The sequence below is a fragment of the Pinus tabuliformis genome, chromosome Q (genome assembly GCF_031772625.1).
Source record: "Pinus tabuliformis cultivar Carrire ecotype Pingquan chromosome Q, CPIR1, whole genome shotgun sequence".
NCBI classification, from domain to species: Eukaryota; Viridiplantae; Streptophyta; class Pinopsida; order Pinales; family Pinaceae; genus Pinus; species Pinus tabuliformis.
This window is the reverse complement of record NC_142296.1, coordinates 3,334,922-3,407,010: the sequence shown is the minus strand read 5'-3', so window position 1 is coordinate 3,407,010 and position 72,089 is coordinate 3,334,922. Positions and strand designations below refer to the sequence as shown.

The following is a 72,089-nucleotide window of genomic DNA, read 5'->3' as shown; positions in this document are numbered from 1 at the left end:
TAGTCCCCATATTGTTATTATTGTGCCCCATAGAAGCCCACTATTGTTCTTATTGTGCCCTTACATTATTATTGTTATGCCAGCTCTGATTATATTATGGCCCCTTAGACTCCTATATATAGAAAGGATGTATTGTCATTTGTATCATCCAAGAATTTTTCATTTGTGTAATGTAAAGGAGGTTGCCCCCTCGAAGAGGCTGAATACTAAGGCATTTATCTCTCTTTTCTATCTTTTTGTTAGTTGGTTTCATAACATTTGGTATTAGAGCTTCGGATTCTAGGGTTTCGTTGCTCCAAATAGGTCATTGTGGAATTTTCGCTATAACCTTTTTTTTGTGAAGTTTTAGAAGCTAAACCAAGAACCCATTTTAGAAGAAAGCGGTTTGAACCTCGGGTCCGATTTTCCAATCTTGTCTCACTATATTTTCGGATATATGATCTGAGGAAGTTAGGGATTTTGCAGACTCCCGAATTACATCTTAAACATGTGACCTTGGGAAAATTGTCATAACTTTCTCTCTGAGCATCAGATTGAAATTTCGTAAGAATTTACAAAAGGACGATGGACTGTAGTCTTCTATGTATATTTTTCAAATCTGAAGGTCGAAATAGTGACACGTGGCACTTCATACAAGTTTGCTCTTCTGAAAAGGTATATAATCCAGTCATCTTGGGAGATTGTGCATAACTCTTTCTTGGAGAATCCAATTTCGATTAGACTGGTGGCATTGGAAAGAGGACACAAAGAGATACTGTAACTCGTGATTTATGAATTAGAAGATCCAAAATTATAGAGTTACAGTCGTTTCAAGATCCAACTCCTAAAATCAAGAAAATGCAATATGAGGAAGTTTGATGGCAAGGATCCTGTTAATTGGATACTATAGATGGAGCAATATTTTGATCTACACAAGGTTCAACTTTTACAAAAGGTAGATATTGCATCTTTATATTTAGAACCAAATCAATTTTTATGGTATAAAGGTCTTTGTCCTCATAAATCACTTGTTACTTGGTCAATTTTCATGGAAGAAGTGATAGCAAATTATGAGGATACAAAGAGTAACACCTTCTTTAGCCAATTGATAAATCTCGAAAAAAAGGGTTCAATGGAAGAGCACATTGAGGACTTTCAAACATTGAATATAAGGGTAAATGATATTCCAGAGAAGCAAAGGATTGATGTCTTCATAGGGACTTTAAAGGATAACATTGAACATGAGGTTCGTCTTTGGGAAGTTGATTCATTGGGGAAGCCATTCAGGTTGGCAAGAAAAATTGAAAGCGAAATTATGGAAACAAGGAATCCCACCACTCACAACTATAATTATGAAAGTTTTTTTCTCCTAGCCTTCCACAACCTACAAGGTTTACATGACAACAATTGGAAGAAAAAAAGAGAAAAAGGACTTTGTTACAATTGTGATAACAAATACATTAAAGGTCATAAGTGTGCTGAGAAGAAATTATTTTACATTGATTATGAAGAGGAGTAAGAAAAGGATCAAGAAACATCAAAAGAAGAGGATATACACCAAGAACCAACTCCAGAGAAAGAAGAAATGAATCTGACCATATCTTGTAAAGCGTTGGCAAGAATTACCACTCCTCAAACTCTCAAGATAGAAGGACATATCAAGAAGAAAAAGGTTCAAGAAGTGAAAGATCACATCGAGAAAGAAGAAAGGAATCCGACCATATCTTGTAATGCATTGGCCGGAATTACCACTCCTCAAACTATCAAGATAGAAGGACATATCAAGAAGAAAAATGTTCAAGAAGTGAAATATCGCATCGAGCATCAAGAAATGAATCCAACCATATCTTGTAATGCATTGGAAGAAATTACCACTCCTCAAACTCTCAATGTAGAAGGACATATCAAGAAGAAAAAGATTCAAGTAGTGAAAGATCACATCGAGCATCGACAACAAGGTCTCCAACTTTTAAAGGATAATGCCGCTTTGGTGCAGAATCAAATGAGACAACAGGTAGATCAACATCGCAGTGAAAGAAGTTTTGATGTAAGCGATTGGGTATTTTTATGGCTACATCTCAAGCAAGCTGTTCATGAGAATGAAATGTTGGAAATACTACAAGCAGTTAAGAAATGGTGACCTTACATAATGGGAAGACACTTCAAGGTAAAAATGAATCATGATAGCGTTAAATACTTTTTAGAACAAAGATTATTTTTAGAAGAACATAAAAAGTGGGTCACAAATATGTTGGGTTATGACTTTGAAATCATCTACAAAATAGGGAAGAAAAATTTTGTTGCAGATGCACTCTCAAAAAGGATGAGGATGTGGAAGCATTTTTTTGTGCTATTTCTATTATCCAACCAGATTGGATAAATGAAGCAAGCGATGAATGGAAGAAGGACAAAGAAGTGTGGCCACTCATTCAAAAGTTGCAGAAGATCCCAGTTCAAACAATATTGCTAGAACTTGACGAGGAAGGAAAATTCATATTGGAACCTGGAGCAGTCACAGAAACAAGAACCCGATAGCTATGAAATCGATCAATTTCAGAGTATCTCATCAAGTGGAAGAACTTAACCGCTGAGGATTCAAGATGGGAGGACAAGAATTTTTTACAGAAGCATCAAGAACTACTCAAGCGTTGACGACAACACCTTTTGAAGGAGAGGGGCATGTTAGGTCCATATACTACTAGTGTAACCCCTTATTGTTATTAGTACAAACCCCTTATTATATTGTTGTGCCCATGTAGTCCCCATATTGTTATTATTGTGCCCCATAGAAGCCCACTATTGTTATTATTGTGCCCTTACATTATTATTGTTATGTCGACTCTGATTATATTATGACCTCTTAGACTCCTATGTATAGAAAGGATGTCTTGTCATTTGTATCATCTAAGAATTCTTCATTTCTGTAATGTAAAGGAGGTTGCCCCCTCGAAGAGGTTGAATTCTAAGGTGTTTATCTCTCTTTTCTATCTTTTTGTAAGCTGGTTTCATAACATGGCGAACTCTCTTCTTCGTACCTGTAGCCAACTGTACCAACCAAGATTCTTCATGCACTTCTTTTCTCAAACCACACTTATCCACCAGGTTAGGATTAATATAACTATAGTTAGATCCAGGATAAATAAAAATAGAAACAATTTTATCACAAATACTATCGTCCATCTCAATGATCGATTCCTGATGATTCGCCTACTTGTTATCCACAACTGCATACATCCGAGGAATGCTATGACCAACATCACCAATTATATGTGCCTCCTGAACATTGTAGATCTAGGGTCTACCACTATGATACTACGGAAAATCCCTCTTATGATGATCCTTACCACATATCCAACACTGTAATGGTTCCCTACCACTGCCTCTAGCTTGCTGCTCTTCACGTCCACTCTCAGCTGTATTGAATCTCTTGTAAGGAACTGCATTTTGTTTCTCACTTGCATATAGAGGCCTTCCTCTCTTTGGTGGTCATTTTCCTTTAGCTTTCTAATTTCTTTTCAAGTCATGCTTAGGCTCAACTTTGCGCTTCAACTACTCATAACAATGTTTAAACCTTTGGATGGCCTCCTCCAATGATCTAGGCTCATTGAACTCAATCTGGTCTCTATATGCAATTGGAAATCCACTGATGAATCTCTGAACCTTGGCCTTCTCCTTGAGGTAAGGAACATATCTCAACAACTCCAAAAATCTACCAGTATACTCCTCATCTATCATAGAAACCATCCACAAATCATAAAACTCCTTAGCCCTGTCATCATAGTACCTCTCTGAAAAGTACTTCTCCTTGAAGGGACTTTAAATTGCATGCCAAGTCAAATCCTCCTCATGTGTACCTTTGACATTCTTCACATCTTCCCACCAAATATCTGCTTTACCCTTAAGACTAAAAGTGGCTATCTTTGCTTTCATGTTTTCTGAATAATCATGCAATCGAAAGAATTTCTTCATACCAAGAAACCATGCCTCTGCATCCTACGATTTCTTCATCTCTCCATCAAAGGTAGGTGGATTTTCCTTCTTAAACTCATCTAAAAAATATCTCCTATCACTCCTCCTATAAGGATGATAACGATGATGATCATGATGCCTATCATAGCCAAAAATAGAATAGTACCTGTGTCGATCACCTCTCCTATCCAGAGTGTCCAACAGTCTGCCATTTCTGATTGTGTCAGATATATCCAACCTGTGTCTACTAGGAGACCTACTGCCATATGCCCCATTAGTTCTATCCTCATGTCCATGGCTGATCCAAAGTGGTCCCTGTCGCTACAAATCTAATAAACTCTGAAGTAGTATCACATTCACCCTTGCTTGTTTCTCTTGTGCCTACATGATTTTTTCATTGTTTCTTTGCAACTCCTTATTTCTTCCTTCAGGATTCTTAATGTGCCTACCAAGTTAGAAGAGTTCCCCACACCACGCTTCCCATCTGATGCATAGGGAGATTCTATGTAGTCTACCACCTTGCTAGCCATTTGATATGTTTCCTGCAAGGCATACTATGTTAGCTAAACCAAATCACAATAAACCAACATTTATTAGCATAATTCAGGGAGGATACCTTGTCTGCAAGATCATCAAATCATCGTGATACATGTATAACATAATCATAACAACATATAGACATATAACAAATAAATGCATCAACGCATAAACATCATTCTAGTTGGGGTGCAGTCATCAATGCAAGGCCATATCAACAATGAATGTTATGACCTCATGTATGACAACAACCATCACTCCATTGCAAACATTGCCACATGAAACTATCAACATGAATATGAAATGCCTAATCAACTACACATATGTATGAACGCATGTAGTCGAGAATAAGCAATCAATTCTTGTAACCAACCTACAATATTGATACATGTAATCAAAAAATTTAAGAATGCACCTGATATACAAAGATGTAGTCAAATTACATATAATCAACATGTAAGTGACATATAACCATATGAAACCAGTCATATACTTCTGACCATGCATCCCGAAAAATCACATCAAGTTCCTCATGACAACCTTAATACAATCATGATCAACATGATGCAATGCAACAAGCACATGGAATGCAAGTGTAAGAGACACACATGCAACTGACATGCATCCATGACTAACACTTTCACCCAAGGAGAGAAAAACTACACTCTGATACCAATCTGTAGTATCAGATATGACCCAAAGAGAGTGCAACCCACTCTGCTACCAATCTATAACACCCCTTCCTCCCAGGTCCACCAGAGAAACTGACTAGCTGGGGTAAACATGTGATGAGAGAGATCACTACAAAGGATTCAAATTCCTTGGTGACCTTAAGAAAATGGAACTGATGTAACATATCAAACAAACCCATCCACATCAGCAACAACACCCTTAGGAAACATGTCAACCACTCAGACATCCTGTCCATGAGCCCCACTAATGTTTTCAACCTTTTAACCCCTGGTCACTCTCATGCTATAGGAAATACCGACCATAATCCAAATTCGCTCTCACAAGCCTATGTGCCATCATCCCTGGACTCTTTTCAACAGACCTATGCCAGCGTCCACGGTATTTGACCCACTTTTCTAGCTCAGAATCTAGGCCTCTGCTCGTAACTTGTTATAGCATTTAGAATCCATCAAAGACATGATGACAATATAAAAAAATTAAAAATAAACCTTAGGACTAGGCATAAGCATCCCCAACTGTGACGGACATTTTATCAGACACTTGGCATCAATGAAATCTATAGATCTAGGATACAAGACAAAGTATAAATGATTGAAAAAACTTATGAAACATAACCAAAAGGATCACCACCTTCTCCATTGCATTATTATATCATCATTTAGGTCTTGCATCCATCCATTTAACAATTACAAGTAAATACATGAAATAACCATGACATGAACCAGTTAGATAACGATGCTTATAACCAGCATACAACCATATAAATATCAGATATATGACAACCAATAAATCCACATATAAACTAGTGCAAAAGTAAGAGAAATTAGATTTTATTAATCATAGGAAAATCTGACTAGGTTCGGGACTTCCACATACCACCTGACCATAGACATGGCTGAACCAAATCTTTCTTTCAGCCAGTCACCCCAGTGCCATATTCCAAGCATGAATGTAGGATTTCATAGAACAACCAATCCATGAACAACCAAGGGAATGTAGAGGTTAAAATACCTCCACCCTCATCAAACCGTGATCACACCAAAACTGGTGCTCTGATCACAACCAACTTGAAATTGGAATGCCATCCGGAATCCATCACTATCCTTGAGGAATTTTTGGTCTCCTTGTCTCTCAGGATTTACCGCAATCTAATCCTCGATCACTAGGACCTAAATTGAGGCCAGTCTCTCAGGCTTTACCACAATCCAAACTTGGATCACTAGGACCTAAAAAGAGACTCCTACCACAGGATTTACTGTGTATCCTGCCAAAACTGGTCAAGGGATTCCTAGGTCTTTGGGAATGAAACTTGAGACTACATCTGCCCCAGATTTCAAAATCCATCCAGCAAACCAAAGCTCAAAAACTGAAATAAACATCCCAATGCCATGGAATCCAGAAAAATGAAATTCTAGGTTGAAAATCACAGTCATAACCTAGAAAAACCATTCCACCAACAACAAGAGAACCATAAACCAACATGAAAATCCATGCATGTCCAAACCAGCTAGGAAATCACACATGCAAAAGGTTACCAGCAAGTATTCTTGCTGAAGCTGCTTGATCTTGGTTTACTTTCCCTGATCCTTGCTTTCCTTGCTTTCCCTTGCTTGATCCAAAGCTATAGTGCTCCAAGAAAACTCTAAGTGACCAAGGGGGAGAGAGAGAGAGAATAATGAGAGAGATCCAAACTTGAACTGAAAAATGTTTTGTGTGGAGCCTGATTATCTTCTTTATTCAGAGGTATCACCACATTGCACCCCAGCTTGTAATGTGGCGGCAATGCCTCCCGTAATATTTGCATTGCAAGGGGGGTCCGGGGGGGCATCAATGATCTTTAGGAGACCCCCCCAGCGGGGAATCAGGGGCAGCACCCCCAAAGCTAAAAATAGATGTAAAATTGCCTTGTAAGATGTTGTAATTTTGTAGTCAATATGGGTCATTCATTAGGCGAAGATATGACGATAGAAGTTATGTTTAATTTAGAGTTTTTTGCCCTAGAAGGCAACCCCTCGCTATATATGAGGGGATTTTATTGCGTCTATGTAGATCTGTATTCTGAGTGAGAAAGAGAGAGGAGATTGTGTGTGAGATAAGAGGGAATTACAACGGATCTGCTATAGGTTGTATCTATTCAGTTCGCTAGATAATATAAAATGAAGGACTGGCTGTTTCTCCATGGACGTAGCCCAAATTGGGTGAACCACGTATATCTGTGTCTCTCTTGTTTTATGTGTTTTCTGTGTTTATATTTCTGCAATATATTTTATGTGTTCCATTGCTCCGTAATATATACTTTTCTAACAAAAAAAGGTTTCCAACTAATCCTCAGAAGCCTTTTTATTAACGAGGCCTCTAATTTCTTCATTTTCCATTTTTTTCCTTCAATTTCTTCCTCACACCTTACTCTTCTCCTAATTTCTTTTATTTTCATAAATAAATGTGCCAAAATGCCTTTTTCCTTTTTATTCCTTTGCCTTAGCCTTTGCTAATTTTCCTTAGCCAAAGCACACATCCAGTGATGCCCACTAGGATATCTTTTCCCAACATTCAGCTTGGAATGGGTGTCAGTTAACCATGGTCTTATTTTTCCTTTATTATCTTTTATTACATGAAAATTTTCACCAGGGCTGCTACAAAAATTAAAGCCCTCAAGCTAAAAATCAAAATCTGGAATCGAGAGGAATTTGGGGATATCCCCTTTGAAAAACATAAGCTAGAGGAAGAATTGGAGACACTCCAAATGAGGATAGTCTGTGAAGGCTGCATTAAGGAGCTGAAAACTAAAGAAGGACATATGTTGCCTCAGCTGGAAGAACATAGGTTTCAAGAGGAAGCACTATGGAGGCAAAAATAGTGAATCGAATGGCTTCTAGAGGAGGAACGAAATTCAAAATTCTTGCATAGATCTATGACCAATCACTGACAACACAATCACATTACGTCGCTCACTTCAGATGAAGGGGTCCTCTTGGAAAATCATCAAGACATGGAAAGAGTGTTGGTATCATTTTACTCCACTCTATTGACCAAAGAAGGCATAGATAGATCAACATACATTGAGTGAATCAAATGACATATCCATACACTCATGACGATAGAGAAAAATGAGGCACTACTACGACCAATCTCATACGAAGAGGTGGAATCAGAGGTTAAAGATATGCCTTCACACAAGGCGTCAGGGCCACACAACTACACCTCTGATTTTTTCAAGGCTTGCTAGTTGTTTTTGGGCCCATAAACTATTGAACTAGTGGAGGAGTTCCATCGGCACAAGTAGATATGATCAGGTTTAAATGCAACCTTCTTCACCCTTATTCTAAAATATAAGGAGGCCAACACTCCCTATGGATTCAAGCCCATTTCCTTATGCAATGTGATATACAAGATCCTTTCCTCTATTCTTGTTCGATGGTTGAAACCAATCCTCCATCACATAATTAGTCTGGAGCAGAAGGGGTTCATAGAAGGGTGGAAAATACTAGACGAAATATTTTTTGCCCAATAAATTATTCACTCGCTCAAGAGTCACAAGAAGTAGGGGATGCTGCTAAAATTGGACTTATCAGAAGCATATGACCGACTCAGTTGGTCATATCTCCTTTCAGTCATGAGAGAATTTTGTTTTGCTCAAGATTGGTTTGTTGGATTAAGTCAATGGTCTCCACTCCTTTATTCTCAATTTTGGTAAATGGTGCTCCCTCCGCCACCTTCATATATTCTAGAGGCCTTGGGCAAGGGGATCTAATCTCGTCTTTCCTCTTCATCGTAGTTGCTGATGGATTACGTCGATTGATCAAGGCAATGAATCTCAACAGTGACCTAAAATGCCTCCACCTCCAAAGAACTGATATCATTATGGCTCATAAACAATTTGTTGATGATAATTTGATATATGGTGAAGACACTGTCGTGTAAACTCTACAGATTGATGGAATCCTTGTGGAATTTCGAGCCACCTCAGGTGCTCCTTAACAAGGAAAAATCTAATATTTATTTTTTTATACTTCGCTTCCCATCCAAAAATTTCTAGCTCATGTCCTAGGCTTCTCCATTGGATCTCTACCGTAGAAGTATCTGAGGATTCCTCTTCTCACACATCCCCTCCAGATAGCTCATTGGAAGGAGTTATTCTCTAAAGATAAAAATATTGCTGAATTATACCTTTTGTGTCCTTAACTTGGCTAGATGTGACACTCTCCTAAAATCCACCTTGCAGGCCATCCCACTTTATCAAATTTCAGTCCTCCTTGCCCCAAAAAGCATATACAGAGAGTTGGCAACCATCTTTAGGAATTTTTATGCCACATAGCTACCCTTGAGAAGAAATTGCCCCTAGTAGCCTGGAAAAAAAACTGTTTACCCGAAACCTAGGGGGGCTTGGGTTTGTAAGATCCTGAGGAGGTGAATGTGGCATTAGGTGAAAAGCTATGGTAGGGTTGGATCCAAGGTGGTACTGAGCAATGGAAATAAATATGGACACAGAAACATGGTCAAGGCAAACCTCAAGGTACGCTCTTGCGGGACCATTCTTTCCCTTTAGGATCAACGATATAGAATTTGGTCCATCAGAATAACAACCTCATTCGGGAGCACTTCTTCTAGGAAATTAAGGATGGTCAATCTACCTTATTTTGGCAAGATTCATGGCAACATCTTCCTCTACTTGACTGAGCCTCGTCACTCCAGGAAATTAATATCCTTCTTCAGGACCAAAGTGAAGGGTGAGTAGCAGACTATTGGATTGAGCATCCAACTCACCAAGGCTGGAGATACTGGAAGAACGCTAGAGACTGGAAACTGGAGGCCCCTCTGGAAGCATGGCATAATCTCAAACAAAAACTACACTAGTGGCACGTACCTCACTCTTTGGAGAAAGATAATATAAGGTGGGGGAATTCAACATTAGGGACCTTCTCTCTTAAAGAAGCTTACCTTATTAAGGTTGATTCTCACAACAAGCCAAGAAGCAAAATTTGAAGCAAAATTTAGGGGGGAGTCTGGCCAAAAGTTGCACATTTTCTATGGCTAATCGGGCACAAGAGGATCCTCACTTGGGTGGTTCCCTTATGTTCCTAATCTCTTCAATCAATATTTCTAATTGATATAATCTTTTGTAATTTGTGTCTATGGGTTGGTATTTTCCTTGAGGTTAATGTTTTCTTATGGCTCTTGTGGCGGTTCCTTTATGTTTCTAAGCTCTTCAATCAATATTTTAAATTGATATAAATCTTTTGTAATTTGTGTTTGTGGGTTGGTATATGCCTTCAAGTTGATTTTTTCTTGTAGTTCTGTTATGGGATTGGTTTCGTTATTTGAGTCTAGTTTTTAGCCATCATAATGTTATAGAATCAATTTACAATTAATTCTTTTTTTTAAATTTTTTATTTTTTTATTTCGTACATAAAAAAAGAAGAAAGGAAATATGAATTATCTTTGCATCAAAATGACTAGGGAACCTCCAAAGCATTTCAAGTTGGGAACCCTAAGTAGGGGTGTTTTCATGTTCTAATTGTGTTGGAAAATGGTTAACAAATGGGAAACCATGTCGGTTAGGGAAATAATGAAACCATGCAACCTTTCTTAATACACAGAGGAATGGCATAAATTAATTTAAAAAAAATATGTGCACTTTATTTTTTAAATAATGTGTGCATGTTCATATGCCATGTTAGAAACCCAACGCGAAGGTTTGGCAAAGGCCGAAGCTAAAAAAGAGGAACACTCTCATGTTTATGAGAATGCATGCATGTTCATAAAAATTCTATGCTCACGCACTCCCATTTCACCAAAACTTGGTAACATCCCATGTGAGCACCCTTAATTTCTATGAAAAATTCCTCAAACCACCACATGAGACCATGAATGGTTCATAGGCCCACGTTGGAAGGACGGAGCTCTGCAGCTAGGGTTCTGACCATACTCTGAGACGGCGTAGACTGCTCAGCCGAAGCAACCATCAAGGGCCTGACCTCCAGTTTGTTTTCGATAGAGCAGTACGAGGTATAACTGCAGGGCACATGGACTCCCCCCAGGGGGGGGGCACCACCGCCCTCCCCTAAAGTAAATACTATGCCGCCAGGGCTTGAGGGGTCTATCATTTTTGGATCTTTTGATGAGGAGGCGATCAACAAGGAGATCCCGTAGCACAGCAAGCATAACGCGACAAATAATCAGGCAGACAAGAGAGGCGATACTCCAGGAAGAAAGGACAAGCCAAAAGAAGGGCCTAAGATCACTTCGAAAACCTGCAAACCAATAGCAGCCAAACGGCCCAGAATAGAGCTGCCCGGCCAGAAGATCGACGAACGAATCCAATACATGAGGGATCATGCCCTCATTGGGAAATTTATAGGGTTCTGGCTGACAGAAAAAGCCCTATATGGATGGATTGTAGCTAAATGGAAACCCAAAGGCCACTTCACACTGCAACTAGGACCGAAAGGGTTCTTTACGGCGATTTTCTTTTGCTTAGAAGATAAGTACAGAATCATGGACGAAGGGCCATATTTTTTCAACTCAGCTGGACTGTATCTAAGGGATTGGGTAGCAAGATTCAACTTGGACAAGGAAGACCTCACCTCGGCTCCAGTATGGATCAGAATGTATTCACTTCCAGATGAATATTGGGATGAAGGCATACTCAAAGACATAGGCAATGGACTAGGGGAATACATAAAAGCAGCAGAAGAAACAAAGCTGCGCAAATACACATCCTATGCCCGCATATGCGTCTTCATGCGCCTGGACAAAGCCCTGCCGGACTCGGTAAGTCTTTCTCATCATGACAATGAATGGATTCAACCCTTGGATTACAAACATGTACCTTTTCACTGCCGAAAATGTCATGCTCACGGGAATTTATTCATGGATTGTCCGCTAAATGCCAAGGCTAATGCTCCTGACCCCTCCGACACTCTAAACCATGATGGCTTTGCCAAAGCACCCAGCTGCAAACGAGCACACAAAAAGCCCTCGACCGGGAAAAAGCCCCAGTAAGATTCCGCCTCTATCCTGCTACAATTAATAGCTTTGAAATACTAGCTCAAGCCTCCGATGAGCAAATCTTGATCTCCAAGCCCAGCTCAACGCCCATCGCCTCCTCATCCTAGCCTCCTCCTTCGGGCTCTCCACCTGAGTCACAAACCTCCAAGGGTGTTAAGGCCACCCCCAAGGATAACCAAAAGGAGCCTATTGAGAAAGCTAATGATATGGAAGTTGATGGAACTCCAGATCAACCCTAAAGCTTAGATATGTCCACAGTAGGAAATAGTTAGGTGCAACAGATGGATGAAGAACCAGAAAGTATAGATCTGGAAGGACTAGACATTTTAGAGCTAGAACTAGCATGCAAAAAGAAGGATTACGATAATATCCCAGAGCTTCAACTCAACAAACTGGAAGTGGTCATCTCAAGGGCTTATCAGCAGAAACAGCTAGGCATCCAGCCAGGAAGCCATTGGGATGGCGGCCTCCCCCCAAAAGACTCCAAAAAGAGGGGAAGAAGAACGGATCTCCAGCGAACAATAGCAGTAGGGAAAATCCTGGTGGACTCAGGCAGGTATGCAAAATTGACAAAGTACTACAAACCCTCTATCAATAGTGAATCATGAAGCTCATTTCATGGAACTTAAGGGGGCTCAATAGCCCAGGGAAACTAAGAATATTAAAAAATATGATAAAGATGGAAAAGCCACAACTATGCTTTCTTCAAGAAACCAAGTGTAACAACACTACACTAGGAAGCATCCTTTCTAAAGCATGGCCAGGTTGTCAATCGGTGGCAGTGGATGCCTTAGGAGCATCAGGAGGGCTTGCCATTGCATGGGACATGCAAGCGCTAACCCTCTTCGACTTCCATGTTTTGTACCACTTTATTTAGGCCACCTTCCACATATTAGGCACCAATATACATGGAAACCTCTACAATGTTTATTTCCTGCAGGAAGCAGGACACAAAACAGCTCTTCTCAATACAATAGAAGCTCTAAATAACAACAGAATGCATCCTCTCTGGATCATTGGAGGGGATTTTGATATGATCACCAAGCTGGAGGAAAAGCTTGGGGGAAGAAGCAGGTTGGAATAGGAAAATACCCACTTTAAAGACTTCATCCAAAACACTTCTCTAATCGACCTACAATTTTGTAATGGTATGTAAACATGGAGTAATCGAAGAGCAGGGAAGCACCAAATCGCTTCTAAACTTGACAGATTTCTCATATTAGATAACTCAGTTCACTTATGAGGAGACATTGCTGCAGCAATTCTCCCCCATTTAGGCTCAGATCATTGGCCAATCTCCCTCAAGTGGCAAAGACCCAACAACACCACTAGGAGGCCCTTCCGCTTTGAAGAGTTCTGGCTCACCCACCCTGCATTCAAAGACTTCATCAAAACCACTTGGAAAACCTACATTCCACTAGAAGGCTCCAAAATGTTCCAGTTCCAACAGAAACTCAAATATCGAAAATCCCATCTAAAGCGCTGGAACTATGAGACCTTTGGAAACATTTTTAAGGCGCAACAAGACTTAAATAAGGAAATGGCAGAACTCCAACAACAAGTAATCATAGGGGGTCACACGGAGGGGACCTTGGAGTAGGAGCAGCGTATCCACAATCAGATGGAGGAGAGGAGAAAGCAGGAGGAGATTTTATGGAAGCAGAAGTCCAGGATCAGATGGCTGAAATAGGGCAAATGGAACACTAAATTCTTTCACCGAACCAATGTTCAACGAAGAATGCACAACAATATCCCCTTCTTTCAGAAGCAAGGTGGGGCAAGGGTAGAACAGCATGAAGAAATCGAGGAGGAACTCCTCAATCACTTCAAGCAAGTTCATCAAGAGCCCAATGCAGATAGGCGACCTGCAATAGAAAGAATTACAAAAAATGTGCCAAAATTGATCACTGAGGAACACAACGAGCTTCTTCTTCATCTTTTCCTGACTCAGGAGGTGGATACAGCCATGTCCCAACTCAAGGAGGGCAAAGCCCCTGGCCCGGATGGCTTCACTACAACTTTCTTTCACACCTTCTGGGAGCTGATAAAAATTGAGGTCTGGCAAGTGGTGGAGGAATCGAGAGCTCTTCATTGGCTGATACCTTCTCTCAACTCAACTTACATTGCACTTATTCCAAAAGAGGAGGAATCCAACACCCCAGACAAATTTCGACCGATTGCTCTCTGCAACGTCATATACAAAGTGATCTCTAAAGTTATCGCCAACAGGTTAAAGCCCCTCTTGCCCTTGCTCATCTCACCTGAACAATCTGGTTATGTGGAAGGGAGACAGATCCTGGATGGCATCATCCTCTCGCATGAGATTATACACTCCCTCAAGCATTCCAATCAGGCAGGTATGATTCTAAAGCTTGATCTTTCTAAGGCCTTTGATAAGCTCAGTTGGACTTACATTCAGAAAATGTTAATTGCCTTTGGATTCTCTCCTATGTGGATACGTTGGATTATGAGTCTTATCTCCTCATCCTTCTTTTCCATTCTTGTGAACGGTATCCCATCTCGACCCTTCAGTCCCTCTCGAGGAATCAGGCAGGGCGATCCTCTTTCCCCCTTCCTCTTTGTATTAATGGCTGAAGGCCTGGGACGTCACATCAAACATGCCCTCCTCTCCCAATAGCTAAAAGGTCTCTCCATTCACCACTCCCCTACAATAACTCATCAGCAGTTTGTTGATGACAACATGCTCTTTGGCTACCCATCAGTCCAGGAAGCCTCCTGCTTCAAATCCCTGCTCAATGACTTCTCTGAGGCCTCAGGAACCAGCATCAATAATACCAAGTCGCAAATATTTTTCTTTCACACCCCGCCTGTTGTTAAGAATGCTGTAGCCCGGATATTGGGGTTCCCCATTGCCACTCTCCCATCCAAGTACCTTGGAGCCCCCCTTATTGCTTCAGCCATCAAGCACTCCTCCTGGCGCATTCTCATCGAGAAGCTTGAATCTTGCCTCAACCTTTGGACGCACAGAACACTGAACATTGCCAGTCGTGTAGTGCTCATTAAAGCAGTACTACAGGCAATGCTGCTTTACTTATTCTCAATCCTAGCGGCGCCTAAATGGGTTTTAAAAAGAATTCGGGATCTACAGCGTGGCTTCCTCTGGGGAAATTCAGCTACAAACCACAAATGGGCTCTTGTAAAATGGACCACTGTTTGCACGCCCAAGGAAAAAGGGGGCATTGGCCTGAGGGATCCCAATCACAACAATGCTATCATGAGTGCCAAAATTTGGTGGCAATGGCTCTCTACCCCAGAAAAACCTTGGGCTGCCATTTGGACTGCCAAATACGCCAATCACAAACCTTAGGAGGAGCTCATCAGATTTACTCCCAATGTCAAAGGCTCACTAATATGGAATGCGGCCAAACAACACTTCCAGTTGATTCAGCAGCACAGTTTTTGGGAAGTAAGAAATGGAAGAACAACACAATTCTAGACGGATGCCTGGAACCAAATGCCACAACTTAGCCGCATTCTACATCTGCTTCCAAACTACATCGGAGAGGAACAACAACAGGAAAAGATTTGGCAGTATTGGTCTCAGGAGACAGAGCAAGGCTTCAGGAAATGGAAACAAGGTGACCAGCTCATCAGAAATGAGGAACACCTATTTATTGAGGATTTGGAAAGGGAGCTTTGCAAAAGGAGCATTAGATACTCTGAAGGTAGGGACATTCTACGATGGGGTTACAAGCCTAAAGGAGCATTTACCACTTCCGAGGCCTACAAAATTATGTGCACAGACTCTACGCCCCCTGACCCAATTTGGAGCAAAATCTCGGGGTTAGGCTCTTGGCCAAAAGTCTCCTTCTTCCTTTGGCTAGTCGGACATCAGAGAATCCTCACCTAGGATAAACTTAGACGAAGAAACTATCATGGCCCCTCTATCTGAGTTAATTGTAAATCCCAGGAGGAAACACTCCAACACCTCTTGGACCCTTGCCCCTTAGCCAATCAGTTGTGGGAGAAGGCAAGCTTCAAATGTCAAAGAAGATGCAGATTTGCGGACGACATCACAAACTCTTTGTGTCACTGGCAAAAGAATCCATATAAAAGTGAAATTCTCAACCATTTATGGAAAATAATCCCCGGGCTCCTCTTATGGGGCATATGGAAAGAAAGGAACAAGCGCATATTCAAAGATCAATGCTCCCCGTTAGAAAGTATCTGGAGCACGCTCTGTGTGAATCTCAAAGAGACGTTGATGCTCCGCTCATGGACTAAGGAGGACCTTCCAACTCTAGACAGTGAGAAAGCCATCTGGGAGAACTGGAATATGCAACTCCCTCAGGAATCTCACAACAAAGCCCCCCCTAAAAGCAGCAACATAAAAAAGGTCTCCTGGACTGCCCCTCCAAAGCATACCTTCAAGCTTAACTTTGATGGAGCCTCAAAGGGAAATCCTGGAAATGCAGGCTTTGGTGGAATTTTTAGAAATCATGAAGGCTCGTCTCTTCTGATCTACTATGGAAACATTGGGTGGGATACCAATAACTCTGCTGAGTTAGAGGGTCTATGGCAAGGTCTCCTTCTTTCATGGAAACACAACTTCCATCCCGTGGAGGTGGAAGGAGATTCTCAGTTCCTAATTAACATGGCCAAGCAACTCCTAAATGGATCTCATGCAAGGAAAATAGCCACCAGTTGGAGGCTTGAAGCAAGACTGGAAGCCATCGAACAAGCGCTTCACTGTAATAGGGCCATCACCTTCAATCACATAAAGAGGGAAGGCAACAAGGTCGTTGACCTTATGGCTAATTTGGGTGTGGAAAATGAGAATACTCTACTCACAGGGACTCTAGACATTATATCAAATCATGATCAGGCACAGGAATGCAATCATCTGGTCCAAAACGATGTCGTCCCCCCCAGATGCGGGTGCTTGAGGAGATGGGACGGGCGATCACCGAAGGCCACCTGCCCGCCATGCACAGAAGTGTTGTATTCACATGGGGAAAGGGACATTCTCAGTGGCACGTGATTGGAAATAAAAGCATACAACAGAGGAGCATTAATGCTCCATTCACCTCCGCATGCAAAGCTTGGCTAGGCTCCTCAGCTCCCATGAATGCCACAGTAATGGCGGGAGCGCCTCGAGGCAAAGGTGGGTGCATTATATATGGTTGCAGCATGGGATTCACAACGCGGATTCAGGCTCTGTCCCGTTTTTTTCTGCCGCCTCTGGTGCTACTGGTCGCTCCAAGCATTTGCCTTTCTGCCTTCCTGCAGGATCCTTGCCCGTCTGTTTGGTCTACTCCCCCGCCTGTGTCTGGTCTTTCCTTGGCTGTTCTGGGATCCAATTCTGCTTTGAGCTCCATTTCGGCTTTAGGCAAAGAGACTCTGTTTGGCCCTGCAGTCATGGTCCGGCCTCGACAGCGAATGCTCAGCCGTCGAGGCACCTCCCGAGGTGGGTCCTCGCGCCCTTCAGTCGACGAAGACTCTTCCCATCACTGCCATTGCCATTGCCCTCGCACTGAAGGAGCAAGCTTCCTTCGGTCCAGCCAATTTTTGGATGCCAGCACTCCTGGGTCATCTTCCTCGCCCTCCTTTGGCTCAGCAATATTCACATTCAACAGTTCTCTGAACCGTCCCCAGATCAGCGCCCATGTTTCGGTGCTCTTCATTGAGGAGGCCCAAGATGAGGGCGATTCCAGCGCTCAACGGGAGACGATGCCAACTGCTGGCTCCGCGAGAGCCATGGAGACACCCTCTGCAGATCCCATGAATGTATCGGAAAGGCCAATTGCTGGTTCCACGAGCGCTAGGGAGACGTTGATCAGCCAGAACGAGGACGTCAAGATGGAGCCCGTCCCGACAGCTACGGAGGAGGCTCAGGACTTGGCGGAATTCGGGTGGTGCAGGGTTGTGGAGGAGGATCCTGAAGACTAACTGCGGCTTCTTCTTAGGTTTCTGCGGCCCGATAGTGAGGGCTTTTGGTCACTTCTGATGTTTTTGGCTATGTACTTGTGTCAAAGCTGTGGTGTAATTGTCTGTGTCAATGCTGTTGAGAAATTGTCTGTGTTTAGGTTCTGGGACTTTTTTCTTTGTGGTTGGGAAATTATTTTGGCTCCCCTGCGTGGGATTAGATTGTTGGCTCCTCTGGCACCCCTGCATGGGATAGCCTTTTGGTCTGGTTTGTCCTCTAAGACTGCGAACTCTGTTGTTCCATGCTGCCATCAACTCCAGGAAGTTGGTTCTTTTTGTCAAAGTAATGTTGTAATTGTTATCTGTTAATGTAAATAATAGAATAGTTTTACCGAGAAAAAAAAATACACAGAGGAATGTGCATAAATTAATTTAAAAAAAATATGTGCACTTTCTTTTTTAAATAATGTGTGCATGTTCATATGCCATGTTAGAAACCCAATGCGAAGGTTTGGCAAAGGCCAAAGCTAAAAAAGAGGAACACTCTCATGTTTATGAGAATGCATGCATGTTCATAAAAATTCTATGCTCATGCGCTCCCATTTCACCAAAACTTGGTAACATCCCATGTGACCACCCTTAATTTCTATGAAAACTTCCTCAAACCACCACATGAGACCATGAATGGTTCATAGGCCCTTGACCATCATCAAAGAATGGAAACAATACCCTTAGGATCTTAGTGAAGCTTCTTAAGCTTTTGGTCCTTAAACAATTACTTGAACCAATATGTAAGAACTTTATAAGGGGTCTTTAGCCTTAAGATGAGATATATGCACCATGAATACATTTTTGGAGATGCGTGTCAATGCATAAACATGGTTAAGTAATAAATAATGATATTAATCCCTCACTAAAATTTATTTAGCCTAAGAACCTAGAAATAATGACATGAGTCCTCTCTAGAAAGTCTTTAACATCTTGGTTGAATATGGACAAAATTCTGAAGTCTTAGACATTGTGGGTAGGTCTTAGGTCCATGACCATAGTTGAATGGGTGAAACAAGAGACTCTACTCCTAAATCATGCTTCTCATGCTTAAGCACTGCGAGTGAGACCTCGAACTGCCACATTAATCCTTTGATAGTTATAAATTACTTCCAAAGTTGTTGTTGGTGCCATGACTTGGATAACTATGCATCAAGAAGTGGTCTAGATGTCTGACCAAGGTCATGGGACAATAACAATGACCTTGTCTCTAAATGACTCTTCATAGTCTTAATTAAAACTAAAAACACCAACGTCCCACTAAACATTACATGCTTTTGGCATATTTTGACTATGAGTGGTTTACTAAGGGACATTATGTCATTTTCCATAACATCAATTGATATTTGCATTACGACAATGATTAGGGAAGTATTACAAAGGCCTCAGGTATTTAATAAAGCTTCTCAAGCTCAAGCATGGTGAAACATGCATTGAAATATCTAAGTAGATTATGACTACTATTAATTGGTTTGGGTAGTAATGATGTGTTTATGGGCCTAGACCATGGTCTAAAAGGAAAATAAATGCCTTATATGTTAAAAGGAACCTTCTATACCTCTAGTGCTATGAACAATGCCTCCAACCATGACACATGTCCTCTCTATGGAGGTTTGACTCATGAGTGGCATTCCAAAATTTTTAATTTAATTATCAATAATTATTAGGTGGATGGTAGGGATTTAATCTCCATAGAATATACTAGAATATTCTTAGTAGTATCCACAAGTCAAAGGTTGATATTTATATCCAAAGTAATTATGCCATTTTTTCTCTTTTAATTAAATTGATTAATTAAAAAAATATCATATGAACAAGTGTCATATGAAATAAGATATGGTGTTTTGGGCATGTGGTATTGATAATACATGATATTAGTCCATGGTATTGTAACAAAGCCTCTTTACAAATTAAGAATCCCCAAGTGAATCGACATGTTTAAGAATCTTCTCATTTATATATATTTATATAACTTATATATTAATTCTTTTTATCAATAATAATAATAATGTTATAATTTTTTAAAATTTTATTATTATTATTTTTTTAATTTAAATTTTAGAAAGGTAAATTGTACCATGAAATAAATTTTTTGATGCTTATAATAAATTAATGTCTAAAATTCTAAAAGTCTAATTTCAAAATAAACACATCTATTAACATAAAAATATTTAAAATTTAATAGTAATAACAAAACAAATATATATATATAATTTAATAGTAAAAACAAAACAACAAAAATAATGATTCTAGAATTGACTACTCTCTACAACTCTACCAATTTGTTTAAAGGAACACCTACAGTTAGATATTAAAGCAACATATAACATGAACATATACATTATATCTTAAAGAAAAAATAGCATATTACTATTTGTTTAAAGATACATATAAAATTTTCATAAATGAAAATTAAATATTTTAAAAACTCATTCATATTTTTACATTTTGTTATTCATACTATATTTTAATAAATGGTATACATATATATAATAATCTATCCTAATTAAAGTATTATTATAATTTATTATAAAAAATATTAACAGAATAATTTTAGAGTATTAATAATATAAATATATAAATCCATTCATTATTAACTTGAATTCATAAATGAATATAGAAAGATACTAAAATTATAAAAGACAAGCTAGTTCTCCAAATTAAAATGTTCATGATTATTAAATTGAGTGACGCAAGAAAAAGAAATAATTAAAAACATATTTCAATGTACTCTTTACTTCATTTTATTCATTTAAATTAAACATATTTTGATACTATTGGAAAAACTTGATTAAATCTGATTAAGTATTTAAAATATAAATTAGCATATATATATATATATATGGAAAAAACTAGTCTTTCTTTCAATTTGAGGATTAGAATGAAGTTGCTGGTACTAAGCTATGCCACATGTATACTTATTCAAGAATTCACAAGACTTGAAGCCAATACAACAATATTCATAAGCACAAATCATTATAGCAATGTATCTCTCTATATATATACATATACTAGGCTACTCCACTTGTTTACTCACTTAAGAATTCACAAGGCTCGAAGCCAACATAACAATATTCATTGGCACAAATCATTACAACAATATTTATCGAGGAATTATAGCTCATTATGTCACTAACAAGTATTGGAACCATGCCAAATAACCCAATTGACTTTTATATAATAATATTTAAGTTTATTAAGCCAATACAACAATATTCATAGGCACAAACCATTACAATAATATTTATCAAAGCATTATAGCTCATTATATCACTAGAAGGAATTTGAACCATGCCAAATAATCGAATTTACACACATATAAATTGTTATAATAATATTTAAGTTTATCTATCAAAGTATTATAACTCATCATGTTACTGGCAAGAATGTGATATATATATATATATATATATATATATATATATATATATATATATAACAATTTAATTAATAGTAATATTATTAATGAAAAAATGAAATGTTATCATTTTTTAGAAATACTAATTTGGATAATAATTTTTTTAATTGCTTTTAAAAAATTTAATATAAAATATCTATTTTTAAAATTAAATAATATTCTTATATAATAAAATTGGACCTTCAACTAACCCAAAAAACAACATAAAACTAAAAATTATATATTTTTTTTAAATTAAAAAAATAATATATTATAATTATATATGAGATAACTCAATTTGAATATTATTTTAAAATTATATTTAATTTATTATTTTAATATTCTTGTAATTTAAATGGTTGAATAGAGGAAGATCCACAAATTTAGGTATTATAGTTAATGTTTTGGAACCTCTTGTTTAGTCTAAGCTTGAACAATATAAACAATAATAAATATACGAAGAATATGTCATTCAAACCTTAAATGACCAAACAAACTAAATTAATAATTTAATATATAAATAATATATATTAAATGCAAAGTAGATTCATAGAATTTAATAAATAACCAACTAAAAAGTGTAAACTTTAGTTAACCTATAGTAGTTATTAATATTAATATTTCTAACATAACTAACTATATTAATAAGAGTATTATTTATATTAATATTAATAACAATTTTTATTATATTAATAATTCTATAATTTAACTCTATATTAAATCATAATATTGTGCTCTATATATTATATATGAGAATGTTTATATGAATTAATAATATATTATATAATATAAAATTAGCTTTATATTAATTATGTTTAGTAGAAAACATTAATTATTATTATTATTTTTTTGTTTAGGAGGGGTTATCAATTTTTATTGATCTGAATGTCATTATCTCTATTAAAATTATTACGGATGTTTTTAATGATAAGAGCTTTTATATTCTTAAATTGGTAATAGAGGTTTTCTTTAACAAGGATTTTTGTATTCTCTATGGAGAGATGATGTTTGACGTTCTTAGTGTGTTCTTCAATAGCTGAGTTTTTTGTCTTTTGGTGTCTTATGTCTGCTTTGTGCTCCTTGATTTTTTCTTTAAAGGTACACCTAGTTTCTCTAATATAACATTTACCACATGAACATTCTATCTTCTAAACACCTTCAAATTGGAAGTGTTCAATGTCATCCTTTATAGATCTCATCATTTGTCTGATGATGGTTTGATGTTTAAAACATGTTTTAATCTCTTTCTTATTCAAGATTTTGGAAATATTGTGAGTGGTTCACTTAAGGTAAGGTAGGTATGCAATGTTCCCAGGGTTATGGGTGTTAGAATTATGAGGATTATCTTTATGACTTAGAGTTTTTTGGAAGGAATTCTTAATATCTTTCATGTTGTATCCAAGGTTGCTAAAGAATTTTATTAAATGTTCTTTTGCATCAACTTTATGATCAACTACAAAGATTTTGAAGGCTCTAGAAGCCAAGGTTTTAATGACCTTGATATTTTGTGAGGGATGATGATGAGAGTATGTGTGAAGGTAATTTTTTGTGTGTGTTTTCTTTAGACAAACCTTGTAATCTAATTTTCCGTAAGGTTTCCTTATGATAAGAATATCAAGGAAGGGAATGCAACCATTTTCTTCTTCCTCCATGGTGAATTGAATGTCTTTTGAGATGCTATTGAGGTGGTATAGACCTATATGAATCACATAAACCTGAATTCAAAATATTGGCTATTATTTAATATTGTAAATTCAACATTGTAATATTCACTCTTATTAAATATATAATTATTTAAGTTTATTACTACTTCTAATCTGTTGTGATCCCATGTTTCCAATGACAAACTCAAGAATTACAGCTTCAAATTTAACGACATAATGGCAGTTTTATGTAATGACCTATCTAGACTACCTGAATTCAAAAATATTCACTATTATTAAATATTATAAATTCAATGTTGTAATATTCACTCTTATTAAATATGTAATTATTTAAGTTTATTACTACTTGTAATCTGTTGTGATCCCATGCTTTCAATGCCAAGAATTACAGCTTCAAATTTAATGACATAATGACAGTTTGATGTAATGACCTATCAATACTGTAAATCTGGGAGTAGCCTATGTGAAACAATAAGCACTAAGATAGATGCAGTTGTGTTAAAGTTTATGGTAATATGTGAGCATATAAAATATTAATTGTTTGGGCATCCAGGATGTCTTACCCACAACATAGCTTGAACAGTAAAATCAGAGACCTAAGTTAGGTAACCTAAACAGAATATCAACTTCTTGTAAATTCTATATTTGGTTATAAAGGCATAGGTTCAAGGAGGGTTCTCATCACTAAACTCTTTGTTTCAACGCTGGAAACACTGTAGCCATCTCGGTATTTGTATCCATAATGGAAAGCTCTGGTAATGTCAAAAGTTATTTTCTTGGAAGAAATGGGCACACTGCTGTCGCGTCTGAGAAGCTCCCAATTTAATTCTTTAATTACACCACTGTTCATGATGTTGAGATGATTAAGAGCATATTCCTCTGTTGCTCTAGGATTGTCTTTCATATAACAAGATATAAACAAGGTTTCTTCTCCACGAGCCCTGTCCTCCTGTGATGACCATGTCCATACAATTACTATACAGTTTAAAACCAAAACAAAAATTAACAGTAGCTTTTAATAAATATTTATGGTAAATGTTTTAAATTTTCTGGAAATTCATAGGCAGAAGAAAGGTGGAAAAAGGTTGGACTCTGGCTAATTTATTCTAAATATTAAAATAATTGCTTTTAATTTCAACTTTATTTTTGTTAATCAAATTTCAAAATATTTTCAAAATTTACTATCAAAATATATAACAACCATTTTACCTAGTAACATTTAACAACCACATTACCTAGTAACATCACTTATCACTTTTTAATCTGAAAATAATACATGCCAAATCATTAAACTTCATTGTAATCTATCACATTTCAAAATATTCTCAAAATTGAGGATCACATCAGAATACCACGTTACCTAATAACATCGGGTATCACCTCGTAATCGAAGTATGGCACATAAGTCATTGAGGTTGGATGGGAAGTCAACTTCCTTGGGGATGTGAGGAGGAAAGGGGATGTCCATCGTCAGCATGGGTTGCAATGCCTATATGCAATGACCAGAGCTAACTTTCCTGTTTTCCAAGTATTCCTCGAACGTTGGCAGATAACCAGTGGCGATCCACTTTGCTTCTTGCATATATGAATCAAGATAATCATCCCACTGCACACACGCAAACAAAGGCAAATTCAGTAATAACTACCGAGTGAAATATGTGGGTGATTCATAAAGAAATGTTTGTTTCCAGAAATAAATGTATGCAGCTATACAGCCTGTCGAGCATAGTTGAGAGTGTCTCGGCCTTGAGCCTTCTGTTCCTCTGTATACATTTCATTTACGGTGTTGTAAACCATCATGTTTTTTGTCCTTTTGTGTCTTATGTCCTCATTGTGCTCCTAGATTCTTTCTTTAAAGGTATACCCGGTGTCTCTGATATAACATTTACCACATGAACATTCTATCTTGTAAACACCTTTAAATTGGAAGGGGTCAATGTCATCCTTTACAGATCTCATCATTTGTCTGGTGGTGGTTTGGGGTTTAAAACATGTTTTAATCTCTTTCTTCCTCAATATTTTGGAAATCTTGTCAGTGATACCCTTACGGTAAGGTAGATATGCAGTGTTCCCACGGTTATGGATGTTAGATTTAGGATGATCACCATCATGCCTTAGAGCTTTTTGGAATTCATTCTTAATATCTTTCATGCTATATCCAAGGTTGCTAAAGAATTTTATTAAATGCTCTTTTTCATCAACTTTATGATCAACTCCAAAGATTTTGAAGGCTCTAGAAGCCAAGGTTTTAATGACCCCCATATTTTGTGAGGGATGATGATGAGAGTCTATGTGAAGGTAATTTTTTGTGTGTGTTTTCTTCTGATAGACATTGTAATCTAATTTTCCATAAGGTTTCCTTATGATAAGAATGTCAAGGAAGGGAATGCATCCAATTTCTTCTTCCTCCATGGTGAATTGAATGTCTTTTGAGATGTTATCCAGGTGCTGTAGAAATTTAGTTAGTTCCTCTTTTCCATGTGGCCAGATGACATTGGTATCATCAACAAATATTTTCCAAACCTTATGTTTTAGATGATAAGTATTAAGGGCGTTGCTTTCAAAATTTTCCATGTAAAGGTTGGCCACTACTAGGGAAGGACGAGATCCCATTGCCACCCCACTAGTTTGTTCATAAAATTCTTCTCTAAAGCTAAAAAATGTGGACCTAAGACAAACTTCAACAAGTCTAGCTATTAGTAGGTTAACTATTTCTTTGACTACAAGAATTGCCTCTTCTAGGGTGATCTTAGTAAAGATGGATACCACATCGAAGCTAATAATAATGTCATCTAGGCTGATTCTCTCCTCCTTGATCAGTTGAAAAAGTATTTCATACCATTGATGTATGAATATGTATGGCCAACTAATGTAATAAGTGATTTTGCCTCAAATTTTGTTGATTGGTAGGTTGGAGATCCAATAGTGTTCACTATTGTTCTTAACAGAACACCATTATTGTGAATTTTTGGGGCACCATAAATTCTACATGTAATTTCTCTTGAAGGCATTAATCTCTTTTTGATACTGTCATTAAGGTTGGAAGATATTAAGGCTTTATAAACCTATTTGATCACTTTAGAGATAAGATTACTAGGTAACTTCTTGTAACTTACACTTTCATTTAGAGGCTCAATCATTTTCATGTCATAACCTTCAGATTCATTACCACAATAACCCCACCTTTATCTGCTTTCAAGATAAGGGACAAGATGTTCTTCTTTTCTTGATGAAATTTTTTTCGTCAATAGTTAATGGTTATACACTATCTTCTATAATTAATGATTATACACTAGCTAAGACACCAATGTCCCAACAACCATAAGAGATGAAGGAGATGCAAGATAAAGGAAGTTGGAAGACCTTAGAGAAAAAAAACAAAGCTACAGCACCAATCTCGCCAAGAAAGACGAGCAGCCAGATAATTGAAAACTAAGGAAATTGTAGGTCTGATAGACCAATTTGGTCTCAGTGGACGTTAACCACCATCATCATCATCATCAATAAAAAATTAAATATTTTCGCTAAAACTCTTTGTTCAACACTATTTAATACAAAATTAGAAAGTAACTCTATTTAATACCAATTATAAAATAAGTTGTGAGCTATATTCAAAAAATTTATTATATTTAATTTATTAAAATTACAATAATTTAATTTTTTATTATAATTAAAAATAAAAAATATATAATAGATTATGTCAAAGCTTTTAACACAATATCCAAATTTTAATCTTCATATTAAAAGTAACTATAAAATTCAAACAAAACTCATTTCTCTTATATTAAAAATATAATTTCAACGTTGTAATATTCACTCTTATTAAATATGTAATTATTTAAGTTTATTACTACTTGTAACCTGTTGTGATCCCATCTGACTCCACTACTTTCAGTGACAAACTCAAGAATTACAACTTCAAATTTAACAACATATTAATACATTTTTATATAATGACCTGCATATTTGTTGGGAATAATGCTTAAATTGTTATGTACATTGCTGACAATTTAGTCAGCAAATTTTGTGTTCTTTGTGTAGCAAATTATTAAGGAGGTCAGTGCTCAAAATTAGAAGAGTGTTAGAATATTGGTAGTGTCAGTAGATTTGTTTTAGAGTTGATTGATATTCATATTAGTAATAATTTTACTATATAAGAATGTAGTTAATGGTTTAATAATATATGAGATTTACAGCACGTTTGTGTGACATAGTAACTATGTTTTATTTGTTTCATTTTTTATATGTATTTTTCTTCATAGTTATGTTGGCTTATTAGCTGGCTTAAAGAGGGCCATTTCATATTCTACAAGTGGTATCAAAGCAGGTAAAATTGTTTTGGGTTAAATTTTTATTGTTGGAATTTCGCCAAAGTTAATCATGTCGAATTCTAGCCAGATGGCAGTTCCAGAATTTGATGGAAACGATTATGATTATTGGTGCATTAAGATGCTAACCTTTTTTATTGGAAAAGATTTGTGGGAGATTGTTGAATGAGGTTATGAGGTGCCAACTAATTGGAATTCCCTTACAGCCAATGCAAGAACAACCAGAAAGGAAGGAAAAAGAATGCTCAAGCTTTGTTTCACATTCACATAGCTCGTGATAAGAGCTTATTTCCAAGAATATCAGGAGCAAAAACTGCCAAAAATGCCTTGGAGACTCTACAAGAAGCTTACCAAGGTAGTGATCAAGTTAAGGTGGTCAAGCTTCAAACATTGAAGCGAGAGTTCGAGAATTTGAAGATGCAAGAAGCTGAAAGTGTGAGTGACTATTGTGTGAGAGTCAAAGATGTGGTCAATAAAATGGCTACACTTGGAGAAACTATAAGTAATGAAGTTTTAATTAAAAAAGTATTCAGATCTTCAACACATAGATGGAATCATGCTACCATAATCATGGAATAAAGCAAGGATTTGTCAAAACTATAGTTTGATCAATTGGTTGGATCTTTGATGTCTCATGAAGAAAGATTGAATGACACTTTTGAAGATGTAGAGAAAGCTTTTTCCTCTAAATTACAAGTTACAAAGAATGAATATGCAAGCAGCAGCAGTACCAAAAGCAATCAAGGTCAAGGTAAATGGTAAAGCCAAAATTATTCAAGAGGTAGAGGAAGAGGTGGCTCAAGTGGAAGAGGTAGTTTCATAGGTAGAGGTAGAGGTAGATTTGATAAGAGTAATGTTCAATGTTACTATTGTAATAGGTATGGCCACTTTGAAAGAGAATGCAGATTGAAAGAAGGTGAAAATGCTAACTATGCTCAAGAAAGTGGTGAGTATACTCAAGATCATTTATTTTTATCTTATGCCAAAGGTGAAAATACTAGTAAAGATGTTTGGTACCTAGATTTTGGATGCTCTAACCATATGACAGGGAATAAGAAGTTGTTTTCACGAAAGGATGAAAGTTTCAAATCCAAGATCTAGCTTGGTGATGATAAATCATTAGAGGTTGCTACTAAAGGAGCTATGGAGGTCCAAACAAAAGAAGGTATAAAGAGTATTCATGACATTTATTATACTCCACAATTGAAGCATAATTTGTTGAGCGTTCGGCAGCTATGTGAGAAAAATTATAAAGTAGTCTTTGAAAATAAGACATGTACTATCTATGATAAGAATAAGGGAAATAGAGTGGACATTGTTGTGCCTATGACAAGAAATAGGATGTTTCCCTTGAGGTTTGATGAACAAAACAACAATATTGCAAATATGGCTTATGAGGATTCAAGTTGGTTATGGCATCTCAGGTATGGACATTTAAATTTTCACAGTTTGAAGTTTCTAACCTCACATGCATTAGTTTCTAGTTTTCCCAAAGTAGAAGAGCATAAGGAGGTTTGTGAAGGATGTGCTAAAGGAAAGCATGCAAGGGAAAGTTTTCCAAAGGGCACTGCATGGAGGGCTCATCACCCACTTCAGCTTGTTCATTCAGACATATGTGGTCCTATGCAGACTAAAATCTTGGGTAAGTCATCATATTTCATCACCTTTATTGATGATTACTCACAAAATTGTTGGGTATATTTTTTGAAGGTCAAAAGTGAAGCCCTCAATACATTCAAGAAGTTCAAAGCCCTTGTAGAAAATGAGAAAGGGTGCAAGATCAAATGTTTGCGGACTGATCGTGGAGGAGAATTCTGCTAAAAATATTTCCAAAGTTATTATGATATGAATCGTATTGTGGTTGAAATGGAAAGATTCTTGTTACAAACTAAGGGGTTGAGCAATTCTTATTGGGGAGATGAAGTTGCTACAACAGTGTACATCCTCAACCATAGCCCCACCAATGCACTGGAAAAGATGACTCCTTATGAAGCTTGGTATGGAAAAATGCCTAATGTTAATCATTTCAAGGCCTTTGGTTGTTTGGCTTATGTGCATGTACTTGATCAGAATAGAAAAAAGTTAGATGCAAAGAGTGAGTTATGTATTTTTATTGGGTATAGTGAAACAAGCAAGGCTTATAAATTGTATAATCCTCTAAATAACAAGCTTGTTGTCTCAAGAGATGTAATTTTGTATGAAGGGGGAGTTTATGGTCATCAAAAAGGCCATGTTGAGAAGACAAAATCTGTTTTGGATGATGATATAATTGTTGATAATGATCACGAGTAGCCAACTAATGTTTCTATATGATGAGTCCAACCCACGTTGACACACTTCCCACGGCTATCAATGCGGAAATAAAGTGAATTTAATTATGAACAACAGATTTTGGTATTGGACTGATTTGTCGGCGGTTGATGTTAATGATAAGGATTTGATCCTTGGTGCTCACACAGTTGATTGGTACTGTTGGTTTCGGTTCTTTGACAAGTCTCCACTCTCAGAATTCTCAAACCTATCTCGGTATGAGTGATCAAACCCGTGCCCAAGTCATTTGTTCACCCATTCTCCCGTTTCTGTGAGCTTTGTGTTCTTGGTGGTTTCTGGTGGCATCGATATGGAGTTCTATTGTTGCATCCTCTGGTTCAGGGCTTCGGCCTGATAATCTCCACTCTTCGTCCAGCAATGGCTGTACCCAATCGGTAGGTTCAATTCTTGTCTGGTCTGTGTCAAACTTTGACTGTTCGTTGGGTGTATGTGGATTTCTGTTACGTCCTTGCGTCCCTTCTCTTTGGTATGCATTTTTAATGTCTGTGTCTTCCTCAGTTGTTGTGGTTGTTCACTGGTTGGAGTTGCTTTAGGTGGCAACCCTCTGGTTTCGAATCGACCTTTTACGAAGCTGGCAGAATCCAGTGTCAACCTTCTTTGGTTCCTCCGTCACTCACAGGGTAAGTTCATTTGGTTCCATGTTATCAATATCTACTCCTTTTCCCTCAGCCATCTAATGGTTCAGCTCCTTGTGAGAAGGGCGACCTAGTGAGTTTGTTATAGTTGTGGCTTGCCTCCGTCACGTAAAGAACTGAAACTTATTTGTTTTTGTTAGGTTGCAAGCCCTCGTTTCTTTTTCACTGTCGGTGCTTATATTGTTTGTAATTGTTTTTTGCCGCAGGTATGGCTGCTCGAGGGTTTTGACGCTTGGCAATTTGGCTACTTCGATTGGACACGGGTAGTGTCGTTCTCTGTTCTCTGGTTGCTTCTGTTCGGCCTTAGGCTATGGTTATTAGGGTCTGTATAGTTATGATTTGTTGGGTTGCTGTCTATACATTGTCTCACTGTAGGCTTACATAGGCATTTCTTTCCTGTCTAGTTATTGTAATGGGTCGAGGGTTCTAAACACGTACTGTGTCCAGTTCCCGCTTTGTTGTAGGCATGGTCAGTATAATTGTAGAACAGGTCTTTTGGTTTCGAACAAGATGTATATCGATGTATGAGTGAACTCGAAATCTATTTTCTTGTCTGTATTAATTTAAATATGGAACTGTAAATGGTTGTTCATTGGCTTACCTGGAAATGTTAAAATGTTGTTACTTGTTTGGGCTCGGCTGGTTCCACCTCCTGAACATTCAACTGTGTGTATGGTCTCGGGAACTGTATGGTTGGTTTACACCGCACGTCCCTTGGGTGCCTTTGCAACCTATGTGCTCACGTTCAATTTCTAAAATCGTTGTGACTCCAATCACGTATAAGACCATATGCCTGCAAATATACTACAAATAGTCTATACTATACATACAAACAAATGCAATCCCACTTAGAATAATGTAAACGGCCTTTGGGACGTTGAAGAGGAAATGTGCACAGAAATTTCAATCCTTTATTTTTTCATTTCTCTGTCCAATCGAACCCTGCACTGTGTTTTGTTTCCTTCTTAAAACAACTGTTAGAAAACTGTTAGTTTTTCAACCGCTGTTAGTTATGTCCGATCAGTTACATCAGTTTTTTTTTGTATAGAACTTTTCATTGTCATTCAGCATTATTACAAAGGTGAAATTAACTATTTAAAACATTGACCCTAACTAATTATAATTCCTACTATTCCTAATTACTGTTCATTAATTTAACTTAGACAACTTAATGAAATAAAAGTAAAAGATACAAGCACGTTATCCATTCAGCAAGTTTACTCCTCCGTCCCCTTTAGAGACCAAACCGCCTTCATTTTATCTTTGTCCTATCAGCCAGATGCTCTTGCATCAGGCTCCCGGGGTTAGAGAAAATCATGGCTCCGTTCTGTGAGCTCCTCCATAGAATAACCAGCCTTCTGTATTTGCGCCGCGTTGAGCCACGAACTGTCCTTAATTGGACGGTTCTTCCACTTGACGAGGTATCGTAGATACTCCTTTCTTCGAGTCTTCTTGGCTACCTGGGTATCGAGAATCATCTTGATCTCATGGGGCTGAACCGAAGGCATGTGCCTCATCCAAGAACTGTCTCCAACTTGGGTGTCCTGTTCTAGCCATACCATACTGTCTTCCTCTGCATTGGCAGTATATGGGAACAGGTCCACCACATTGAAAATAGGTGATATGCCTATATCAACTGGCAGCTGGATTTCATAAGCATTGGCTGAGAACTTACGCAAAATCTTGCAGGGATCAATCTTTTTAAATTTTAGCTTATTGTACGTGTCCTTAGGAAACTGTTCTTTGCGCAAGTGTGCAAGGACCTCATCACCAATGTTAAATTGGATTTCCCATCGCTTTAAATCTACCTGTTGTTTGTATTTCTGCACGCTGTCCTGCAACTTTAACTTCACCCGTTCGTGTAGTTCACTCATCGCTTCAGCAAAATCTTCTCCATCAGCACTCCTCCACTCCAACTTTCCCAAATCTCACAGTTCATGTATCCCCCAAGGATGCATGCCATATAGGATTTGAAATGGACTGTGTCCGGTGCTACGATTTGGCGAATCATTATAAGCGAATTCTGCCTGAGCGAGAGCACGATCCCATAACCATGAATTTTCCCCAATCAAACTCCGTAACAAATTTCCCAAACTCTTGTTCACCACTTCTGTTTGTCCATCAATCTGCGGATGATATGCAGAACTGAAGTTCAACTGTGTGTCCAACTTTTTCCACAGGGTGCGCCAAAAGTGTCCTGTGAATTTTACATCCCTGTCAGAAATAATAGATCTGGGTAGGCTGTGTAATCTAACAATCTCTGTGAAAAACAGGTGAGCTACATCAGTAGCATCACTAGTTTTCCGACAAGGGATGAAATGCGCCATTTTTGAAAATCTATCTACTACCACCATTACCGAGTCATATCCTCACTGTGTTCTAGGCAGTCCCAAGACAAAGTCAATGCTGACTGAGTCCCATGGCCTACTTGGAACAGGTAGTGGGGTGTAAAGTCCAATGTTTTGACTATGTCCCTTCACAAGTTGGCACACTTTACACCTGTTCACATACTGTTGTACATCTCGGTGTTTTTTGGGCCAGTAATAGAAATGTCCGAGCTACTCCAAAGTTTTTTCTATGCCGAAATGACCGGCTAGACCCCCGCTATGTTTCTCCCGCACAATATTTTCTCTCATCGAACAGTCCGAGATACATAATTGTCCTCCTTTAAACAATAATCCTTCCTATAAGTTGTAGTCCACCCATGGACTTGTATTCCTCAGCACGGGATTTTGACAGGCTTCAAAGGCTTCCTTGAAGTCTGTGTTGGTCTGGTACAAATCCTTTAAGTGTTTGAATCCCATCACCTGTATTGTACTTTCCTATAAGAGCAAAGCTCTTCTGCTTAATACGTCTGCCACCTTATTGGCTTGCCCACTGATGTGTTTGGGCACAAAGGTGAAACTCTGCAGATACTCTACCCATTTGGCATGCTTATGGTTTAATTTGTGTTGTTGCATTACATATTGCAGCGCTGAATTATCAGAAAATAACACAAACTCACTTCCCAGCAGGTAGTGTCTCCAATGCTTTAAAGCTTAGACAACAACATAAAATTCCTTATCATATGAGGAATATTTTTGTCTGCTCTCGTTCAATTTCTCACTAAAGAATGCAACCGGTTTATCTTCCTGACTAAGCACAGCGCCAATGGCTGTCCCACTTGCATCACATCGAACCTGGAAAAGCTTATTAAAATCTGGTAACCTTAGAATCGGCCTCTTTGTAATCTTCCCCTTCAAGAGCTGGAAACTATTCTCTGCTACCTTGGTCCAACAAAAAGGCTGACTGGCCTTTTTGATGGTGTCTAACATCGGCGCACAGATTCCACTAAAATTTCTTATAAACTTGCGGTAAAAACTCGCCAGCCCGTGAAAGCTACGTACCTCAAAATAAGTTCTTCAGTGACGGCCAATTGACGATCACTGCAATCTTTTCTAGATCCATCTTCAATTCATTTTCTGTGATTACAAAGCCCAAATAAACTAGTTCTTTCTGCAGGAAAGTACATTTATTGAGGTTTATCAGCAGTTTGTTCTGCTGTAATTTCTCTAGCACTCTTCAAACATTTTGAAGGTTCTCTTCATTCGTTCTGCTGAAAATCAAAATATCATCAAGATATACTATCACAAACTTACCGATGAACTTTCTCAACATTTCATTCATCAACCTCATAAAAGTACTAGGAGCGTTACTCAAACCGAACGGCATGACTAGCCACTCGTACAGCCCTTCATTGGTCTTGAAGGCTGTCTTGCACTCATCCCCTTCTCTGATCTTGATCTGATGATAGCCACTCTTCAGATCGATCTTCGTGAAATAAGCTGCCCCACTGAGACAATCTATCATATTGTCCATTCTGGGTAAGGGAAACCTGTATCAAATAGTGATTTTATTGATAGCTCGCGAATCCGTACACATTCGCCATTCTCCACCCTTCTTAGGCGCGAATACTATTTGTACTGCACAAGGGCTCAAGCGTTCTCTGATCAGCCCCTTGTCCATCAGCTCTTGTACCTATTTGCGAATCTCTTCATTATCTTTCGGGCTCATTCGATACGCTGCTTTATTTGGTAGGCTTGCTCCGGGTATGAAATCGATATGATGGCTGATGCTCCTCTTGGGAGGCAACTTGTCCGATAAGTCATCAACTACAATGTCCTTGAATTCTTCTAACATCTCCTGAATCTCTGCAGGCAATTCAGACATTTCTGTGTTCAGCAACACAGTCTTAGTTCTCCTCACGACCGCATAATTCACTTCGTTTTCCTCAATCTGTTTAATAAACTGTTTTCCTCCTACCAATAATGCTTTTGTTCCACTTGCTTCTGCTGTATCCTCTTCTTTGATGGGTACAAGCGTATGCTTGACTCTATCTTTCACAAATTTGTAAAAAAATTTCTTCCCATCGTGTACCACCTTCTGATCATACTGCCACGGTCTCCCCAACAGTGTGTGGCACACGTCCATTGGCATGATATCGCAGACAAACTTGTCCTGGTACTTGCCAATGTTAAATTCAACCTCGCACTATTCATCAACTAATAGCTGGTGGCCTTTCTATAGCCACAACACCTTGTAAGGTGTGGGATGTTTAAGTCGCCTCAATCCCAGCTTCTCCACCATCTCGGTGGCAACCAAATTGTCTATACTCCCACTATCTATGATCAATTTACAACACTTTCCATGTGATTTACAAACTGTTCGGAACAGTGCCTTCCATTGGGTTTGCTCAGCCGTCTCCTTGGCTGGCTTCAACAGTACTTTATTTAGAACCAAAGCCTCTCCTGTTTCTACCACATTTTCCACCTCCTGGGGCGGTGCCTCAGCTTCCTCAGGTTGTGCAGAAAAAGTTCCCCTCTGGCCAGCATGCTCTGCTTCTGGCCATTCGAATGATCTGTGCCCCCACTTGTGGCACCTGTAGCACTAGACATTAGCTCCCCTTCCTCGGCCATTCCCTCTTCCTCACTGATATGGCCGACCTCCTCTCGTGCTATCTCCCTTCTCTGTTGTTCTTGAAGCCCTGGAGCTGCTGCCTTCTTCACTGTTACTGGCAGTTCTCCCTCTGCCATAGAACTGTCCTCGTCCTCTACCATTTCCCCGTCCTCTCCTATTATTCTATTTTCTGTTAATCTTTTCTTCAGCCTTTACAGCACTTTGAAAGGCTTCTTCTATGTTCCGCGGGGAAAGAATACTGATCTCATCCAGTATTTCGAGCCTCAAACCATTCACGTATCTCGCTGTCTTCTCCGGAGTGTCATCAGTATAACCAACCCTCAGGTTTACATGATAAAATTCTTCTGTGTATTCCTTTACGGTCATACCTTTCTGTCTTAAGTTTTGTACCCGTCAGTAGAGCACAACCTGATAATCTTTAGGTAGGAATCTACCTTTCAGTTTTGCCACCATCCTTGGCCACTTCCTTATCGGTAGCTTGTTCATTCTCCTTTTGTCTGCCTAGACACTATCCCACCATAAAGTGGCGTGACCCTTTAGTTTGGTTGCAGCAAATCTAACTCTTTTGTCCTCACTGATCTCTTCGTCCTCAAAATACTTATCTAACTCGCTTATCCAATCCAGCAGAACATCTGCGGACAGACTGCCATCATAATTGGGAATCTCTGGTTTTGGCTTGTTGCTGGCTAGCAGCACTAACCTCAATAATCTTATCTCTGGGGCCTCTTCATCTGATCCATCTGTAGTAGCTACTACCTCCTCTTCACTGTCATCCCCAAGTTCTGGGTCTCTTCTCCTTCCTGCGTCCACTGCTTCTAAGCGAGCAGTAAGGGTCCTTATTTCTTCCCTTAAACCCTCATCTGCTACTGTGCGCACACCTCTTCCACGTCCTCGTATTTGAACCTCCATATCCTGATTCTTTCAACTTCCAGCTCTGATACCACTTGATGAGTCTAGCCCACGTTAACACACTTCCCACGACTATCAATGCGGAAATAAAGTGAATTTAATTATGAACAACAAATTTTGGTATTGAACTGATTTGCCGGTGGTAGATGTTAATGATAAGGATTTGATCCTTGGTGCTCACACAGTTGATTGGTACTATTGGTTTCGGTTCTTTGACAAGTGTCCACTCTCGGAATTGTCAAACCTGTCTCGGTATGGGTGATCAAACCCGCGCCCAAGTCATTTGTTCACCCATTCTCCCGATTCTGTGAGCTCTGCGTTCTTGGCGGTTTCTGGTGGGTTCGATATGGAGTTCTATTGCTGCGTCCTCTGGTTCAGGGCTTCAGCCTGATAATCTCCCCTCTTCATCCAGCAATGGCTGTACCCAATCGGTAGGTTCAATTCTTGTCTGGTCTGTGTTAAACTTTGACTATTCGTTGGGTGTCTGTGGCTTTCTGTTACGTCCCTGCATCCCTTCTCTTTGGTATGCGTTTTTAATGTCTGTGTCTTCCTCAGTTGTTGTGGTCGTCTGCTGGTTGGAGCTGCTTCAAGTGGCAACCCTCTGGTTTCGAATTGACCTTCCACGAAGCTGGCAGAATCTGGTGTCAACCTTCTTCGGTTCCTCCGTCACTCATAGGGTAAGTTCATTTGGTTCCATGTTATCAATATCTGCTCCTTTTCCCTCAGTCATCTAATGGTTCGGCTCCTTGTGAGCAGGGCGACCTGGTGAGTTTGTTATAGTCGCGGCTTGTCTCCGTCAGGTAAAGAACTGAAACTTATTTGTTTTTGTTATGTTGCAGGCCCTCGTTTCTTTTTCACTGTCAGTGCTTATATCATTTGTAATTGTTTGTTGCCGCAGGTATGGCTGCTCCGATTGGACATGGGTAGTGTCATTCTCTATTCTCTGGTTGCTTCTGTTCGGTCTTAGGCTATGGTTATTAGGGTCTGTATAATTATGATTTGCTGGGTTGTTGTCTGTACATTGTCTCACTATAGGCTTACACAGGCATTTCTTTCCTGTCTAGTTATTGTAATGGGTCGAGGGTTCTAAACCCCTACTGTGTCCAGTTCCTGCTTTGTTGTAGGCATGGTCGGATAATTGTAGAACAGGTCTTTTGGTTTCGAACAAGATGTATATTGATGTATGAATGAACTCAAAATCTATTTTCTTGTCTGTATTAATTTAAATATGGAACTGTAAATGGTTGTTCACTGGCTTACCTGACAATGTTAAAACGTTGTTACTTGTTTGGGCTCAGCTGGTTCCACCTCCTGAACATTCAACTGTGTGTATGGTCTCGGGAACTGTATGGTTGGTTTACACCGCATGTCCCTTGGGTGCCTTTGCAACCTGTGTGCTCACGTTCAATTGCTAAAATCGTTGTGACTCCAATCACGTATAAGACCATATGCCTGCACATATACTACAAACAGTCTATACTATACATACAAACAAATGCAATCCCACTTAAAATACTGTAAACGGCCTTTGGGACATTGAAGAGGAAATGTGCATAGAAATTTCAATCCTTTATTTTTCCATTTCTCTATCCAATCGAACCATGCACTGTGTTCTTTTTCCTTCTTAAAACAATTGTTAGAAAACTATTAGTTTTCAAACCGCTGTTAGTTATGTCCGATCAGTTACATCAGTTTTTTTTTGCACAAAACTTTTCATTGTCTTTCAGCATTATTACAAAGGTGAAATTAATTGTTTAAAGCATTGACCCTAACTAATTATAATTCCTACTGTTCCTAATTACTGTACATTAATTTAACTTAGACAAGTTAATGAAATAAAAGTAAAAGATACAAGCACGTTATCCATTCAGCAAGTTTACTCCTCCGTCCCCTTCAGAGACCAAACCGCCTTCATTTTATCTTTGTCCTGTCAGCCAGATGCTCCTGCATCACTATAACTAGTGGGTTAACTCCACCAAGCAACCCTTCATTAATTTCTTCAACATCAAGTTCAAGTCCAACTTCTTCTCCAAGCTCTACAAGGAAAGGTGAGAAGATTGAGTGATATTTATCAGAGGAGTGCAAATCAAGCACATGAAGAAAGCCCATTAGGTGAGATAGTCAATTTTGCTTTATTATCCAAGGCTGATTTTGAACCATCATGTTTTGAAGATGCATGTACCAATGAGGTTTGGATGCAAGCCATGCAAGAAGAGATGGATTCCATTCGAAGGAATGACACTTGGAAGGTGACAGAGCTTCCACATGATAAGAAAAAGATTAGCACCAAATGGGTCTATAAGATTAAATTTAACAGTGATGGGAGTGTTGAAAGACACAAAGCAATATTAGTTGCTAAAGGATTCACACAAAAGTATGGAATTGATTATGAAGAGACATTTGCACCAGTAGCAAGACATGAGACCATTAGAATGTTGATTTCATTAGCAGCTCAGAAAAAGTGGAGCATACATCATATGGACATGAAAAGTGCCTTCTTGAATGGGGACTTAGAAGAGGAAGTATATGTGGAGCATCCACAAGGTTTTGAAGTGGAAGGAAAGGAGAATAATGTCTTCAAGTTGAAGAAGGCTTTGTATGGTCTCAAGCAAGCACCAAGAGCATGGTATGCTAGGATTGATGGATACTTTCAGGAAAATGGCTTCTAGAGAAGTAAGAGTGATCCTACCCTTTACTACAAAAAAGACGGTATTTATATTCTAATCATAAGTTTGTAAGATGATGATCTATTGTATATCGGTAGTAGTTCTAAGATGAATGATAAATTCAAAGTTTCTATGATGAATGAATTTGAGATGAAAGATCTAGGCATCGTGAAATATTTTCTAGGAATGGAGATTTATCAAAGTAGGGATGAGATTTTCATTTATCAGACAAAGTATGCACATGATATGCTAAATAAATTTGATATGCTTGATTGTAATCCATATCCTACTCCAAGTGCTCATGGAGAGGTGTTATGTAGAGATGATTATGCTGATTTAGTTGATGAGAAAACTTACAGAAGTATTGTGGGGAGCTTGATATTTCTAACCCACATAAGGCCTGATATTACATATTCAGTTAGGGACTGCAAATCGGTGAGGGAGAGCTCGGACTAGGGTTCGGAGAAAATCCTCAACGACGCAGACTGCACAGAACGGAATACACCAACGGACTGAAAGGAAACCTCTGCAGCGTGACAGAGCTGCAGGACATTAGAGCGGCACAATGGAACATCCTCAGGGGAGGGCGTCAGAGCCCTCCCCTTCGCAGCACGATCCTGAGCAAATGGTAATCTTTGGATCTGTCAACAAGGAGATTTTAAACAAAGGGAAAAAGCATCAATATGATAACAAGGAGACGGAAAATCGGGAGGACAAAGACAGCAGTACACAAGATGGAAGAGAAATGCTAAAATAAGGCCCGAAAATATCCTCAACAACATGCCGACCAGTGGCCAAAGAACGGCCATGAATAGAGCTGCTGGGAGACAAGATTGACAGGTGAATAGAGTACATGAGAGATCATGCCCTCATCGGGAAGTTTATAGGGTTCTGGCCGACTGAGAAAGCCTTATATGGCTGGATAGCGGCGAAATGGAAACCCAAAGGAGATGTCACTCTACAGCTAGGGCCGAAAGGCTTCTTCACTGCAATCTTTTTCTGCCTAGAGGACAAATATAGGATTCTGGGAGCAGGGCCTTACTTTTTTAACTCAGCGGGACTGTATTTGAGGGAATGGATTCCAAGATTTAACCCAGATAAAGAAGATCTCACATGGGCACCGGTTTGGATCAGAATGTACTCTCTTCCAGATGAATATTGGGACGAGGACATTCTCAAGGGTATAGGAAATGGAGTGGGGGAATACATCAGAGCGGCAGAAGAAACCAAATCACGTAGATACACTTCCTATGCTCGAATATGCGTCTTCATGTGCCTGAATGAAGCTTTACCAGAGTCGGTAACTCTTGCCCACCGAGATGAAGAATGGATCCAGCCTTTCGACTATGAACACGTACCCTTTCGTTACAGAAAGTTCCATGCTCTGGGGCATCTTTTCAGGGACTGCCCTCTAAACGCCAAAGCCAATATCCCTGACCCCTCTGAAACCCTAACCCAGGAAGGCTTCACCAAAGTCCCAAGCCGGAAGTGCTCGCATAAAAAGCCCCAGAATGGGATCAAACCCCAGCAAAACAGTACCCAAGGCCCAGTAACTAAGAACAGCTTCGATATTCTTGCTCAGACCTCAGATGAGCAACCCCTGATCTCTGAGACCAACCCTGCTCATCCTTCTTCCTCCTCCCATCCCCCTCACTCAGCTCCCCCTTCCAAATCTCAACCCCCCATTATCATTCCAACTATCCTCAGCAGAAGTCAGAAAGAAACAGTAGAGATTCACAAGGATATGGAAGACGACGGAAAGGCAGACCTCCCCCAGGACTCAGAGATCAATATAGAAGAAAGCAGTCAAGTGCAACAAATGGAAGAAGAGCCAGAAAGCATAGATCTAAACGGCCTAGATATTCTGGAATTAGAACTAGCATGCAAAAAGAAAGCATACGACACAATACCAGAGAATCAACTCAATAAGCTAGAAATGGTCATCTCGAGGGCCTATCATCAGCACCAACTAGGGATACAACCAGGAAGTCATTGGGATGGCAGCCTATGCCCAAAAGACACTAAAAAGAGAGGAAGAAAAACAGATCTCCAGAGAACGATCGAGATTGGGAAAATCCTGGTAGATTCAGGCAGGTATGCTAAATTGACAAAGTACTACAAGCCCTCTATCAATAGTTGAACCATGAAGCTAGTATCATGGAACTTAAGAGGGATTAACAGCCCTGGAAAACTCAGAATGTTAAAAAACATGATTAAAATGGAAAAGCCGCAGATGTGCTTTCTCCAGGAAACCAAGTGTAACAGCTCTACACTAGGCAGTATACTCTCTAAAGCACGGCCAAGTTGTCGCTCGGTTGCAATAGACGCCTCGGGAGCCTCAGGAGGGCTTGCTATAGTATGGAATACCCAAGCGGTATCCCTCTCAGATTTTCCAGCCTCTCATCACCTCATACAGGCGGCCTTTCACATATTGGGTACCAACATTCATGGCAATTTATCGAATGTATATTTCCCGCAAGACACAGGAAGCAAAATTGTGCTCCTTGACACAATAGAAGCTCTGAGCAATAACAGGAGGTACCCACTATGGATTGTGGGAGGAGATTTTAACATGATCACTAAAATCGAGGAGAAGAAAGGAGGGAGAATCAGATTGGAACCAGAAGTTGCTCGCTTCAAGGACTTCATCCAAACTGCGTCTCTCATAGATATGTCGTTCTGTAATGGTACTTTCACTTGGAGCAATCACAGAGCTGGCAAACATCAAATTGCCTCCAAATTGGATCGCTTCCTCATCTCAGACAATGCATTTCATCTAGGAGGAGACATCTCAGCTGCAATACTTGTGCACACAGGGTCGGATCACTGGCCGATCGCTCTACAATGGCAAAGACCAGGTGACTTGACAAAAAGACCCTTCCGCTTTGAAGGGTTTTGGCTTTCCCACCCTACATTCAAAGACTTTGTCAAGACCACATGGGCATCTTTCGTCCCTCCAGAAGGGTCAAAAATGTATCAGTTCCAACAGAAGCTAAGATTTCTAAAAAATCACCTAAAGAGATAGAATAGGGAGACCTTCGGAAACATTTTTAAGGCGCAACAAGAGTTAAATCAGGAACTGGTGGATCTCCAACAAAAAATAATCACAGAGGGGCATACGGAGGCAACCCTGGAACAGGAACGGCTCATCCACAGCCAGCTCGAGGAAAGGAGGAAGCAGGAGGAAATCTATTGGAGGCAAAAATCACGGGTCAGATGGCTGAAGGAGGGAGAGTGTAACACCAAATTCTTCCACAGAACCATGGTGCAGAGAAGGATGCATAATAATATACCTTTCATCCAGAATCAAGAAGGGGCAAAAGTAGAGAAGCATGAGGAAATCGTAGAGGTAGTCCTCAATCACTTCCAACAAGTCCACCATGAACATGTAGAAGATCGACAACAGGCTATTGGAAAAATAATCAGCAATGTGCCAAAGCTCATCACGGAGGAACACAATGAGCTTCTCCTACGCCCTATTCTCCCCCAGGAAGTGGATGAGGCAATGTCCCAGCTTAAAGAAGGAAAGGCCCCTGGCCCAGATGGATTCAGCACCACGTTCTTTCATGCTTTCTGGGATATGATAAAGCTGGAGGTTTGGCAGATAGTAGAAGAATCAAGGGCCCTACGGTGGCTACTTCCCTCCCTCAACTCCACCTTCATCACTCTCATCCCTAAAGAGGAGGAGTCTATCACCCCTGATAAATTCAGGCCAATAGCACTCTGTAACGTCATTTACAAAGTCATATCTAAAGTTATTGCAAACAGGCTAAAGCCCCTCTTACCTCTGCTCATCTCACCGGAACAGTCGGGGTACGTGGAAGGACGACAGATAATGGATGGCATTCTCCTCACGCACGAGATAATACACTCCCTCAAGCACTCAAAGCAAGCAGGTATGTTACTCAAGCTGGATCTCTCTAAAGCTTTCGATAAACTCAGCTGGACATATATTCAACATATGTTAAAAGATTTTGGATTTTGCTCCATGTGGATCCGCTGGATCATGAGTCTAATTACATCCACTCACTTTTCCATCCTAGTGAACGGTATCCCCTCCCACCCCTTCAAACCCTCTCGAGGTATTAGGCAAGGGGACCCCCTATCCCCCTTCCTATTTGTTCTTATGGCTGAGGGTCTAGGTCGTCACATCAAACACGCCCTCCATTCTCAACAGCTCAAAGGAATTTCTGTTCACAACACCCCTGCCACCTCTCATCAGTAGTTCGTTGATGACACCATGCTATTTGGCTACCCCTCTGTCCAGGAAGCCTCATGCCTAAAAACCCTTCTCAATGATTTCTCTGAAGCCTCTGGCACCAATGTCAACTGCTCCAAATCGCAGATTTTCTTCTTTCACACTCCTCCTTCTGTCAAATCTGTTGTCACTCGCATTCTGGGCTTTCCCTCTGCAACCCTCCCCTCTAAATATCTCGGAGCCCCCCTCACTGCCTCAGCCATAAAGCATCCCGCATGGCGCTCTCTCCTAGAGAAGCTTGATTCCCGTCTCAACCTTTCGACATACAGATCTCTAAATTTAGTCAGTCGTGTGGTGCTCATCAAGTCTGTCCTTCAGGCCATGCCTCTTTACCTTTTCTCAATCCTTGCAGCGCCAAAATGGGTTCTAAAAAGAATAAGGAACCTTCAGCGTGACTTTCTATGGGGCAGCTCGGCAACTAACTGCAAGTGGGCATTGGTTAAATGGACTACTGTCTGCATGCCCAAAGACAAGGGTGGCATCGGGCTTAGGGACCCAGAGCACAACAATTCCATTATGAACGCCAAGATCTGGTGGCAATGGGTCACTAATCCAGAAAAGCCTTGGGTAAAAATCTGGACAGCCAAATACGCCAACAATAGACCTCAGGAAGAGCTCATCAGATTTACTCCCACCGAAAAGGGGTCGCTAATCTGGAATGCGGCCAAACAACACTATCAGCTAATTCAGCAGCACAGCTTCTGGGAAATAAAGAATGGTCACACGGCAAGATTCTGGACAAATTCTTGGAACCAGATGCCCAAGCTTACTAGTGTTCTTCATCCATCTCTGATACCAGACAGGCAGGAGCAGCAGCAGGAAAAAATCCAGCAATTTTGGACGCAGGAGATGGAGCATGCATTCAGGAAATGGAGACAGAGTAACCAAATACTCAATAGCACAAATACCAGGGAGGCAGAAGAGTTGGAGAAAGAGTTAAGGAAAAGAAGCATTAGGCATGATGAAGGCAATGACATCCTCAGATGGGGATACCAACCCAAAGGGACCTACACCACCTCCGAAGCTTACAAATTGGTTTGCAACTTCCCCACTCCTTCAGATCCAATATGGAGCAAAATTTGGGGTCTCGGATCCTGGCCCAAAATCTCCTACTTCCTCTGGCTGGTAGGACATAAAAGAATTCTCACATGGGATAAACTAAGGAGACGAAACTTTCATGGTCCTTATATCTGTCACAACTGCAATCAAAGCGAAGAAACGCTCCAACACCTCTTGGACACTTGCCCTCTAGCCAATCGGTTATGGGAAAAGGTGAGCTTCAGATGCCAAAAAAGATGCAGAGTGGAGAATGACATCATCAACTCCATAAGACAATGGCCACAAAACCCTTACAAAAGCGAGATACTCAACTATCTATGGAACATCATCCCGGGAATAGTCCTATGGAACATTTGGAAGGAAAGGAACAAACGTATATTCAAAAACAAGCGCTCTCCAAATGAAGAAATTTGGAACAAGCTACATGGGAATCTCAAAGAAACGATGTCGCTTCGATCATGGACAAAGGAGGATCTCCCCTCTACAGATAATGAGAAAAGCATTCTTGACAACTGGCAATTACATCTGCCTCAAGAATTTCCCAAGAATGGCCCTTCTAAAAGCAGCATCAAGGAAAACAGCCTCTGGAATGCCCCCCCTAAATACTCATACAAACTCAAATTTGATGGGGCTTCCAAAGGTAATCCTGGAGCAGCTGGATTTGGAGGAATATTGAGGAACCATGAAGGCACTCCTCTGCAGGTTTACTCTGGAAACATTGGGTGGGATACCAACAACTCCGCAGAGCTAGAGGGACTCTGGCAAGGCCTACTGCTCGCCTGGAATCTCAACCTTCAACCCCTGATTGTAGAAGGCGACTCCCAAATCCTTATAAACATGGCTACGTGCATACAGAATGGCTCTCAAGCTAGGAAAGTTGCATCCAGTTGGAGGCTAGAAGCGAGGCTGAATGCTATTGAACAAGATCTGCGCAATAACAGGGCCATCTCCTTCAATCACACAAAAAGAGAGGGAAACAAGGTAGCTGACCTCCTGGCCAACATAGGGGTAGAAAATGAACAGACCCTCCTTTCAGGAAACACGTATATCATTCCAAACAATCTCCAGGTCCAGGAATGCGAAAGCCTGATCCAAAGAGATGCAGTTTCCCCGGATGCGGGTGACACGACGGCAAGCTACGAGGAGCCACATGCTCGACATGTGATGCCTCAGGTGTAAGGTTGGCATTCAATGCCCGATCGCCGCCAAGGAATATATGGTAAGGCTCACCGCAGGTTTGCATTCATTGCTCCATTCAAGTTGTTGGCTCGACTGCAACGAGCAGTTATGGCGTTCGAGGATCGAGGTTACGATGCAGTGGTTAGAAAAGGTGATGGAGGGGCTCAGCATAAGCTGCTTCACGCTCGACATTCGGCATTCATCGTTCAGGCCGTTGCCTGGTCTTCGGCTCTCCGGGAGACAATACCTGCCGTCCCATTGTTTACTGTATGCAATCTTAAGTTTGAAGGGCCTCTGTGTCAATTCCGCCTCTGTGTCAATACCTGCCGCCTGCTCGCCTCTTTGTCAATTCTGCCTCCCCACCCTGCTCTGCTCATTACCCTCGGCGCTCCGGCAAAAATGGTCAGGCCTCGACAGCGATTGCTCAGCCTTCGAGGCTCTGCACGCGGAGGGTCCTCTCGGCCTCCTGTTGAAGATCCTCACTCCCATTGCTGTTGCTGCCGTTGCCATCGCTTTACTGCAGCCAATCCTATCCAATCCAGACAATTCATGGACTCTAGCAGCCCAGAACCTGACTCAGTTCCTTCGCCAGCCTTTGGTTCAGCCATTTTTACCTTCAGCAGCTCGATGGACAAACCCCGTATCAATGCCCATGTTTCGGTACTTTTTCTGGAGGAAGCACAAACCGACAGCGAAGAGCTCCGCGGCAAAGGGACGCAACAGGACGAAAGGTCAGAATTTGTCCAGGCCATGCCTGGGAAGGAAGCAGAACAGGGCCCCAGCCTTCCCCAGCCTCGGGAGGCATCCACGTCCAAGAAGGACGACATCACCCTGGACCCCTTCCCTTCTGCGGAGGAAATGGAAAAATTTGGGTGGTGCCCGATCGTCAAAGAGGAGCCGGAGGAGTAGCTGGTCTTCCGCGCAGCATTACCCACTTCAGCAACACTCAGGTTTTGCTTCGGCTTTCGTTTTATGTTATCAGATCTTAATGCTTGTTTGTGTCATGTTTTTTGGGGCCCCTGCGTGGGAAAATGTTGTTGGTAATCTGCTGCCCCTGCGCGGGCTATCTAGTTCGATATGGTTGCTCTTTTTTGAAGGACAACGAACCCCTGCGTGGGATGTTTTGGTTAGTTATGGCACCTTTGCGAAGGTGGCTCTTTTGATCTCTTACAGTCCAGAGTGCCAAAGTCTGGCCTCTGGGGATGAAACTCTATGATTGTAATGTCTTTCTTGTTACTGTATATAATAGATTAGTTTTTTAGCGAGAAAAAAAAAGATATTACATATTCAGTTTCACTTGTTTCAAGGTATATGACAAATCCATCTCAAATACATATGAAGGCAGCCAAGAGGATTTTAAGGTATGTGAAAGACACACTAAATTTTGGTATTCATTACTACTCTTCTAATAAGTTCAATCTTGTTGGATTTAGTGATTCAGATTGGGGAGATAGTCTTGATGACCATAAGTCCACATCTGGAAATTGTTTCTCTTTTGGTTCTATTTTGATTACATGGAGCTCAAAAAAACAAAGAATTGTTTCCCTCTCATCCACAGAAGAAAAGTACGTTGCAGTTACCTTAGCAGGTACATAAGCTATTTGGCTCCGAAAAATTTTGGAAGAAATTGGACAAAAACAAATTCAGCCTATAGTGATTTATTGTGATAATGTAAGTGCCATCAATTTAGCAATGAATCCAGTTCATCACAGCAAGACAAAGCATTTTGACATGAAATATCACTTCATTAGAGGTTTGGTGCAGAAGAAGGATATTGAATTGAAGCATATAAATACTCAGCATCACCTAGCAGATATGTTCACCAAAGCAGTTGCAAAAGCTCAGTTGCAGTTTCAAAAGCTCAGTTTTTGGCACTACAAGATAAGATAGTAAATCCTCATTAATCATTAAGGGGGAGCATTGGGAATAATGCTTAATTTGTTATGTAAATGGCTGACAATTTAGTCAGCAAATTTTGTGTTCTCTGTGCAGCAAATTATTAGGAAGGTCAGTGCTCAAAATTAGAAGAGTGCTAGAAGATTGGTAGTGTCAGTAGATTTGTTTCAGAGTTGATTGATAATCATATTAGTTATAATTTTACTATATAAGAATGTAGTTAATGGTTTAATAATATATGAGATTTACGACAGGTTTGTGTGACACAGTAACTATGTTTTATTTGTTTCATTTTTTATATATGTATTTTTCTTCATAGTTATGTTGGCTTATCAACTGGCTTAAAGAGGGGCATTCATATTCTACACTTTCATTTAGATGCTCAATCATTTTCATGTCATAACCTTCAGATTCATTACTACAATCACCCCACCTTTATCAGCTTTCAAGATAAGAGACAAGATGTTCTTCTTTGCTAATGTTATTTCTAGTGGGTTTGGCACCTCTATGACAGATTTTTTTTCTTCAATAGTTAATGATTATACACTATCTTCTATAATAAAAAAATAAATCTTTTCTCTAAAACTCTTTGTTCAACACTATTTAATACCAAATTAGAAAGTAACGCTATTTAATACCAATTATAAAATAAGTTGTGAGCTATATTAAATTTTTTTATTATATTTAGTTTATTAAAATTACAATAATTTAAATTTTTTATTATAACAAAAAATAAAAAATATATAATAGAGTATATCAAAAGTAACTATAAAATTCAAACAAAATTCATTTCTCTTATATTAAAAATATAATTTCAACATTGTAATATTAACTCTTATTAAATATGTAATTATTTAAGTTTATTACTACTTGTAATCTGTTGCGATCCCCTCACACTCCACGGCTTTCAATGAAAAACTCAAGAATTACAGCTACAAATTTAACGACATAATGACACAGTTTTATATAACGACTTGCATATCAATACTGTAAATCTGGGAGAAGGTTATGGGAAACAATAACCACTGAGATACATGCAACTGTGTTAAAATTTACAACTTTTAACAGTAAAATGATATCTTACCCACAACATAGCTTGAATAGTAAAATCATAGACCTAAGTTAGCTAACCTAAACAGAGTATCAACTTCTTGTAAATTCTAGATTTGGTTATAAAGGCACAGGTTCAAGGAGGGTTCTCATCACCAAACTCTTTGTTTCAATGCTAGAAACATTGTAGCCATCTTGGTATTTGTATCCGTAATGGAAAGCTCTAGTAATGTGAAAAGTTATTTTCTTGGAAGAAATGGGCACACTGCTGTCGGGTTTGAGAAGCTCCCAATTTAATTCTTTAAATACGCCACTGATCATCATGTTGAGATGATTAAGAGCATCTTCCTCTATTGCTCCAGGATTGTCTTTCATATAACAAGATATACACGAGGTTTCTTCTCCACGAGCCCTGTTGTAAGGACTTGCGGTTCTTACCACGACCACCAATGCGAAGTGTGACGAGTTGGCTAAGGCGACCAAGCACGCGAGTTAACAAAATGGCAAAATGAACACTTGGGAGCGTGCATGCGAAGTGTTGGAGCGAGTCATGTATTTATACAGGATGAGCTGGTGGGTTCATACGAATAAGCCGACGGTGGAGGATTAATAATTTGGGCGTTGGTTAGATAGGCCGACCGAAGGAATTAACAAACGAAGGCATCAGCTGGACAATAGAAATGCAGGTCAGTCATGGGTGGCACGACCGCCCATGGAGCATATATATTATGCGCGTGGATGGGGAGCAAACGACACATTCGAACTCGATCATTCATTCAAGGAATGTGAAGGAGCCTACGGTGACAAGGAAAAAGTGTGAAGAAGTGTTAAGAGGTCGATCAAAGGCGTAGATCTATGTGCTCACTCAAGGGAAGAGCTACATGGTGACATCGTATAGGTTTCAGTTATCGGGTGAGGGTGCGAGTGAAGATGCCTGCTGTTCGGTTGGAGGGTGGGTGGTGACTCGGGTGAGGTCGCCCGCTCGGCGCACAAGTGTATGCGGTGGAGACTAGGGTGAGGTCACCATCAGGTGAAATGAAGGTGACTCGGGTGACTCGGGTAGGTCGCCCGCCTGTCGTGCAAGAGGAAATGCGGGGTGACTCAGGGGAGGTCGCCTGCCTGTCGTGCAGTGGTAAACGAAGTTCGGTTGAGGAGTGCGGTTGGCAGCTCGTGTGAGGGTGCGCTCGCCCAACTCGGGCAAGGAACTCGGTTGACACACGGTGGTGTGGCAAGTTGTAAATTTGGCTAAGTATGAAACTTGGTGTTTCCAAGTATACTTGTAAATATTGAAAAGTTGATTAATATAATGTATTCGAGCAGGCTCATTGTTCATGGAGTTGCATCTCCCTTTATACTGTGCAATTGTCTTGTTAATTGTAATTGTTGTGGATAATGAATGTGCATGGGTGTTCATTGGTATAAAGGAATAATAATAATACTTAGTTGAGAAACACAAACTAAGTAGACAAGTGGTTAGGCGTAGTCCATGAATGCTTGTGGGACACCAAACCTAGTTATAATATGATTGAATATGAAAACTGTAGCTATTTTGCCGCTTGCGTCGAATGTGGGCATCGCCTCGGCCCATTTAGTAAAATAATCAACTGCGAGGATGATATACGCATGCCCCCCGGCCGAGTGAGGGTTACAAGTAATAAAATCGATACCCCATTTGGCGAATGGACCAACGGCAATTATAGGGTGGAGAGGAGCAGGTGGTGCGCGCATCTTGCGATCAAACACTTGACAGTTGTGGCACTTCCGGACTGCAATGATACAATCTTTAAACATAGACGACCAGAAATAGCCAGCGCGCAACACCTTCTGAGCTGTGGCATACCCAGACATATGACCGCCACACGCTCCAGAGTGACAATCATTCAAAACCTTCTCAGCCTCTTCATGAGTTAAACAATGTCGAAAAACTAAGTCTGCCCCCCGGCGATAAAGTGTATCTCCAATAATTTTGTATTGCTGGGATTGAAACCGAATTTTTCGACGTTCGGCCTTTGAAGCTTCAGGCCAAAAGGTTTGGGTTTGGAGATAGATGATTATATCCCCGTACCACGGATCTACAGTACTGATAAGAAACAAAGATTCGTCCGCAATGGACTCCTCTGCCACAGTTTCTGTGTCAGCACACGGGAAATCACACATCAATTCCGCAAAAACTAAGGATTTCTTAGACTTGGACTTCTCGAACTCCAAGTCGAACTCTTGCAGGATAACGATCCATTTAGAGTACTTGCCCCCTAGCAGTTGTTTTGTCAAAATATAAATCATAGGGTTGCAATTCGAAATAACTGTAGTTTTACGGAGAAGAATGTAGTGACGAAAATGCTGGACAGCTTGAACAGCTGCCAGGGCCAATTTCTCCACATGCGAATATTTTAACTCAGTGGGATTTAAGGTCCTACTAAGATAATATATCACATGTTCCGCTCCGAATTCATCTTCTTGAACTAACACCATTCCAATGGTGGAATGCAAAGCTGCGAGGTATAAGAGGTAGTCCTGGTTGTAGTTGGGAGGATGCAACAACGGTGCATGGGTCAACGCGTGTTTAAGTGCATCAAAAGATTGTTGGGCAATCTCGTCCCAAAAGAATTGAGCGTTCTGTTTCAACAACCGTGTAAAACCTTTAGTGACCTCGGCGTAGTTTGGGATGAATCGGCGAAAAAAGTTCGCTTTCCCTTGCAAACTTTGGAGTTGGCGCAAACTCGAAGGAGGAGGCAATTTGATGATAGCTTCGACCTTCGAGGGATCGACGCGAATTCTGGCTTTTGAAACAACAAATCCCAGCAATCGACCTGTTTCTATACAGAAAACACACTTGTGGGGATTCAACCGAATTCGATAATGCCTACACCTCATAAAGATTGCTCGTAGGTGGACAATGTGATCAGCTCGATGTAAAGAATGAGCAGGCAAATCATCGAGGTACGGTTGCACAATGTGCTTGATGTCATGAAATGCGTAAGACATCGCCCGTTGAAAAGTGGCCCCGGCATTCTTAAGCCCAAAAGGTAATTTGCAATAAGCAAATGTCCCCCATGGACAAATGAATGTCGTTTTTGGTTGGTCGACAGGTAGAATATTGATTTGATTATAGCCCGAAAAACCATCCATAAAGGAAAACATTTCACTTCCGGCACAATCATCAATAATTTGATCGATATAAGGCGTAGGATAGTTGTCTTTTGGACAAGCTCGATTTATATCCCTATAGTCAATACAGATTCTTATTGTTCCTTGTTTCTTGTTGACCGGAACAATATTCGATACCCAATCCGTTAACGGGATCGGATATATGAAACCTGCTTTCAACAGCTTTTCGACTTCTGCTTTAATCGCAGCCGCTTTCCGAGGGTGAATCTGACGCAACCGTTGCCGAACGGGTTTAGCATCCGGGTAGGTTTTTATTTCATGAACAACAATGGCAGGATCGATTCCCGGCATTTCCTCGTAAGACCAGGCAAACACATCGCGGAATTCTTGGAATAGGGCCTTGTAAGTTTGGATTTCATCTTCTGTACATGCGGCACCTATATGAATGATCTCCTCAATTCCGGGCTTCACTGAAATATCAATGGGAATAGTACGAGAAATATTCCCTAAATTCAACTCTGAATCAGTATGTTTCGTTGGATCCTGAGCGTCTTTGACATATTCAGCGGTAAATATAGATGAAAAATCATTTTCAAATGCATCATCCTTAGGTAAAAACGAAGATCTGTGATGGAGATCTTCCCACGGTAGATCGTCTACACTTAGGATTTCGCGAAGTTGCTCGTCAGATGACACGACTTCGGGAAACGCTATCCGTTCTAAGGTTGAGGAGAAAAGTGATTCTTCACTGACCACATTCATTTGGTCGACTTGGGTTGAACGCGAGTTGGTAAAAGACATGACAGCTTCATAAGCAATTTCATATGGACTCAAAGGCATATCATCACCGAATGAGTCTATCTCAGATTCAGATGGGATAATCCAAGGATCATCATAAATAATGTTTTCTGATGTAATCATATGAATTGTTGCAAATGAAGGGTCTGCGTTGGTTGGAGGGAAAGGAAAAGTTCCCAGTAAACCGGAATCTTTAACTAAACCTACGCCAACGTCCCTATAAGGGATTGTCGTCTTACCGACATGCTGGATACTCTCTGAAGAGGCTGGGTCGGATGAAAAGTATGTCAGCTGATCAATAGTCACGATCTTACTGTTATATGGAAACTTAATTACTCTGAAGACCGATGAAACGACCGCTGTCATAGCATATGACCAACTTCGACCCAAAAGAAGGTTGTAGTCTAGAGGGGCATCAACCACTTCCACATCCAGACTAACGGTTTTACCTTCTACCCCTATAGGCAATTCCTGTAGAATACCACGGACGGAACCCACGGCCATCAAAGGCCTTAAGGATGGTGGGGGATTGGTTCAGTGAAGGAGAACCAAGAGATCTCCAACATTGAATCGACATAATACACGTAGAGGCTCCTTCATCAATCACAGTCCGATGAATAGGCCTGTTTTTGACTATCACTGGAATTTGGAAAGCCATTTGATGGGGGAGACGCGGTGTACTATTTTCTAGATCGAAGATTATCAGGTTCGAGTCCTGAACATCAACAGCTCCGATAGCCGACAAAAGTAATTTTCGTTGTGCTGGGCATGATTGCAGCACTTCTAACGCCGACATTGCTGAGGGTGAAACAGCTAAGTCCTCAACAATGTTGTAATTCTGGGCTGCTCTCGCATGTGGATTGAAAGCAGACCTTCGAAGTACACCCTTGGCGGGCGGTTTAATTACTAAGTCTGGGTTAGGTTTTTCGATCTGTAGTGGATCGGAACCAGGAGCTGAGGTTGATGGGTTAGAATGAGAAGATTCTGCTTCCTTACCATCAACAGGAGCCTTACTACCATAATCTTGCGATCGAGTCGCAATCCTCACATGAGACATCATCAAAATGGGTTCTTCACTGGCATTCGAGGAAGAACCTATCATCTTATTCTCCTGCTCCGGAAATGGATTTTTTAACACAGCAGGAGTGGGAGAACCTTTGACTATTTTCACAACCTCGGCCCGATGAGGGCAATCTCTCGTAAAATGATCCTCTTCACAAATAAGACAAGGATATCGAGGTTTGCGTTTTTCGTCATTGGTTTCTGACTTTTCCGTTTTCTCCTTCGGAGCCTTGTCTGCTTTAGCCTTCTTCTTTCCTTTCTTCTTTCCACCATTTTTTTATTTGGCCGTAGATGACTCTACAGCGTGAATATCGGCGGTAAGTTCAGGAGAAAACTCTCCTGTCGGAGAATCAGGCAAAGTGATAATAGGAGTAGTTGAAGCCTTGGAAGACTTCTTCTTGCTCTTTGTATTCACGATACCAATCATACCATCAGCGGCATGAGATCCCGAAGGAGCAGCAGCGATTTGATTTGATTTTGGAAGATCCGGAATCTTCTCGTGTAACGTACCCGACTGAGTATAAACTAAGTCAAGGTATTGCGCCTGAGCAATGACTTGCTCCTCAGTAACTACTCCGGCCTTAGCTACATCTTCAGTAATCTTCGGTAATAATGATTTGACAAACCATTCAGCTAAGATTTGGTCTGGGATAAAAACTTTCACTAACCTTCTTCGACGTCTCCACTCATGAATGTGATAAGAAATATACGTGGACGTCGATTGTTTTAGTGAAGTTAATAACTCCGTGCCGTTATCGTATCTGACCGGCAACTGAAAGTGAGTTAGGAACGAGGTAGCTAACTGGCTGAAATTGTAAAAAGAGGCCCGTGGTAACTCAATGTACCACTTGGCTGCGAGACCAATGAGTGTACGCTGGAAAAGACGTAAGCGGATCGAATCATCCGAGATAGAATTTGAAGCACACCAGAGGTGGTAAGTCATCACATGATTGGACGGATCCTCTCCAGACTTACCTTCAAACTTGGGTATATCACTGGGCAACTTATTTGGCATTGGCGGCCAGAACGGAAGATATTGAATTGGATCATTCGTTAGGCGCGTCAAGTCTGGTAAATCCAAAGTTGCGATAAATGGTAACTGCCGGTTAGGATCTCTAAAACTCTGGGTCACAAGACTAGTCCCAGGAGGAGGATATCCAGGATAACTAGGAACAGGAATCGCATTAGGGATATTATATCCTCCTGGAAAACCAGGATTAACCGGACCGTACTGGGGTTGTTGAGGTTGTTGATAAGTGTACCCAGGATACGGTTGATACTGGTAAACCGGCTGTTGGACAGCTTGCCCATGTTGGTACTATCCCTGGTACGGAGGTTGAACAAATTGAGGTTGAGTAGTGACAACCGTACTTATACCAGGCTGACCTACAGGCATCTGGACCGTGGTTTGAATCGTAGATCCAGACAACGGTAAAGATGTCTGAGGCGTGGTTACAGAGACAGTAGAAACTGGAGCTGTCGATACTCCAGAAGTAAGTGTGGCAGATGTAGCGGTAGTTGCAGCAGCCGTTTGAGATGGAGTACTAGGTGCAATTGGTGGCTGAGTAACTACCGAAGTTACAGAAGTTTGAACATTTGACTGGACAGGTTGCGGTTGTTGGGGTGGACCAGAAACTACGGGGTGTCCAGCTTGAGGTACCAACTGTATACTTGGCTGCAACACCTGTTGACCCTGTGATGGATCCCACACTAACATTCCAGGGTATTGACCCGTAACAGGTTGAGGATACTGAGATCCATAACCGGATTGAGGATAGGATTGATAATTGTAAGGTGCAGTTCCCATACTTGGAACATATGACTGACCTTGAGGCGGTTGATAACTTTGACTCGAGTATTGACCTTGAGGTTGATAACTGATAATACTGTTACTGACCTTGACCTTGACCTTGAGGTTGGTACCCTTGAGGTTGATACCCTTGGGGTTGCCATCCTTGAGGTTTCCATCCTTGAGGTTGATATTGATACTGAGGTTGACCCTGGGGTACATATTGAGGCTGGGGTTGACCTTGAGGCATGTATTGCACCATAGGCGCATACTGACCTTGAGGTTGCCACCCAGACACGATTTGTGTACCTTGAGGTTGCCCCCCAGGCGTTAACTGAGGCTGCCCCCCAGGCGGTAATTGGCCACCTTGAGGTTGGGAAACGGGAATTGAACCTGACATCATGTAAATGTCTCCTACACCCAATGGTATATTACCACTGTTTCCAGCTAATAACCCATGATCAACGGGTTGAGGAGATGCCCCCGCAAAGGTACCAGAAAGTGATTGATACCCGGTGGGAACAGAAGGACCGCCGTGCAAGAAAGATTCAGGACTTTGAGTAAACACGGACGACTGACCAGACATATTTACAGGAGTATAAATACCTCCAGGTGGAAAAGGAGTACGAGGTGTAGAAAAACCTACCCCTGAGTTGTCTAAATAATTGGTTAACGAAAGGTACCAAGTAGTACTTCTAGGAGGACTGTAAAAGATGGATTCACGCTCCCTTAGATCAATAGTAAGTTGACCTTCAAGATTAGAGACGCCTATTTCTTCCTCTGGAGCAAGTTCTTCTATAGCAATCAACCCAGTAGGAAGATTTTCGGTGATAACTCGTTCTATTCTCGGTGAATCTGGAACACTAGAAGTCGGAGTAACAGGTTCAGATATTTCAGGTTCTTCGCCTGTATCACTAGCAGACGAAAAACTACCAACAAGTTCAGAAACTATAACAGCTTCGGGATTATAACCTGTCTCTAAGCCTTGGTAATCTGAATGGACTACCAAGGAAGATTCTCCTTCTTCAGGTGAACCTACTCTACTGCCACTAGGAGGAGTTACAAGGACCTTTAAACCTTCTAGATTACCCGGGTCGTCTCGAGGAGGTGATCCCCTAAGTCTACGGGATCTTCTCAACAATTCGGCCACAGAAACAACTTCAGGAGACTGGCCCCGAAGTCTACGGGACTGTCTCGGTAATTCCGCCACAGCTAAAAACTTTTAACTACTACACATGAAAACAAAGTAAAATTTCAAATCAAACCACCTAAAGTCTCTAAAGAACCAAACAAATTTGAATCACATGCCTAAAGAATCTAGGGCGTCAAACCAAGCACAAACAGTAGCCTTCCAGACCGAAAGTGCTAGTTGGTGATGAAACCCAACATCGTCGGATTCAATACAGAAGTGGCGGGTGGAACAGTTACCCCGACAACTTGCTTAATGAATAGACTGGACCAAGTTCCTCCACTTTAACCGTCTCGAGTGAAGTGAACCCCCCAGAAAATCCAAGTGAGTCTAGCCGACGTCTGCTCCAGGTATAGTGGGATCTTCCCTCCACCATCACCTCGGTAGAATCCTAAAGATAATGGTCACTAAGGTTACCAACCACAACAAATGCACCTGGGGGAACAGTCTAAACTCTGACAGCACGCAAGGGCAGAGTATCAAGCTCAATCCCCTTGCCGGCTCCTTGACAATAATCCAAGGTTTACCGACAAGTGACCCCTGGCTCCTCGACAATGGTTAATCCGAGGTTTACCGTTTGTAATACGTGCGTGTCTGGCGTCATTCCCAACGAGGGGGGATTGATCCCCTCACTGGTTCGGACACGAGCTCGTGCTTCTCCTTTAAGAGGAGCTTTCCCAGAGTACAAATGAGACAATTGGATTTATTCTATCACAAGATAAGCTACTTGTTTGGTTTTGTTTTCTTGGAGAGTTAATTACTCACCTACTCCAAGACACTAGCCTGATCTAAATTGGTGTTTCAGAGCCCTAGTAAATAAAAGTTACTACGTTGATTTTACTTTAAGCGTTAATTTTATGGTTTTTCTTAAAGACAAAAGGTAGCGGAAGTGAAACCAATGGTGTATAGACTCGACTCAAACCACTACAAAGATGCACCTAAGATGATTTACGCTACTTTTCCTTTTTTCAATGAAATTCTTAACTAAGAGAGTTGAGAGATGCAAATTTTATAGAAAACAACTTTCTTAATAAAGACAATCAAAGAAACAATTCTCTTTATCTTTTCAAGCATACAAACATGACCACTCTTTACGTGCACGAAAAACTCTTTTTCTTTCAAAACTTTTCAAAGCTACTTGAAACAAAACTTTTCAAAGGAGATGTTTTTGTATTTTCTCTTTTTAATAAAGCATATAAATCTATTGTAACGAAAATCAATCTTAAAAGCTATAAAAACTATGAAAACTTGACTCACAAGCAAAACGAAAAGGAAATTACTCTAAGCAAACCTAACGAGGCAAAAGCCTACAAAGATGATTCTAGGTTGTTTTACTTGACCAAAATCAAATCAAGGACCAGCTAATGCAGAATCAAAAGACTAGTCAAAACAAAATTCAAATCTTTTTGTTCTTTTTGTAAAATGGAATTCAAGACTTAATCAACAAGTCCTTCGAAATTTGCCAAAGAGACAACTCAATGGTAAGTTGCTCACACAGGTAGACTTTATGACAGGTCTGACTTCTAAGAATGTTGACAAAACCAGAGAGATCTAAGGCTTGACAACTTCTACCGCCAAAGTCACTACAAGACCTATTCAAAAATCAAACCCTAGGGCTTAAACTTCTATGAAATCCACTAAAACACTCAATGCTATCGAAACAAGTTCAGGTGAAGATCTTTGACAAGAGACTAATGAATCTGGGCAGTAAAAACTAAGAAAAAGCAAAATCTAAGAGAAAAAATGCAAAAAATGGAATTTTCTCAAATTTTAGCAGGGGACGCAGGCAACCCGTTAAAACAGGTGCGGGCCCGCTCTGTGTACACAGTGACAGTGCATCCAGGGACACATTGTGCAATGCTCAGAGGGTGTGTCCTACTGGAAAATTCAAGAAAAACTAAAAAGAATCTAACTCTAAGCTAACCCACCCAAAAACAAAGTCACAGAGCCAAAAACCTGAAAAATAAACCAATTTTCTCAGAGCAAAGTTCATACAAAGGAAAAGACTTTCACATTAATGGAGTCCCCAGTGGAGTCGCCAATTTTTCAGGCAGAAAGAGTCGATTGTGCGGACACAACCAACCTCCCTAGGAGCCTAAGACTCTCTAGTGACAAACAAGACAAAGAAGAGCAATCCTTCTCTAAACATGCATTTACTATATGGGAAATCAAGTGTTTAGATCCTACCTGTAATCCAACGCTGTTGTAGCAGTCCAGCTCCTCTGATCCGGATGAGCTCCTCCTTCACTTTGAAACCTGCATACACTAACAATCAAACGATTAAATAGCACTTGAAAATCTCATAGAATAAAACATATTTAACACATAGACCAAGGAGTACATGAAACAACTCATAAATAACAAGTTATTGAGAAGAATGGACTCATTTGCATTAATAGGTAACAAAAGGAACAAATACAACCTGAGCCTTGGTGTTGTGCAAGTCCCTCCCAGGGTCCATCAAGAGTTCTCCTTTAATTTGACAAAGCTCACCCACTTCCAAATAGAACAAGCAAAGATGGCAATCTCTCCTCACAAGCTTCTAAATGGGGGTCCTAATTCCAGCAACATCTACCCATAGAAATGTATAGCTTCCAACCTCTTCTCCTTCTGGCCCAATGCCTGTATTTATAGTGCTCAAGAGGAAGTTAATCAGGTCCACCATCAATGGGATAATCCCCTCTTTGGATGGGATAGCTCCCTTATTGATGGGATAAGTTCCTCTTTGGTAGGAGTGCATGAACCATCTGGAGGCGCTCAATACATGTCGAACAACCTTCTAGAATGCTCTAGAAATGACCACAAGTAACTTTTTAAAGATGAAACTTGCGCATTTTAACCTTTACAGGGGGACGCACCTGTCCCTTTACATACAGAGCGTCCAAAGACGCAGCTTTTGTGAACATTGGGTGCGTCTCCGCAGGTAAGGTTGAGAGAACCTGCGTCCCCAGAGATAAATACATTTATAAAGACTTTCTCTCTTTTTGGAGTTTGACATGGAGAGCAGAGGCATAAGACTTGCCTAAGAGGATAGCATGACTGTTGATTGAGCCATACTAACTGTAAATAGTCATGGTGACATTTTTTAGTGTAACAAGGCTCATTGTTCAGGGAGTTGCATCTCCCTTTATACTGTGCAATTGTCTTGTTAATTGTAATTGTTGTGGATAATGAATGTGCATGGGTGTTCATTGGTATAAAGGAATAATAATAATACTTAGTTGAGAAACACAAACTAAGTAGACAAGTGGTTAGGCGTAGTCCATGAACATAACTATTGGTGAAAAGAAAGTGTTCGGTGGTGCCGCACCTCGCTATAAGCGGTTGAAAGACTACCGCAGGTGTAGGGGCATGATAGGTGGTATCAGAGCAGGTCTGCAGGACCGATGTTGGTGGATGATAGCTAGGATCAAGAGCAAGGTTTTCTCGTGACGAAGTGACAGTGGAAACAAGTACTTGCAGATGAAGGAAGTTGGTTTCACACAAGTGAAACAAGAACTAGTTTAGTTTGCAGGGTACAGGTGAAGCTGGTGAATGTGGAGAACGTTGAAATGGTAAAGGTGGTAGATGAACCTATGGAAGGTGAATCTAGCCATAATACAGGTGAAGTCCTCCAGTACAAAGTGTTGGAACAGGTGAGTAGATGGAGTTCTGACTGGGTTTCGATGAAGGCTGAGAATATGAAGATTCGGGAAAGCTGTTCGAAGCTGAGGAAGGAACTTGAAGAACTCAAGTACCAATACGGAAGTACGATGGATGGTGAACTCAGGGAACTTGACAAGGAGATCTGATAGAATGGTCTTGATCTTCAAGAGCTCTTGGATGAAAGAGCCCGGTTAAGGAAGAAAAGTGCCATGGTGGAGACCGAAATCAAGTAACTTGAGGAGGAGATAAAGAAGAAACTTCTTGGTAAGAAAGTTGTTGTAATTGAGCAGGATGAGCTCAACTACATTGACAGGCTGGGGACTCTACCATAACAATCCAGAGGATGTTTAGAACCTTAGTTCTATGAAGGTATTCAGTGGGCACTTGGTTGGTGCACTTAAGCAGGATGTGATGGAGGACAAGCTTGAAGGAAATCAAGTTGAGCCAGGATCGAATTTCTTAGAAGAGCCAAGTAAGGAAGTGAAGTACCTTAGGAGGAATGTCAAATTGGAGCACAAGCCAATGGAAACTTCTGACGCTGATTTTTTTAAGAAGGTTGCTGATGTGAGACACAAGAGAAAGCCGACAGAAGGAGGTGATGCCTTAAAGCTGAGTTTTGTGTAGGTGACCGTGAAAGGCAATAGATTTGTAGCTTTGGTGGATATGGGGGCTACTCATAGCTTCTTGAGTAAGAAGGTAGTAAATTATTTTGGGAAGAAAGCTGAAATGGAGAGGGAGTGGAGTGCTTTCAAAGCAGCCAACTCTACCGTGAAAGTTGTTACTGGTGTGATGGAGAAGACTCAGGTGAGAGTGGGATTGTGGTTTGGAAAGTTGGACTTGAGGATCGTGGACATGGATGATCATTCTATGGTGCTGGGGCAAGATTTCATGAAGCTTGCACAAGCCATACCAATGGTGGACCGGGACACTCTCTTCATCACAGCTGGAGGAAGAACTATGTTGGTTCCGATGAATAGAAGGAGTTGCTTGGGGTATAGACTGAGGATGAATTCTATGACTTCGTATCCCAAATATCCGAATGTGAAGCATGAGGATGTGGAGCAAAGAGGACTTGGGAGTATCACTCAAACAATGAAGGAAGAGAAGTTGATTGACTTCGTTGCAAGAGCGAGGAAGAAGGAAGGAAGTGAGAGGACAATCTCACGAATCATGGAGCACTTGACAGAGACATCTTCTACTGATGATCTTCACAATGGAGTTGCAAAGGAAGGGAGTCTGAGTACTACTTCAGAAGAAGTGGTTGGAGAGGATTATGCAGGTAGAGATCCGGCTGGTATAGTGGACTTTTGTAGATATGCTATGGGCATATATGACTTTCAGTTGACAAAGGACAAGCTAGGTGAGCTTGGGTGCACATGTGAGGAGGTTGAGGCTGTGCATAGATATTTGAGGACACAGTATCAATCTGATACATGGGTGGATGAGAGTCAGGGAGGAAACTTCCTGGCCCTCCTTTCTCTATAAACAATCTTGGAGATGGGTTGGTGTAGGGACCTTGAGTGGAAGGGGCTGCACCACCTTGACAAGGGGCCTTGGGGAGGCTTCTTTATGACAGATTTGCAGACTTGGATGCGGATGATCAGATGTTTGGGTGAGAGCACTTGGTTGGGCATCATGGACAACTAGAGTCATGGACATTAGGTTGGAGACATGGAGCATGAGTATGCAGGGACATGATGCAGGAGCATGTATAGAGGTGTCACTCATGGACATTCTATGGGAATGCCGAGGCAGAGATGTTGTGCAGATGTTGATATGACAGGGAGATGTTTTGTATGAGCCGATGGAGAGGTTGTACACTTCTTGTACAACAAGACCATGGACTGAACATGTTGCAGATAGGATGGAGTTTCCATGGACCTGAGCATGGGATTGAGAGCAGACTTTGATGAGTTTGAGATGTAGCAGAAGTCAGGAAAAGACTGATGATGGCATAAGGATGTGCATTCTTGTGGTTTGGGCGTATGGTTGGATTGGCTACGCAACTAGTTCGAGCCTTGTGTGCCTCCATAGACATTTCATTGATAGTGTTGTAAACCATCATGTAAATTCCTTTCATATATTGTGGAAGGCAATCTGTGGCAAACGGATCCCATTTGGTAATTATACACACAAATATTGGCTAAGTGGGAAAATGCAGAAGCAAGCAAATATTCTTCTAAAATTCTTTGGATTCATCGTCACCACCTCTTAATTGCGGCTGTGAAAAGTTTTAGCTCGTCAACTGTTCGAAAGAGGTCATACATATCATTGAGAACAGTGATAATATGACACGCTTTCTCAAAGCCAAGTTTGAATCCAGAATGTTGAGCCTCAAACGCGATGCAGGAAGCCAAAGTGTAGTACTCCACGTGGCGATGTCGAGTGAAGGTAATCTGAGGTGAACTTGAATCATTCCACCATCTGCACATGCAAATTTCATGGATTTTACTTTATTGGACTACTAAATCCATTTCTTATTTTCCATTGTAAGGAAGATATTTATCCACACATTTCGCATCACCTCAAGAGGGACTCTAACTCTGTCTTCTGTATGGATTGAAAGATGTTGAACTCCAGTTTCACTCATTCAATTACAAATATTACACACACACACATATGATTGGAACTAGATCCAACTAATTCTAAATTAGGAGATTATGATTGAGAGAATATCTGGACAATATCCAACAACCTAATCCAAACCAAAACTTAGAATAATTATCATAAGTGAATTTACGTTTTAATCATAAGTTTTTTGTTTCTTCAATCACTTTATATAATATATATATAGTTGACATTGAAATATTTTCAATTACTTTTTTTCTTTGCACATTGAAATATTTGATTATATTAAATTATTAAGTTCAGATTTGTATTTTTTCTTTAATTTTACCTCTATATATATGAAGTTGATATGAATATATTAGTTAACATGAATATTAAAATAATATATATATATATATATATATATATATATATATATATATATATATATATATATATATATATATATATATATATATATATATATATATATATATATATATATATATATATATATATATATATATATATCTTCTATGTGGTTCATTCATGATTTGCATTAGGAAGTTGCCTCAACCACATAGCTTGACCCCAAGAATGCCGAGAGAATTGAACCCTTAACCTCTCAATAACAAAGGTTCTTTAACTACATGGGCTCATTCAATTGAGCTAACTCTCAGAGTGATATATATTTGTTTTTTTTATTATATTTGGTATTGACATAAAAATTAATTTCACACCATAATTTATTTTTTTTCACTCATTTAATTACAAGTATGATACATATATATACTTGGAACTAGATCCAACTAATTATAAATTAGGTTATTATGGTTAAAAGAATATCTCAACAATATCTAACAACCCAATCCATCCCAACACACTAATTCTAATAATGTAAGCATTAAGCCTAACACCCTACCTTAATGCTTACATTACAAAGAACAATATTGAAGTCACATTAACATATTTCACATTGATATTTTTGTCTAGACTGATATTCATTATTAGTTCTATCCATTCTCGAATCTCATAGACTTCGCTCTTTCTTTAACCACCAACTTTGAGCTACCACTTGATCCATTTAAGAGACAACTGCTTCTGACCATTGTTGATGTATTTGTAAGACTGTCAATTCTTAACTACCCCAAGAAATAGCCTTGATACTGAATCACTCTATGGACATACTTGCATCCCAACTGTATGCATCGAAATAAATACTTCCATTTATATAGGTAAGCAATCTAGATACTGACTATATTCAAAAGTTAATGATACAACTCAACACTTTTTGATATACACAAACTTACATACACACAAAGATAACCTATAATTGTTGATATTGAAGCACCAAAGAACAACAAGGTCCATCAACATATAACAAACTGTAGACATAACCAAATTATCTATATGTTCTCTTGGCACATAAGAATGGTGAGAAAAACTAATTCAAATTAAGTTAGTCTAGTCTATATGATTGGTTCTTCATATTTCACAACCAGACTAAAAAGTGAGAAAACAAAATTCTTAACAAAGAAGGAAACAAATCCCATGACAATAAAACCAATCAACTACTCTCCTCCAAATATAAGCTCTTTTCGTTGGCTCAGGTTCAATTTTCTGTGTGTTCTACTTGAGAATCTCCAATTTTTTTCGAGCCAAATCTAATCACAAGGGTAAGAAATCAGGCCTTGAGGGATTTTCGGTACCATGGAAGATGGCTCCCCAAATCTCTATAAAGGCCTTGACGAGAATTTAATGAGAGAAAACATTGCAAAAGCTTCTCCAGATCAATGGGATGGAAAATAGGCTTCTCCATAATTTGATCGAAAGCCCACATTTTGGACACATGTTGTATGTTGAAACCACTAGACTTGGCACCACCAATATCCCCACACCACTATGAACAACTTGTGATTGGGTGTAGAAATGGCTAAACCGCATCAAGATTATATACAAAGAAAGGGTGCATGGGAACACTTTGTTGTCCAAGCTTTTGTTGATCACTCACCACCGAGATTTGAGTGAGGTGATGAAGCGGAGCTTGTCGAATATGAACAACTGCAACAAATCCACTTTATCATTTCCATTATTGAGAACGAAAACATCCTTCTAGACATTGGAGAGCACAAAGAGCCTCTCCTTCCAAATGAAAAAGCTCTTAAAATGGGAGATTGTAGTGTTCATTCCTTCCACAGAAGATGGTATTGGGTTCATTCCTTTATACAATTGACCACACCCAATTATTATGTAGTCTCAACAATTGAATTCAACTAGCTTGTTTCCCGAGAGCCCTACATGACAATCCATACTGATTGAAATGCACAAATTAGACCAAAAGACTAATGCAATTCGCTCACCATATTTTTTTTTTTTGTAAATAAGATAAAATATATTACTTGAGGAACTGACAGATTACAAAATTTGGGTTGTGTGGGAAAGAGAACCTGACACAAGACCCAATCAAAATACTAGTGATGGTCATAACATTGTCTTTTTTACAGTACAAACATGACAAAAGAGGGATCTAAGTACAAAGGTGGAAACCGAGAGGTGCTCTCTTTACAACATTCTCAGAATTGAGAGTATAGAAGCCAATAAAGGAGAAGAAAGCCTTATCGCGGCCGACCACACAAATTTTGTTTTCCTCCACGATAGAAAGCCTTTCACAGAGGAAGAAGAACAGGGAAGGAAACTGACAACATCACTCCTGGTTGGTGGTGACCCGATCCTCATCCAGATGAATGAGAGTCTCCTCAGAGCTTCCCTCCTACTACGCGGTGATGATCTGTCGACTCGTGGAGGACCCAACGTGATCTTTCTTGATGCTCGGGGATCGTTCAGTAGTTGAATGGACCTTCACTGTCAACTTCTTCTTAATAAAAGTATAATTCTGAGCGTCTAGAGTGATGAATCTGCAGTGGTGGATGGCTTCTGCATACATTACAAACTTATCAGTGAGTCGATAAATATTTGTTTCCAGAGCCTTGGTGCGCTCCTCTTGTTCCTGAATTGCAAGCCCCATGATGGTATTAATTTTCCACCATGTTTCGATAGTACGCACGTAGAGGTTTTCACGTGCCCAGGTGAAAGCAGGGTCTGGAATCCAAGCAAATTCGGCGTCGACCTCCTTAGTGGTGACCTCTCTATGGAGAACATTTGCTTGGGCTTCTAAATCTAAAATTCGCTGTTGAGTTTTTGGATTAACTGTCACCATGTAGCACAGAGCTACGCTCCTAGCAGATGTCTCTGCATGAGTGGTAGGGGCCGGGCCCAGGGACTATTAGTGGGAGGCTGTGCGACTACGCGCACCCCCCCAACTTGGACCAGGGGTGGAGCAATTCCTTGAGGCCATGAGAGAAGAAGAAGGACTGGAGAGTGGGGGGAATGAGAGAGAAAGGGACCCACTGAGAGGGGAAAAAGCAGAGAGAAGAATGAGGGGGAGAAGGGGGAAGGGTGAATTTATAGAAGCTGGGAGAAGGAGGGAGGCTGGAATGAGGGAGAGGGGGTGGGAAAGGGAAGCATGCAAGGGGTGGTGGAGGAATGACAAAGCAGAGAGGATGTGACTGAGAGGTGGCGATCACACAAGGGAGAGGGGAGGTGGCATCGCAGGCTCTAGAATCAGGTGTGCCAAGGATGAGTCCATACTCAAGCATCATATACTTGTCCTTCCAACTAAGAAGAGAATTGACCTTGAAATGATGAAAGGTACACGAACAATTATTGTTCGGTAAAGTAGTTATCTTCATCATTGATTGATGCACATTCCTAACAGAGTTCCCTTTCCTCCAATTCCTGCCACGCTAGGGTCTTCAGGCGTAGGGTTGAGCCGTGCCCTCATTTGACAATCTATCCACGAGTTTATTTCCCTTCCTTCTGATTGCTGAAAGTGGAGGCCTGCCATGCTGTTAATTCCCTACTTGATCCGTTGAATTATTTTGTTTAGGCACCCTTTTTCTAAGAAATTTTCCACCTCGATACCCTGCTGAAGTTTTTTTCCAATTTGGGTGGGCAACGTTGAATCTCCTTCATCTATCAGAGGACTGAGATTTAGGTCATGCGCTATGGTGATGCCATGTTCTAAGGCATGAAGTTCTGCAGAATTGTTTATGGCTGAACCTATATTTCCCTCATAAATCCATATTATCTCTCCTTTAGAGTTTCTGAAGACTCCTCCAAAACCGGTTGGGCCTGGATTCCCTTTAACTGCGCCATCGTAGTTGAGCTTGAAAGTTCCCTACTCTGGCGGCCACCAAGTGTTATGTTTATTTTCATGCCTGGGGGGGGGGAGTGACTTTGTAGACCTTGATTTGAAGGAGGTCCAACATTGAGAGAATTCTCACTTCGAAGAAGGTGGGAGGGCCTTTGATAGTCTCAGTGGGTAGAGAGGTCACTGTTTCCCGGAGCGTGATTTTGATCTTTGAGATAATGAATTCCTCCTGGATGGAGAGGCCACAAAATATTCTTGCGTTGCGTTCCTTCCACAGAGCCTTGTAGATCAGACCAGGATTAAATTACATGCGTGGTTAACCAGAGTATGTGGGAAAAGACTGTTCTCCAGTTCGTAATGGTACTTTGAGTAGATGATGGGTCCTGATCAGAGCTTTTAAAGACCAAATCCAATTCCATAAATTAGACGTGAAAGGGCATACATTTAACAGATGATTGGGGTTTATTCTTCTTGCTAGAAGAGGGGGCATCTCGAAGGGCCAATAAAGCCTTTTCTTCTTAGATTTTCCCATGTTGAAACTTTTCTATGCATGACTAACCATAGAGAGATAGAAAATATTGGCTAGTGCTTCCTGTGTCAGATTGCATTCCACTTCAGATCTGGTTGGAGTTGATCATGCTTTTCTATGTATCTATAGGCTTCTCTTAATATGAAGTGTCTAATTGAGTTTCCCCCCATTTGAGTTTATCCTCAACAGAGTCAAGGAGGATTTGTCTTTTTTGTAATTATGAAGAGAGGTCCAACTAGATTTGGGGGTTCATATGGGGAGTCCATTCCTCTTGTTTAATCCAATTTCTCCATCTGTCGTTTTCTTCACTTTTCCCCAGTATTGGTTGACTTTGATCTTCCCTTTGTTTTACATTTCAGACTTGATTTGGTGATAATGATCTTGGTCAAGTTCCGACCTTTGTTGCCAGGAATCCTCGGAGAAAAGAGCCTTGTTCCCACTGCCTATTTCCCAGAAACGATGTCTTTGAATGATGTCACTATTCTCCCAAGCTTGATTCTAGATGACTGAACCTTTGATGTTTCCACTGAGCCTGATGATTTGCTCTTGCGTTAAGGAGGGGGTGTACTTTGCTTTCCAAATGATTCCCCAAGGGGAGTTGGGGGTTGTAATCCATCTCAATAAGTTTTTAGCTCTTAGGGCCTTTCCCAGGAGGTCTATGTCTCTAAGACCGAGGCCACCATATTTTTTGGGCTTGCAGATTTTTTCCCATGCTACTAGAGCCCATTTCTGTTTGACCTCTGCACCTCTCCATAAGAAGTTCGTATGAAGGTTTCTGTTTTTCTTTATATCACTTTTGGGGCTGCCAGAGCCGAGTACAAGTAAAGCGGGATGGCCTATAGGACATATTTAACCAGGATAAGATGACCAACTAAATTGAGAGATCTGAAGGTCTAATGGACAATTCTTTTCTCCATTTTGTTAATGAGGTTGTCCCAAGTGGCCCGGGAGAGAGGCCTATCTGTAAGGGGAACACCAAGGTAAGTGGAGGGGAGTGTACTAATGGGAATAACCAGGTGTCTAGCGAAGTTCCTACAAATGGACAGCGGAGTTTTAAAGAAGAACAACATGGATTTTAGGGGGTTGATGGAGGTACGAGAAGCAGCAAAGAAGTCTGTCAAGATGGACATGAAAGAGGTGGCCTCTTTGATAGATGGGAGGCCCATGAGAAGGGTATCATCCAAAAATTGTTGGTGAGTTGTAGGTGGGGTCGAGGCATGGGTCTGGAGACCAGAGAGCTTATTTTCATGTAGGGCAGAAAAGATAGAGCGACTTAGCCCTTCCGCCACTATAACAAATAGGAAGGGAGAGAATGGATCCCCTTGCCTAATACCCCTTGAAGGATTGAAGGGTTGCGAAGGTGATCCATTCAAGAGGATGGAGAAGAAAGCTCCTGACACCATAGCCATGATCCACTTGATGCTTTCTTTATGGAACCCAAACGCATCCAAGACTTATCTCATATAGTTCTAGCTAATTTTGTCAAAGGATTTGGACATGCCTAGCTGAATCATCATACCAGTTTTTTTTTGGGATTTGAGAGAATGAATAAGCTCATGAGAGAGGATGATACTATCCATGATTTTTCTTCCTTCCTGTTATGAATAATTTGGTATCTATGGATAAATATTAATTCCCTAGATAAGTAGCCATATCTAGAACAACAATTTAAAGCACTTTAACCTTTTTCTATAAACAATAGATAAGACAAAGAGAATGAGAGGACCTACTTGTACTTTCAATTTCCTCTTGCCTCCTTTGTATCGCTCCCATTACTCCTTCCCGTACTTAACATGATTGAGAAGTACTTGTAAACATCATCAGAAGACAAAGAACCAATCAAAGCAAAAGGTCTATTGATTACAAGTAAATGGAATCAGATACATCCACACATACAAGCATCACATATCAAGATAAGCATATGGAAAAAGGTGCAAATACTTTATTGAATAGAAGGATGAATTACAACCATGAAGCCTGATTCGAAGTCACTCCTCTATCTTTGGTTCCATCCACATCACATTATAAGCATGACAATCCAACAACATAACGCCACTTACAATAGTCTCAATTCTCAAACTAACATTATCTCCTTACAATCATCAAAGTCCAGCCCCTGATCACTTAGATGAGTGTTCAATTTATAGGAGGATGAAGGAGGTTATGTCATAAATGGGGGTATTGAATGGCCTTCCATACTTAGAATTAGTTCCATGGAGGAAGGGATGAGAGGATGGGATGCATCTTAACTCATTCCTCATCCATTTTTGAGCTCATAGGAGTTGATAAGTGAGGGAAACTTCTAGATGACTCCAAAATATAAGAATATTCCCCAAACCCTATGTGAATTTCGCTCAATCTCGCCCAGTGCAGGTGAAAGAGGGCCTAAGTGCTCTGCAAAGCACCCTGGCATGGACTCAACTACTTTGTAGCACACCCTTACATGGGCCTACCTGCACTGGTCCCTTTAGAGGTCATTTCAGGATGTCTTCAAGTCATGACACTGTCTGGGAAGGAGGCATTCAAAAGGGTGACTTTTTTAGGGCATGCAGCAACTGAAATTAGGGTTTGATGAGCCCTAAAACACTGATCTAGATGATGGGAGTGATATGCCCAAACGGATTTGTAACACTTCCACATAGCCAGACTATTGGTGGTAGATGAGGAGAGGGAGGATGAATTTAATTTGATTGGAAAGAACTTTGGAGAGTATTTTGTATATGACATTATGGAGGGTGATGGGCATACATTTTTTCGGGGAATCTGCAGAGATACCCTTGGGCATTAGAGTCAGAAAAGTAGATTTAAGGGATTTAAGGACAGACTTTTGAATTCAATGGTGAACCCATCCAGACCTGGAGCTTTTCCATTGGGCATTCCCATGACCACATCTTCCACTTCCTGGAGGGAGACTTTCCTTAGGAGCATTTTGTTATGGTCCTCTGTGAGGATTTTGGGGATATTCTTGGTGATCTTTTTGATGTCCTGATCCTAATTATTCCTTGGCTCTTTGAGAAGAGCTTTGAAATAATGGTTGAGCTCTATTTCGAAATCCTCTTTAGAGTGAATGAGATGACCCTCTTGATTCTTTAGAGCCAGAATTCTGTTGTTCCTCCTGTTCTATATCATTGTTTTATGGAAAAAGGTTGTGTTCCTTTCCCCACATTTCAGCCAATTTATTCTATATTTTTGTTGCCACAACTTTAGTTCTTGAATGGCCCTTTTTTCCTAGCTTTGTTGTAGTCATTGTTCCTCTTGCTTACTATTCTTCGTTAGCCCTTCTTCAATTATATTTTGTCGGAGAAGTTCCAGTTAGTGTTCCAAGTTTTTTTATCCGTGATGATGTTGCCAAATGTTTCTCTGTTCCATTTTTTGATTTCCTCTTTGATGTGTTTTAAATTTTGTTGGAAAGTATACATTTTGTTTCCAGTTCTGATGTGAGAGTAAGTCCACCATTGTTTCATTTTTTCTGTGAAATCTTGGTGTTCCAACCAGAAGGCATCGAATCTAAAAGGCTTATTTTCCAGACCAATGGAAATTTGAATCTTGAGAGAGATAGGCCAGTGATCAGAGCCTACTTGTGGAAGGATTCTCACCTCCATTTCCCAAGAGGTAAGATAAGTTTCTTCGGATAGAATGAAGTGGTCTAAACGAGAGAATATTTGATGGTTTCCTCCTCTTCTGTTATTCCAGGTGAATAAGCCATTGCTACTGGGGATGTCGATGAGGTTGAGGTTTTCAATGGTGTCGAGGAAAGTCTCAAAGTGCTTATCTAACTTTCAAATTCCTCCTTTCTTTTCAGATAAGTTTGTTATCATATTAAAATCACCATCTATGATTTTGAGAGGGTGGTGCAGAGGGTCAAGGAGATTGGATATGATTTGGAGCACTTTGATATGATCTGCCACCTTGTGCGGGGCATAAATATTAGTTATGCAGATGGTCTCGTTGGTGCCTACGATTTTTAGGATCACTGTCATGGAATGGTGAGTGGCCAGAGAGGAAATAAGGTTGAATTTAGAATTTTTCCAAAATGTCATTATGCCCCCCACTGTACCTGTATCTGTATTAGCCAAAGAGCTTTAAGGCTTGAAGCACAAGTTAAGAAGGAGGGGAGGGTGATTCGAATCAAGTTTAGTTTCTTGAATTAGAAGGATGTCGGGATGATCAGACATGATTTTTATTTTTAAGATGTGTTTCTTCCCAGGACTGTTAAGTCCCCTAATATTCCAAGAGATGCAATTCATTGACATGGATATGGGTATAGAGCCAGAGCCTTTACCTTTCCTTCATTGATTAGCTTACCACCCAGTTCTTGAAGGAGCTGACTAGTGGTCTTTCATCCTCGCTTTCTGCTTGAGCCTTTGAGGTTGAGTCCTTCTACTCGAATATTGGCTAATATGCCTTTCGAAACTGTGCTTTCTTGTACTGGATAGTGAGCTTTGAGTTTTAATTCTTTCTGGAGGAGATAAGTTCCTTCGAGTTTTTGTAACTGTTGTTCTGATATGGTATTTATTCCTTTTTGTTTCCATTCCTCTGCAATTGTTGCAAGGTCTACCCCCTGTAGAGCTTCCTCTGCTGCATTTTCCTCTAGTGTTTCCTCCATTTTTACTTGCTGCATTTCTGTATCCTCTTGCGCCTACTCCTTTCCTTTGTTGTTATTACCTATATCCTTTTCATCATGTTCGCTATCTACTGGGTTCATTTCTTCCTCTCTTGCTTCATTTGCTATTAATTCATTAGGATCCATTTGCTCTTGGGTAC

General features: G+C 40.2%; 1 protein-coding gene and 1 pseudogene across 1 annotated transcript; one reads left to right on the top strand and one right to left on the bottom strand.

Moving 5' to 3' along the window:
• Nucleotides 1-13,924: 13,924 nt before the first annotated feature.
• Nucleotides 13,925-15,514, top strand: LOC149217981 (uncharacterized). Its single transcript, XM_089383700.1, has 2 exons — nucleotides 13,925-14,543; nucleotides 14,910-15,514. The coding sequence occupies exons 1-2, from the start codon at nucleotides 13,925-13,927 to the stop codon at nucleotides 15,512-15,514; spliced, it is 1,224 nt and encodes a 407-aa protein (XP_089239826.1).
• Nucleotides 15,515-23,830: 8,316 nt separating this feature from the next.
• On the bottom strand, nucleotides 23,831-65,803 carry LOC149217980 ((-)-beta-pinene synthase 1, chloroplastic-like; annotated as a pseudogene).
• Between the last annotated feature and the right edge of the window lie 6,286 nt (nucleotides 65,804-72,089).

Excerpts from the sequence above, each read along its gene's own strand:
- LOC149217981 (XM_089383700.1), top strand. The coding sequence starts at position 13,925 with ATGCACAACAATATCCCCTTCTTTCAGAAGCAAGGTGGGGCAAGGGTA. Across the intron at positions 14,544-14,909 it reads CAAGCATTCCAATCAGGCAG|TCCAGGAAGCCTCCTGCTTC; the intron begins GTATGATTCTAA and ends GCTACCCATCAG.